Consider the following 72,089-nt stretch of genomic DNA (forward strand, 5'->3'; position numbering starts at 1 on the left):
ACCTTTCCCAGGTGTAATTTGAGTCATCAGGCTTTCTACACGCTGTACCAGAGAAGGTGACAGGGGGATGGAAATGAAAAAGCATATGAGTGGGTTTCTTTGCTCTCCTTAACCAATTTATAACTTCTTTTCTGGGGTTATTTGCACTGAACAGCTAACACAGTGGGGTGTTAATATGCCTTGTCGTTCGCACGTTCCTTTACTGCTTTCCTCAGGCCTTCCTAAATATCTGCAGCAATGTGAAAACTGACCTGGTGTCTTTTGGGCAAACAGATGTGGCTAATTAAGGCTTCTTGGTGGATGAAGTAGGATGCTATTTTCCTTGCTTTGTTCGAGTAATCAGATTAGAACTATTAAAACCAAACACATTATGCATGACACATAATCTTCAGAATTTAAGGTAAATCTTTACAAGTTGCATTACAAGTACACAACTAAACATCTGTTGATAAGATAAAGGAACAATGTATAGAAATGAGCCGATGTCCAGTAACATTACAAGTTTAGTCATTTACTGAATTGTGTGATTTAGGTGCTATGCTTAAAGTGTAGACATTTCAATGTAATGTTTTAACACAACAATAATGATTATTTTAAAGGGGGGGGTGAAATGCTATTTCATGCATACTGAGTTTTTTACACTGTTAAAGAGTTGGATTCCCATGCTAAACATGGACAAAGTTTCAAAAATTAAGTTGTACGTTTGAAGGAGTATTTCTGCTCCAAAAATACTCCTTCCGGTTTGTCACAAGTTTCAAAGTTTTTTTCGAGTATGGCTCTGTGTGACGTTAGATGGAGCGGAATTTCCTTATATGGGTCCTAAGGCACTTCTGCCGGAAGAGCGCGCGCTCCCGTATAGCGAGGCTGAGCAGCACAGACATTTCACTGATCAGAGCGATTCACTGATCAGAGCGAGAGCGTCGCGAAAAGTCACAAAAGAAGTGTGTTTTTGGTTGCCAGGGCAAGACAACCAAGGGGCAAGGAACTCGACCGGAAGTTGAAGTCGGGTGGGGGCTGCCATCTTTTAGCAGAACTTCACTTGCGTTAGCATTCCCATTGACTCCCATTCATTTTGGCGTCACTTTGACAGCGAATAACTTTACATCTGAGGCGTTTAAAGACTCTGTTTGTCCATTATTTATTTCTAAAGATACACGACAATGTATAAAGGGCTCCATTACCTTCTATGTTACATTATGGCCCCGTATAAACAGTTTTTGTTAAAAATAGGCTAACGATTGCGTCATAACCACTCGGCTCTCTGTCGCATTACCGTACAGACAGGTGGAGAAGCTCATAGGCAATTAACTTAATATGGCGTACTGGCGTTACATTTTAAAATACTATACAAAATAATTAATCAGAATACTTACTCCTGCTCACTCACGACAAAGAACTCCCCGCTCAAGCTCGCCGTCTCTGCAAGATTAACGATGGCAGTTTGCACGCTCAGCTACTAGAAGATTTACATCTGGCAGACAGGTTGCTGACGTCGTCAAGCTTCGTTTGAGTCTGCGCGTCAGAAACGGAAGTGCTAAAAAACGCTAAAACTGGGCTTCATTTGTCTCAATTGAGTTCCAATGGGGTCGCTGTATCCATTTCTTTTACTGTCTATGAAGACAACCCTGCTCAGATTACCAAAAGAGAAACAGCATTAAGGGACCAGTGGATGGAGTTTATTTTTACAGAGCATCAACGGAGTTGTGCAAGTGTTTGTGTTTGTTCCCTGCATTTCGAAGATGCTTGTTTTACAAACAAGGTCCAGTTTGACACAGATTTGCACATCGTATATTTCTTAAGGATAATGGAGTCCCAACGAAAAAGGGTCACAATCGTGTGTTGGAACCGCAGGCGGTGAGTAAAACTGCTTTAAATATCTCTGTTATTAACTTAGCTATCGACGTGTAAGCACATCAAGTAAACAACATGCGATGTTGTCATCAAACTGCACTTTCCACATGTACAGCTTAAAAAAAAAATTTCCATAACATTTTCCAAAACCGCTAAGCAAATATATCCAGTTTCAGTACATACCACATAGAGACATTGTTGCTGATGCTGCTCTTGTTAAATTTCAGCATCTGGGTCTGATTCTGGATCATAAATATACGCTGAATCTGACTGTTAGCCATGGTTTGTTTTGGTTGGTTTTGTCCTCAAGCTTCCAAACGCTCTCAACGCAAAAGCCTACTCGCGCTCGTGATTCTTTAGCTCCGCCCACATGTCACGCCTCCAGCCTGTCGTGTTTTTCCGGGAAAAATCAGTATAGAATATCTTTCTCTTATGAATATAATAAAACTAAAGACTTTTTGGAGTTATGAAGGATGCAGTGCTACTCTATAGGTACTCAAGATTAACAGGATATTGAGTGAAAAAGAGCATTTCACCCCCCCCCCCCCCCCTTTAAAGCTAATTCATAAGCGAAGTAAAGCTGCTGTAGCTGCACTTAAATATATATATATGGCCTCGTTTGTCTTTCTTCAAAAAAAACCCCAAATGTTATGTTTATATAAAGTCCTTTTGTTTGAAGGTCAGCAGCAAAGATTCTGGTTAATAAATGGACTTAAATACATAAAGGATATTTGTGTTACTTAACATTTTGCATTATATTCAGAGTTTGCATTTGATGGTTGCATTTTTATTCATTTTGAGGAATACTGTATCTGTTTTTGTGTAAGTGAGATGAGTAAATGCATGTTGACATTTAGTCTAGAACTACTGAACAGTAATCATGTTCACACAGCGCACACAATGCTTCTGCACTCACTCCTGATTTCTCTCAAGTTGAAGAAAGGAAAGCTGTCAGTCAGTACATGGGAAAACAGTAACTGGTGTTGTATTTGAAAAAGTAACTGATATTTTCTTGTAAATTAAAAAGTAATGCATTACTTTACTAGTTACTTAAAAAAGTAATGTGATTATGTAACCCACGTTACTTGTAATGCATTACCCCAACACTGTTAATAAACGATATTTAGTGTCAGCACACAAAAATGCTAGAGCATACACAACTCTATAGGTTAATGTTATTTATGTAGGGTCAAAACATTTTGCAATTCCTCCAAAAACTAAAAGATGTAATTAGCCAAAGGAAATCTTTAGGGGAATATGTGACCTTCTACATGTGCTAGAGAGTGTGAGGTGTATGTTTTCAAATGCTAGTGAATGTGTTTGTATCAACATGCACATCTGCGACTGTGTTCAACTTCACCCAGATGTGTGTGTGTGTGCACAAGACGCTGGCTGGTGCCCCAGCACAGTTTCTTGCACTTTCTCCTTCTCTACGAGCTGAAGTAATAAATCCCCATCAGCATTGTCCACGGGCTGCTCGGCGCTGACGTGTGGCCTTTCCCCTTAATTACGTTCCATTCTGCAGGAACAACACTGCGTCCTTCTGCCAGATTTAAAACTGCCTATTCCAGTAATTAATGGCCCCTTGTGTCCTTCACAAGGTGCAATAAGTACAGTGTGTGTGGACCGGGGTTGTGATAGTGAAGAAATGAAGTGTGTGTGTGTGCATGTTAATATGTTCATGTGCTGATGTTGGCCTAAATATGCTGAAGTGACATCTGGAAATATAAACTGTGAAATACAGTTTCACATGAGACCAGTAGTCTCTTTCTTCTTTGGTGTCTTGCTTACTCTGTCCAAATCTGTAATGTGTTGCAGTGTTAACGAATGAAGGCTGGAAGAAAGGCCCTGACAGAGGTTCATTCATGAGAGGCAGGGCTAGTGTTCGTGATGAAACTCTGGGTGAGGAGGTATTGAGCGTCGCCTGCATTGTAAAATGGAGAGACAAAGAAGGAGGTAAACATGCAGTCAGTGAAAACTGACATTCATAGACTTAGGATGGCCTTTCCTTTGGTTCTTTCATTCAGACCACCTTTTGTTCGCCAACACCTCCGCACATACACACACACCCAGGGTCATCCTGCACCTGTTTGTACCACTGGCTTATTTGACAAGATAAGACGTGCCTGAAGAAAAAGTAATAACAAAAAAAAATGTTGAATCTTAGTTTATTTGATAATTGATCTAATTATCAATTAACTAATTTAACTAATTGATCTTAGTACTTAATAAATTCTTTAAGTGTATTAAGTATCTTATCTTTAAATAAATAAATAAACACACACATTTGTTTTAGTAAGATTTAATTATTCCAGGTTCCGTAAAAGTTAAAGGAATGGTTCACCGAAAATGAAAATTTACTCTTCCTTAATGCCACAAGTAACAGACACAACTTTAGTCCATCAATGAGCAGCGTGTAAAGTGAAAAGCTGGGTGTTTTTAAGAAACGAATGCGTTAAGGCATTTTAACCTAAAACTGTCAGAACTCAAAACTCTATGGGCCCTATTTTAACGATCTGAAACGCAAGTGTCAAAGCGCGAAGCGCAAGTAACTTTGTGGGCGGGTCTCGGCGCTGTTGCTATTTTCCCGGCGGGATAAGTGGCTCTTGCGCCCGGCGCAAATCTAAAATGGGTTGGTCTGAAGTAGCTTCATTATTCATAGGTGTGGTTTGGGCGTAACGTGAAATAAACCAATCAGAGCGTCATCCAACATTCCCTTTAAAAGCAGGTGCGCAAGTTCCATTATGGATTGCTATTATTATGGCGTATTTACCAGGCGCACGGCAGGAGCGGTTCACAGCCGAGGAGACTGATGTTCTTGTAAGAGCAGTGAAAGACAGAGAAGTTGTGTTGTATGGGGATGGGAGAAACCCACCCAAAATAGCGTCGGTTAAACAGGCGTGGGAGGAAATAGCCACAATTGTTTCATCGATTTTATTTTTTCCTGGTTCTTGACGGACAAACCAATTTGTCAGATGTCCTTATACATATATGACCTCAAACAGGTCTGATCCTTAATTACTACAATTAGCCTGAATAATTTGTAAGCTAGATTTATTTTTTCACATCTTCGTGGCACACCACAATGATTTCCGTCATCTCATGTGTTAATATTTTTGTAACAATTTATGATTTGCAAAAATAACTGTTGCATCTGTGTAGATTACATGAACAAAGTGTATGCGCGTTGTGCACGCTATACATTATGGTCAAGCATGCGCCCTTAAAATAGCATAATGAACAACGCGCAACGCGCCACTGACTTTAGACTAGGGGCCCTATCTTGCACCCAGCGCAATTGACTTTGTACACCGACGCATGTGTCATTCCTATTTTGCACCCGCGCAAAGCGCGCTTTTCCCTCCACAGAAGCACGTCGCTAAACTAGTGAATGAACTTGCGCTCCCTGGGCGGTTCAGCGCAAAAAAGGAGGCGTGTTCCGGCGCAAACGATCCCTGGTGCTATTTTGTTGTTCCATTAAACAATTGCGCCACTGACCAGAAAAAACCTAGTCTAAAGTCAGTGGCGCGTTGCGCGTTGTTTATTATGCTATTTTAAGGGCGCATGCTTGACCATAATGTATAGCGTGCACAACGCGCATACACTTTGCTCATGTAATCTACACAGATGCAACAGTTATTTTTGCAAATCATAAATTGTTACACTAAAAAAATATTAACACATGAGATGACGGAAATCATTGTGGTGTGCCACGAAGATGTGAAAAAAATAGGCATAAAACTAGCTCACAAATTATTCAGGCTAATTATTCTCCCATCCCCATACAACACAACTTCTCTGTCTTTCACTGCTCTTACAAGAACATCAGTCTCCTCGGCTGTGAACCGCTCCTGGCGTGCGCCTGGTAAATATGCCATAATAATAGCAATCCATAATGGAACTTGCGCACCTGCTTTTAAAGGGAATGTTGGATGACGCTCTGATTGGTTTATTTCACGTTACGCCCAAACCACACCTATGAATAATGAAGCTACTTCAGACCAACCCATTTTAGATTTGCGCCGGGCGCAAGAGCCATTTATCCCGCCGGGAAAATAGCAACAGCGCCGAGACCCGCCCACAAACTTACTTGCGCTTCGCGCTTTGACACTTGCGTTTCAGATCGTTAAAATAGGGCCCTAGGTTTTTTCTGGTCAGTGGCGCAATTGTTTAATGGAACATCAAAATAGCACCAGGGATTGTTTGCGCCAGAACACGCCTCCTTTTTTGCGCTGAACCGCCCAGGGAGCGCAAGTTCATTCACTAGTTTAGCGACGTGCCTCTGTGGAGGGAAAAGCGCGCTTTGCGCAGGTGCAAAATAGGAATGACACATGCGTCGGTGTACAAAGTCAATTGCGCTGGGTGCAAGATAGGGCCCTATAACCCATGAAGACACCTCCTCCATTATAAACGTCCAAACCCTGTTGTCCTCACACATCAAAATCCTCTTGAGAGGAATAGAACTGTTTTTGCTTGTGAACAGTGCTTGATCTGCGCTTATTATTCTGACACAAACTCTTCTCCATAGACTGAGGGTGAGTAGATTTTCAGCCAATTCTCATTTCTTGAGTGAACTATTCCTTCGCTCAACAGCATTTGTGACATTGTTAATGACCCAAGACATGAACAATATGCACGTTAACTTTACAACAATTTAACTTTTTTTGAAACCACTTAAAGTCAGCATCATTTTATTGTCATGTATCTGAGGGAAACGCTTAACTTGATTTTGTCTGTTAAGAATCGATGGAGTTGTCAGACTCATGTTTTGAGGTAATCAGCATTATACCAAAAATGAATTTTTATTGAACCTTAGAAATGTACTTTTTTAAAGTGCATAAACTTAATAACCAGTAACTATGAGATATGCGAGTGATGTTTTCCTAAATCATTTATAAAAAATAAAACACACGCACACACATATGTGTGTGTCTATATATATATATATATATATATATATATATATATATATATATATATATATATATATATATATATATATATATATATATCATCTACCTTTTGGTCTCTTTCTTTGCTTGTATTTAAAGTGCTTGTGCCCTTTAGCCTGGCGTCCAGAGCTCAAACAAACAGACACAACAAGAAGACAGCCATTGTGAAGGAAGGGCACTTAAAGGGGGATGCCCTCTCATTGAGCAATTATTGAGATATACTGATGAATTGAGGCTGATCTGATGAGGAGAGTTTGTTCACCTCGTTTCTTTTAACCCAAAGGTGATTAAACTCTGACCACAGACACCAGGCCAGTTGCAAATATCTTCTTTTGTTCAGCGTGTTGTTCTCTTTATCATGATGTCTACATTGTCAGCGTTGGATGATGTGCATTCCCACACATTCAGCCAATTCACACTGATCTTCCCCCTCCTGTCTCTGGTCTTGATCCTGTCCTGTCTTTTGTGGTGAACCAATAGCTTGGTACTGAAACCTTTTATTCGGGTTCACTGTGAACAGTGTTCTTTTGTGTGCAAAAAGTTTATAGATTTTAAAGGTTTCGACTGATTTGCATACAATTATTTAAAATATTAAGATGGAATTCCTTGTGTGTGTGTGTTGGGGGGGGGGGTTATGTGTGTGTGTGTGTGTGTGTGTGATATGCATACATATATATCATATATACCATTAGCTGGAATGTATATTGATTTGCTTGAATTAGTGCTGTCATTATCATCTCCTGGCTACGAACTTCTCTGACACATTCTCTCATTCTCTCTGTCTCACACACATTGCACAAATGCAAACATGTGCATAGTCACACCTACACACCCATTACCTATATTATCTTGAATTTTTCTAATTGTACAGGATAGGGACTTTATTGCAGCTGCCAGTGTGCTCGTGTGACTGCAGTAAATGACGCTTCCAAACAGCTCTTGGTAGTAATTACCTAAATGGGCTCATTCAAAAGCTCTTCATTGTAGAATCAGTTAATTAATTAGCTGTTTCACTGACAGGATAATGGTGAAAGCATGCTAAATAGATTAGTCTGGAACTTGATTTATTGTTGAAAGATACCCCCCCCCCCATCCTTTTTCTGTTTATCTCTCTTGCTCAATCTCTCACTTTCTCCTGCTGACTCCCTCGTCTCAAACAACCACACAGGCAAAAAGACCCAGACACAGATGTCCATTACATGTGAAATCTGCTTATTTACAGTGTGCTTCAGATATTATTCCCTCCGTTAGCCTGGTCTGTCCACTTGGACTGATGTATGTAGGGCCAATCGAAAATGGCTTAGTCAGACCCATGACATACAGGTCAGCACATTCATATCAGCAATGTGAGTTTGAATCAGGCTTGCAACATTTTCTTTCCTCTTCTCTGGACTGTCCTCTGTATAAAAGAAAATAAATCATGTTTTCATGTTCTTAGTACTAGCCACAACTGTCTAAAAAGTAATCCTGGCGATCATGCTGAGATGTTTAATACACTCAGCAAGTCTTGCACACAGCTGACATAGTTTTATAATGTCTTAATTGTGGTTTCATCATTAGTTTCAAATCTCCGGTCCACAAATTTTGCTTGTTTTGTTATTTGTTGGATCATTTAAGACCGCTCCTGGCATAGTTTTATAGATTTTATGTGAGCAAATAAATGTTTATAATTATTTACACACATATGATGTACTCGGTAATGACAAACAGATATGACTTTGTTGCTATCTGTCACAATGTAAGTAATTATGTTTTAATGCACCATGAATTTCTGGTTGCTATACAGTAGTGTTCAAATGTCTGAGACCAACGGTGAAAATGCTTCTGTTCTGCATTTCAGATTATATTACTAGAATAACAATTGAAGTCAAAAACTTTACTGAAAAATGAACATGAATTTCAGGATGTTTAGTGTTTGGTTTGTCCTCTTAATTTAATGACAGCATGCATGAAATCCAAAAAACCTGTGTAAAACCCGATTATCATGTTATGCAGCCTGATTTGAAATGAACCAAAAAGCATAGCTGACCATCTGCACATGATCACTGATTTAGTTCATTAGTGATAAACTGCCTGAGTTTATTGCTGTTTATTTTTCATCACGTCATAAAACTTCCAGATCTATATTAGATCCTGAATTGCACATTTTCAGTCTTGTCCCAGTCATTTTGCTCAGATTTTTGCAATCCATGAATGAATATGCTACATTTGCTACATTTCTGAATTTACGCTAATAAATGCCACACATGGTTTACATCATTCGAGCAGTTGCAGAATATAGAATGCTCAATAATAAAAATTTGAATCATATATAAAGAAACATTGATGGGCGTATAACCTCCCTCAATCATGATGTCATAGAACCCAAATACCTTCAAAGCTATTGGAGGCAAAGAACGAGAGCGCGATAGAGAGAGAGACTGGGTGGAGGGGGGAACTTGAGAGAAATAGAGTTTAAAAGAGAGAAAGAGAGTTGGAAAATCTCTTGATTAATCAACAAAGAGAGAGGGAGCTCTCCTACCGAAGCCAATCAAAGTGAGAACGGCTCAGGGTTTAGCGCGCCGTGCCAAATCCTCTTGTTGCTCCTGCGGGGTCCGGAGAGCAGGGAGGGGTGTCTCCTTTGTCTGCATAAAGCCAACCTAACGTGCTTTCACAGCAACAAGGGATGGGAGGGCTGTTTTGGGGGGCCTCGAAAACAGCCAACAAGAGGTGTGAATGAGATGCCATTCTCCTCCGCAGGCTTTTACACTAATTCCCGTCCGTCGGTCCACTCTCTCCTTTCTTCCTCACGTCTGTGGAACAACAAAACAACAAACAGAGAGAAGCAGTGAAAACAAGGGATCCTGAGGGCTTTGTGAGCTTGTAATCCTTTAGCACTTCTGACCTGGTGTCAACGTGTAAGTCCCTGACCTCCCCATTCAGAGCCTATGATGTATGTCTATAGTCTATCACCCGGCCTCCCCAAAACTCGGCCTCTTCAACACCGCGCTCCTTTAAGAAGTGCTGGCCAGGAATCCAGGCTTTGAAACACCTCATGGGCACTGAAAGGGGTTTGTAAGCAGCCTAAGTAGGAGAGGTTTGATCGTGTTTCTTTTCTCCCACCATTTAATTTATGTTCAGAGGCCGTCTCGTTAACACGATCTTCCCTCGCTTTATTATTATTATTTTGGAGACCACCCCTCTCTCCTGCACCCCTCCTTCGCGGTCGACTTCAAAGACCTCCACCATATGAAGGAGAAAGTCATGTCTTTCGACCGTTCTTTCCATACCCGGCGTTCTTTCCCTCCTAAGCAGATGAGGAGAAATCATCTCACTTTCTCCGAGCACTTTGCATTTGAAAAAACGAATAATTAGCCGAATGGGGGGTTGGGTACACGTTGAGTTGGGGGGTGATTAGTTGAATGGAGAGTTTGGACCCCCGTCCCAGCTATGCTCTTATACCACCAGACAAAACTACCTGCTTTTGGATTTAGATTCCAGAAATATTTGATCAGAGATGATTGTTCTTCCTGTAGAGTAAGGAGTGAAATAGGTTCTTCTGCTGGTATGCTTTTATCACAGTTGAAACAGTTCAGCCACAAATTTAAATTCTGTAATTTATTCTCTCTCATGCCATTTTTGGTTAATTGATGGCAAATTAATACATCATTTGTATGGAAATTTATGATTTTTAGAAAAATGCATGAAGGATCACCCCTGAAGCTTAAGCAATGGCACAAATCATACAACTATGAATTGCTATAAGAGTGTGTAGATTTTTTTTTTAAATCGGTGAAAAGGTCTTAATTTGATCAACAATCATTAAGACAAGATGAGCTTGATGACAGTTATTAATCGTATTCTTGATTTAAATTAAAATCATTAAAAATTATAATAAATTACAAAATAAATAAAGAAAAAAAATACAGTTAGATATTAACAAAGCATTTACAATATTTTTAAAGAATAAAAATCAAAACAGATTTTCACATGTTGTTTTCGGTAAATGTTGATGTATGATTAAATTAATATATAATATTTGAATATTGGTATTAATTTTGCACTTTTTTGTCAACAAAATTTTCATCAGCAGTAATTTGATGTTTCTATTAAAGCATACTGTTGATTAAAATATGATGATTTATTTAAAAAAAATAACATTGTTTGATATTAACAATGTATTTGAAATGTTTATTCATGTTTTAATTGCTAGAAAATGTTTATTGCTTGTCAACTAAAATGTTATTTTCATCAACTGAAATTAGAAACAAGAACTATATTTGATTTGAAAACCAAAGGAAAGGGTTTTTTTCTTTTCTTGTGATTAACAAAAATTGAGTTCTATTTATGTGGCTTCAGAAGACTTAATAATATAGATTTAAGAAATATAGCGCATAAGTTTTATGGACCGCTTATATAATTCTTTAGAGCTTAACAGCTGTGATGACTTTTATCATTTTAGGGTAAAATGTTTGTAAAGAATATGTTCTTTACAATAGGTACAACAGGTAAAAAAAATGTTTTTAGGGAAATGTTTGTAAAGACATGACAGTGAGTAAATAATGACTGATTTATTTGTTTGTGTGTTAGCTATAGCTTTAACACAGAGATGTACAATAGCGAAAAAATCTTGTGTCTATTAAAAGGGTCTGGTCAACACATTCAAATTGTCTTCCTTTTATAGGGAATGACTAATAAATGTTAGTAAAGGCCGGTTTGATAATGTTCAGTGTGGTGATTGAAGCAGGTGTTTTCTAAGAGAAGCACAATACTGAAACTGACAGACACAGAATGAGTGTCAGAGGTTTATGGTGAACAGCGGTTGTCTTGGCCCCCTGGTCCCCACGCACCGAGAGAGGGCTGTGTAAGCTAGAGATATGCAGAGCAGCATGTGTGTGTGTGTGTGTGTGTGTGTGTGTGTGAGCGTGTCTCCCTCCGCTGAGTCCTTAGGCAGAGATGGACTTGATAACAGGCTTCAGTATTATCACAGCAGAGCAGGCGATTAAACACACTCACCCTCACTCACACACACACACACACACACAAGCTCACCTTGCCTTGTTCATGCACACATACTCACACTCACATGAAGTTGACACACACGCGCACACACACACACACACAACAATATACCAAAAAAATAGATAGTGTACTTGTAAGTTTTTGCATGTATATACAAAGAGATTTCAAATATGCATTTTCATATTAAAATATGGATTTGATTTCCAATTTTTAATTTTTCACTTAAAGCATCCCATGCTCCTCTTGACTGTATACAACATGATATATACAGTTAAGATACATATATTTTCTGTATGTTGGTGCCTGACAAGTAAATGCAGTAATATGGAAACTAATGAAACATTGATACATATGGCAATTAAACTTATAAACTGCAAATGGCATGCTGAACTATTGGACTGACCAATATTAGGTCAGTGATTTATTTCATTATTGTTCTTATCATTTCACAGTGTGAAATCAAAACAATTCTGTTTTTAAGTATAGATTTATTATTATTATTATTATTTTACTTATGCTCGTAAAATCAGATAATGGAGTAAAGCATGAGCAAAGATCTTCCATTATTATGTTGCTTCAGTCACTTTCAAAACAGCAGTGCCTTTTTGACTCGGTATCTCCATGTTTGTGGATTTACACAACTTGTTGATTTAGTCTGTGTGATCTTGGACTATGTTGATTCTGTCCAACGTGGCCTTGATTAGCACTTGGAGCGGAGTGTTTTTGACAGCTCACTAATGTTGATTCAGTCTGAGGTCCATTAGCATGTGCTGTTGATTTGATTTCTCTGCTGTTGGTTTTTCATTGATGAGCTGCTGTCAACCATCTCAGAAAGTGCGGTCTGTTAGCAGTTCACATCAGGATCTGTTCTACCGAGGGACTGCTGTTTGTACATTTCCAAAGATATTGATCCTCTGCAGAAGGGAAAACATTAGCGCTAACATGGGCTAGCACTGGGGCGAGCTAGGTAAATAGCTTTGTGTGGTCTGAAGAATCCAGTCCCGTCAAGGAAATGAATTGCTGTTGTATTTGCAGAGCATTCGCTGGAGGTGATCTCCAGCTAGGCAGCTTCAGGGCAGGCTGATCGACGGGGTGTCACAGTGGCTTCATGCGGTCCTCTGGTGTGCTCACAGTGCAGACACAGTGCTGTGATTATACTGCGTTGTGGTATTTGGTGTGGGAATGTCTTCAACTGTTGGCCTTGTGGACTTTTACAAAAAATAATCTGAAAACACACACTCTGTTCACTCTCGCACTAGCTTTATACATCCACTACCTATGTTTAACAGTGAAAATAAAATCATCACAGTAGAATTTTGTATTTTGTGTGCACTTAAAAAAAAATAATAATTTAAATGCACAATTGAATTATATTTACACACTTTTTGTATAATTTTGTAGGTTGATTGCAAATTGCATTCAATAATAATTATAATAATAATAATATTTTTCCACACATCACATGCTTTATTTTGATTATAAGTAACTTTGCAGCTATGTCAACTAGAAGTATTTTGATTATTAGTAGACTGTCTGCTTAATATTTGATGGTCACCCAACAGACATTCTGCTGACTATAAGTACTTTTTGCAGGTACATCAACTTATGCTACTAGTTACTTTTAGTCAACCGCATTTCTAAAGACCATCAAAATAAAGTGAACACAGCCTGCTCATTACAAACACTCTTGTCTTCTCTTGTAAAAAGTTTATCTAACTTTTGATAAAACTTTATTTATCTGAAAAATTGGTGGTTGTTATGTAAATGCCAATTCTTTTTCTTTCACATGACACATTATCACACATTTTATTTTGATTTCATGGTTTATTTTAATATTTTAATTGAAATTGAAGGTCTGTAAACCTTGTGTAAACAACCAAATCTATTTATAAACCAAATTTTGAAAAGGCTGGGACATAAAAGTGCCTGTTATGAAGAAACACACATATTTGAAATCTCTCATGCTTTCTCAACGTATACGGTATTTATAGATTGTTTCAGATTACCAAAATAAGTCTTCTTCATTCACGGATGATGCCTTTTGGTGTAATATTACAGCTAAAAAAGGATCAATAGATTAATTGAAGTTGTCAGATTAGCTCCCTCTTTATGTCATGAGTTTGCCATTTAAAGGGAAGTGCCAGTGGGGGGTTGGCATTAACCAGACACCTAAAGGGCACGCCATTAATCACCATTCCATGTAGGTGGGCACACGGACCAACCACTGAATCCATGTCATGTAGCAAGCGATAAACAAAATTAGTGACTCTATTCGCTACACTTTAATTTTTTAAATATTGTCACTCCACTGTTGAAAATGAGTAATTCTGAGATAAATTACTGCAGAATGACTTAGAATGCATGCAAAGGTGCCTGGCCCACCAGTTTTTGGCTGAAAAACTAACTTTCTCCATTTAGTGATGAACAATTCCCTCATTTAAGACTGAGAATGGTCCAGTCTCGTGGGGACATCAGGTTACAGATTCATTATGAATAATGTGCTTTATATGAAAAATCAATTTCACATTTCATCGCATTTTACAAACAATATAGAGCTTGGACCCGGTAGTGCCAAGATTATTTATTTATTCATGTATTTTCAAAATCCAAGGCCAGCTTTTAGTCTGACCATGTCAAAGGTTATGTAAAAAGTCTTTTTATGATTAAAATGTGCCATTACTGTCCTTGTGAACTGACCTGAGGGCATATGGTAAGAAATAAAGCAGGTGGCTTGATTTTATATGACTATACATATAATACATATAATATTATATAATACATATCTCATTTTCCTCACCTTCCATACGCCCAGAATTTTCAAGGATTCATATTAACAAAAGTACAGACATTTGAACACAAATGCACTGCACTCTCTAACATTTCAAACATGTACTAAGAAAGACCACCACCCCCCAAACACACTCACACACAAACACAAACACACACTTTCTGAGAAATATATGCACATTTCTGCATGGATTGAGAAGGACACGCACACGCTCACGCACAGACAGCCTTGCGGGCAGCATATGAATATTTAACAGTATCTTCTCACCGAGCATAGAGCCTGCCAGTCATTGTCAAATAGGACTTAATCTTTTCAATTTCTGGGTGCAAATATTCACACTGGCTGCTGTTTGTCTGCTCCATTAATGAGCCTCTCCCCCATAATCCTCGGCTGCTAATTCAAGTGGCTGCTGGGGCGGCCAGCCAGGAGAGAACAGGGCACAACTGCACATACAGAGCTCAGATTATCCCTACCCTCACAAGCTCTTTCTTCTTTCCTCTCTTTACCTGACTCACTGTCGTCCTTTTCATACATACATCAGACGTTTTCTTTCACATATACAGATGCATCTCAAAAAATTTGAATGTTGTTTAAAAGTTCATTTATTTCAGTAATTCAATCCAAATTGTGAAACTTGTGTATTATATAAATTCAGACTGAAGTAGTTTAAGTCTTTGGTTCTTTTAATTGATTTGATTTTGGCTCACATTTAACAAAAACCCACCAATTCACTATCTCAACAAATTAGAAAATGATGGTTTATAAGGACACAAATGGGTATGACACAGGTATTACAATATGTGTCCCTGTAATCAACAGTGTTTTTTTATTGTTGTTTTTAAATCTAAAACTGCATAAGGTTTTCTGTGAGGGGTGGGTTTAGGTGTAGGGCGATAGAAAATACAATTTGTACAGGGAACCCATTATTTGTTGAGATGGATTTGTTGAGACCTATGGAGACTCCCCATAAACCACCAATACCAGTGTGTGTTAGAGAAAATTGAGAAAGGTATCCATTTGCACTTCAATGTTGCTTGACAAAGAGGTTCATTGCAGCTAGATGGTGCATTAAGTGTTCATTTGAAAAGTGTTCATGTGATGCTCTCAATAGTTTAAAACACCAAGCACTTATACCTGTATAACATGTAGATTTATAATAAAAACCATAAAATGAAGCATGTAATAATGACGCATTTAAAATAGAGGTCTGCAGCCAGCAAACTGCATGGGGATTATAGTTTGATTTCTGATCAAGTTTGTGTTGGTTAAAAATATGTTATTCGACTAACATCCTCCAAACCCAAGAAGCTGAAGTATAGCTTAGTGTCTAATTGTTCCTCCCACACTAAAATGTAAATTTAGTTTCATGTAATTTTAACTCATGTCTCACAAAACAGTTCTTAGCAGGTGTCATTTTCTTACCAATAATTTGTACTTGCAATTGTTGTTGATTTTTCTCATCATCCCGCTCCTCTTATTCCTTCTCATCTTTGCTCTCTGTCCTGTCATCCTTCCATCCTCTTCCTCTGTCTCTCACCCTACTCCTCTCCATCATGGTAAGCAGTCAGAGCCATTTAACTAAATGCACTTTCAGTCAGTCCATTAGTGCATTATGGGTGTGGGTTGGGGCTCTGGTCGTGGTGTCTGACCCCAACACCAACCCCCGTACCCCCCCCCCCCCCCCCCCATTCTGATTAATGGAGTATATGAGGGCAGAGGCAGAGTTCCCCCCTCCTCTCCACTCATTACCTCATTAAGATGGACCAAAGGCTGCAGGTAATCTCTCTCATCATGCCTCAGTGACATGGTCTGTACCCTATACACAGTCACACACACACACACACACACACACACACACACATCCTGCAGGCATGCAATTCAAGTACTTTTATAAACACACACACAAACAAACACACATTGCTTTCATCCAGCTAGCACTACACTTTACTATAATACGCACTGATTTTGATAACACACTATTCAAGCATTTGCTCTCAGTAAGATTTTTTCAGAATTACTTTTATTCAGCAACAATGAATTAAATTGATCGAACATGACATTAAAGACATTTATACTCTTAGAAAAGATTAAATCAAAGTGTCGTGGTTTCCACAAAAATATTCAGCATCATAACAGTATTAAACCTTCATGAGAAATGTTTCTTGAGCACCAAATCAGCAAATGACTTCTGAAGGATCATGTGACACTGAAGACTGGAGTAATGGCTACTGAATATTCAGCTCTGCCATTACAAGAATTAATCACATTCTAAAATATACTAAAAGAAAACATTTTAAAACTGCCATAATATTTCACAATACTGCTGTTTTGCAGCATTTTTGATAAAAACAGAACCTGTTTGAATTTCCCAGACATTCTGCTCAACTTCCTATATATTGCACAAAAAATGGAAAGTAATAATGGCTTTCATATGACATGAAGGTGACTACATAAAACAGAATTTTCATATTTGGGTGTCAAATTTCTGGGTGTCAACTATTTCTTTCAAATAGGGGCATTGTTAGCCTTGCTTGTAATAACATATTAATGCTTTGTGGATACTAACATTACAAAGTCATTAAATTAATAATGAATAATGTACAGAAGTTATTTTCTTAGGCTGAAACACTAAGCTAAACTCTGAAAGCTTCTTACATTTAGCATTGGTTTAAAATAATTTAATGTTGTATTTACATATAATGCATATTTGTAAAAATTCTCATAGAAAGTAATTAGTGGACCCTCTGCGTTAAGACATTTTCCCACATTTTAAACTGTCAACTATAGCAGTAAATGACAGCTCAGTTGCATTTTTGACAAGATGGTTTCCACCCAACTCTAACTGTCTGGTGGCTGTTAATAAGTTTCTTGGCGTTTCAGTGGCTGTGAGAGTGTCGAAAGTGTGAATGTCTGTATGTATTTATACTCTTCAGGACAGGGGTCTCACATTGATGTTTTGAGGATAGTTTGGGTGTAAATGGACAGAGCTCTGATTAGAACAGATAAGTGAGATGGACAGGGCTGTCGATAAAAGGCCCTGCTAGAATGTGAATGTGTGTGTGTGTGTGTGTCTACACCTACTGCACTCAGACAGATCAGCTCTTCAGAGAAGTCTTACTCCACAGATACACAGTTTCATATGCATTCACATGTTTTTCTGTGTGAAAATTAGCACGCATGTGCATGCCTGTAAGAACCAGCCCCCCTTCACCACCCCATCCCTGTAGTGTCCGGCTGTGTGATGGCTCCCCTGACAGGCAGCAGTAATGCCCTCTCTGATCTCTGTGAAATTGCCGGGCTGCTTTCAGCAGCTGAGGACTCGCTAGAGACAAACCGCCTTTTAATTCCCAGCGCCAGAGGTGAGAGAGAGGGAGGCCCCTGGGACAGCTACCAATCAACCATCCATCACACTGACCGACCCCCCCAACCACATCCCGGCTCACAGCCCCCTCCAGGCCTATCCCAGCAATGCTGCCTCAGCCCTGGGGAGTCATGTAACCCTTTGGTGGATGGATACAGAAAGCGGAGGGATGGGGGGGGGGGGGGGTTGGTTACAAATCAAAATGCTTGAGATGCCTGTTCACCTCTTCTCCTACCTTTCAAGACTAATGGCACATTGGACTGAGAGTGTATCTGTCTGCCCGCCTGTGTGCGGTGGACTTGGTGGATTGTGGTACGGCGTAGAAAACATGCTGAGATGGCTTGGTCCCTCCAGGCTAGTTCTGGCAGTCAGAATCAAGGTCTGTGCAGGGGAAGTGGAGGTGTGCCACTCACTGTAATGTCTCCAGGGAGACGTGTTTTGAGTGGAGCTCATTTCAAAGTGTGTACGTTCGTGTCTCTAATGTCCTTTTGTCTATTTACTTTACACTTTTCCCTCTGTGTATCTTTTCTTTGCTGAAGTTTTAATATTTTTATTTATTATTTTAGTATTTATTTATTTTTATTTTATTAAGATTATTTATATTTAAAATAATATAATATAGATCATTATTTTTTCAGAATTACCTAATTTTGGAATATACACACTTTCTCATTTTCCAAAAGTGAGTTCAAGAAGAAGCATTTTGGGTTCCCCACAGAAACTTTCAGTTAACAGTTCTTGAAAGAACCTTTCTCCACTACAAAGAGCTTTTTGCACATTGATGCCATATAATAACTGTTTTCAGTTCGTTAAAGAACCTTTCAGTGAATTCTTAAATTAAACCTTTTTTCTTAGTATGAAGAACATTTTATTAATCTAAAGAACTATAAACAACCGTTTGAGGAATCAAAAGGTTCCATGGATGATAAAAGTTCTTCATGGAACCACTGATGCCAATAAAGAACCTTAATTCTTAGTGTGTATGTATATTAAAGTTTTTTATTTTTTTTATGGAACCATATATGCTACTAAAGAACTTTTCTTTTTTTTTAAGGGTATGTAGTATTTATAAAATACATTCTGAGAAATGTGTGTTTATGTCCCTCTCTTTTGATTTCTTTGTGTGTTTTCATTCATGCTAATAGTTTGTGTGTTTATGTGGAAATGTCCACTAAATAAAGCGTGCTTAAATTAGGCCCTCTAAACACTTCTGTCTGTAAATTACACAAAGAACACAGAGCTGTTTTATCTAATATGCATGTATTCACGTCCTATTCATGCAAAACTCTAGAGATCATGCTTGTGTGATATCTTTGATAGACCCCCAAAGCCTTTGAGAATTATATAATAAGGACGTTTGCCTTTAAATGAATCAAATATGCTCTGCTCTTTCAGTTTATGGATTTTTACAATGCTTGTTGCGTAAGTGTAAATGCATTAAATATTTCAGTTGTTCTTTCTTCTTTTTTAATAATGTCAATAATGTCATATCTATGTGCATCGCCAGAAAAATTAGTAGATTAGATGTAATTATGTTGACACAAATGAATAGTAAATATACAGGCATTTGTGTCAAGTTTTCTGCCTCTGCCTCTTAAATTTTAATGAGTTAGGTGAATGTAAAGTTGAACATGATTAAGAAAAAGAGACTTACAAGAATCACTATCCACTCATTGAAAAACTCATAATAACTGTTTTGTCAATTTGGCTCCTGGTGTTGAGTTACTGTATCTTTAAGAGAAAAGTCTTAAAGACCGACCTACCATGTTTAATGGTAAGATGTGTGGGAGAGTGGCTAATATGTGATAATATTTGATAATTGCTGACTACTTGTGTCATTATATGCCAAAATAATGAGATAATGGTCAAATATGATTATTTTCTACAAACAATATGGATCAACCAGAAGTAAAATCAAAAAGTGGGTTGGTGGGTGGGTTAGAAGGATGGGTAGGGTATAGTCTTAGTAATATAGTGATATCATTTTTATTCTTTTTTTTTTTTGCAATATTTTTTTGAATACATAAATGTACACATTTATGTTTAAACAGCATTTCCAAACATTGCCCTAATTCTCATAATGCGTATTCAATTGATGCTAACCAATAGAATCCCCATTCCCATAGGTAACTATAGAAACAGGTGAGCATTCATACACTTTTCATTACAATCTGTTTTAAGGGGTACATTGTTAAACTCTTTGTATGTCATTCAATTATAAATGTACATATGTCATAAATGATTTTTGAGTCTTTAAGATATGCTAGTAGCCTAAATTATGTGGTGCGAGATGAAAATTAGCCTACATTTGAGCAAAATTTTATTTTAATGAAGAAAAATACTTAACTATGCTAAACTATACTATAATATCGAAATTTGTTTATAATATCTATCCCTCATGGAAGTTATTGTATACTTTTCACACACTGACTGGGATGTAGGCTATGGACCCTTTCCCTGCTGCTGCTGCAAAAATAAAAAAAAAAAAAAAATACCATAGACACCATAACAACATTTTTGTTATGATTTGTATTGGTTTTAATGGAAAATGTAATGGACCCTGTGGGTCTCTACTGGTAACTGGTCACTTTCTATTGGTGGCTTGTTAAAACAAACAACTCCTAATGCAATATGTTCTAAAATACACTACAGAAAACAAAATTTGATTGGTTTTAATGGTTAAAAGTTGATGGTTTGTAATGTTTGTAATGGTATTTTTCTGTGATGGCTCTATTGTTTATTATTTTTATTTTATTTTATTTTTTTACATTAACGGTCATCATCAGCATCTTAAATCCTCTAAAGTTTTTCATATTTGTATTTTTTATGTATGTGCATAAATAACTATTATTTGTATTATTACAAAAATTACAAGAAAAAAAAATAGTTAACTAATTACATTTGACATCATGTTCTCTTCTGACTGCCGTTATCAGTCTCTCTCAATGTTTTCCCTTTTATTGAAAGTCATGAAATCACTATCAAGGGGGTTTTCTTTTGCTATTTGTGCAAATGGGGATGCCAAAAAAATAAAAAAAAATGTGTGGTACTCTCCCATTTACTTCTCTTCAAGTTCACCCAACTATGACGGCATCCGCTGCTGAGAAACCCGGAAATGTGAAAAAGCTCCATTAGTTACTCTGAACTGAAATCCCTCCCGCTGTTTTCAGAACCCTGGACAGTTCCTGTGTCTACAGTACACAGCTAGGTGCCTTTGCGCGTTCCATTAACGTTTGTTTGTATTGCAGACCTAAGGCCCTTTCTCTTGGAGGTTCATAGCAATGCCTGTTTATTAGACGTAGAAGAATGAGCTCTCAATAATCGTTTCCAATCCCAAATGTTTGCTTTCCCAAGCATCAAATTATAACGCGTTTATGTTGCAAGTGGGAAAGTTCTGTGTCATCTAAAGTCAGCTTTTAATAAGTTGTTGCGTGTCTATATTTCGCATTCTCATAGTTTTAGGTGTATATGCGTGTACGCACAAGCTGTGGGCTGATTCGCTATTTAACCAAAAGGCTCGACAAGGTTAGGCCAGTCTGTTAATGGCTCTTCTGTCAGGGCGATTGTAAACAGATGGCACCTTTAATTTTAGCATTTAGCTATTTAAAAATATGCAAATGACTGGAAGTAGCCCAGGCGTGCATTTCACTCATATTTGCTTATTCGCGGAGGGTAACGTCAGGGGGAAAACTGAGGATTTCTTAAATGGGAAGTCAACAAAACCATACTTAGTGAGAAAATAAATAGCTTGCGTCACGAAGGGATTAGAAATGTAAGCGAAGCCAAACTCTTGTTGCCTGCCAAGAACAGCAGGGGTCCCGAAACTCGCCCTTGGCTCTCCTTTTCTCCAGCATGCTGCCCACCGGCATCCCCTGACTCCAAATATTACCAAATGCTATTTAGTCGATGTTTAAGCCCTGCTTGTTGTAAAAGGATTATTCATTTCAGGGAATAGATAGATAGATAGATAGATAGATAGATAGATAGATAGATAGATAGATAGATAGATAGATAGATAGACAGACAGACAGACAGACAGACAGACAGACAGACAGACAGACAGACAGACAGACAGACAGACAGACAGACAGACAGATAAGGTTATTTATTAATTTAGACTTATATAGGCATTTTTAGCGAAACCCATATTCTAAAATGTTTATAATTGTTTATGTTTTTATAATAATAATATTAATATATATTCAATTGATGTTTATTATTATTCCTACTATATTCCTCTTATTATTAGTAGTAGTATTATTATTAGATTTTGTTGTTTTAAATAGTCCCCGACTATTTTATTTAACAATGCACAGAGCATTGGTTACGGTGTTTGCATTCGCTTTCTAATCCGATACACTAACACAACTGTAAACTACGTGCTATTGTTTACATGCAGAGAGGGAAGCGGGTAGACAGACCACGGGTGGTCTGATCCGGATTTATTCCAGTGATCAGACATGCCTGTAGCTTCCAGAACCCGTGAAAACACGGCTCCCTGACAATATGCCACAATGACATTACCCCACACAATATTTAATGATAATGCACAAGGAAATGTGCACTAAAATATCTAACGATAGTAGATATAATCGCACGCTGCTATTTTAGTTTTTTGCCTTTTAATTTAAAATAAATTATATGTAGCCTATATATTAATTTGGAACTTCGTGAGAACATACACGAACCAGAATATCTGTACAAAATTATTTTAAAAGGTTTGAATTTAGTCAATATACTATTTTTAGAGTAATTCCACTAAATGTTAGGCTAAAAAGCTGCCTAAGGTTGTAAATTCAGTCTCTAATTCACTAGAATAAATTAGAGTGTACGCAATGTTTGCATTTCCACAGCTAACAAAATGATTACCTGGGTAAATATTTAAAATCCCTTCGATTTGTGGCTACTTTGTCAAACCGCTGGGCGATCCGGTACTCGCCATTGATGCGAGCCAGTATCTTAATCCAGTGCATTTTGCTGTAAATGGCTTTATGCATGAGAAAAGACCGGGATCCCCCACCGCGCGCACAGATCATTCCTTCAGAATTAAGACACAGAGACGGCTATTTGGATTTTCTACACTTAATTTCTAAAGACATAATGCAAAAAGACGTGCACACTTAAATAGCATCTATAGACGTTTAGAAATATTTATCGACGTTTCTAAGTTAATTAGGCTTTGTGGTAGCCACTGCCACTAGACTTTCAGTCTCAAATTAATTATACAGAAAAAAAAAATTGAATCATTATCGTCTTAACAAAAATAATCATCTATGCAGAAATCGAACAGAGTCTCCCAGTTCAAATGTGCTGTCCAGGATCCAGGTCGAGTGAGGCCAAAAACGCAAGCCTTCTAGCTACACGTTTTTCTGATTTTACTGGTCGAGTCCAAATTCGGTAGAAACAAAAATGGCACGTCGATAAAATCATTCGCTTTACTACCATCAGCCTTTATAGACGTTTTACCAAACTCAAGGTAGAACTTTGGAAGGAATCTGAGAGTACCAATATTTAAACCCGTTGCCATGGCGACTTGTCCACGATTGGCCACAGCGGCGTAAGTACAAGAAAAACGTCATCAAATCTGAATACGGATGCAAGATGCTCCCGCGAACTAGAACAGAGTGATGCAAAAAAGTGTCGTTGAGGTGAGTGGACACAAGCAGGTGGATCAAGAGCACAAAACAAACCCGGGAGGAAACCTTGGAGAAGCCTTTTTGTTAACATCGAATACATTTATTTTATGATTCCATGGATTTCTGGATGCCGACAGGTATGATGCATAACAATCATCACGTCCGGAGGGTTTCCCTCTAGGCGTGTTGGGGACTCATTCTCAAGACGGAACATTTGCTCTGCTGTTGCCTCCCTCTCCAAAAAGCCAAGACGTTGCTCCGCGCCGATTCGTGTGGCCCCAATCCGAGGCGCGGTGCCCGTTTGGGAAGGTCGGCTCTCGGTTCCCTCCAGGGCGGAATGATGGTGCACTGCGCGGGGTGCGAGAGGCCCATTCTCGATCGGTTCCTCTTAAATGTCCTCGACCGTGCATGGCACGCCAAGTGTGTCCAATGCTGCGAGTGTAACTGCAACCTGACCGAAAAATGTTTCTCCAGGGATGGAAAGCTCTATTGCAAAATTGACTTTTTCAGGTAAGATCTGAAGCTGCTTGCTTTTGGCTGCCTCACCTCGTCAAACTTCTGGACTAATCCTCATTTGAAGAATGTGTCATGTAGGATTTACCTACCCTTGTTTTCCTCTTATGTGGATGAGACTCGATTTGTGGATTAACCTTCCTAAAATGTGTAATGTACTGTTAAACCTTTGATCCTCCGTCGTTCATTAATAGCTTTTGATTGATGAGCCATTCATTGCTTATTGTATTCACACACATTCGGCGTGAGAATTCCTGCTGAGGACCTTTTTTGCACTTGACTGTGGGGAAAATATCTCTTAGTGAAGTAATTATTTATTATACTCAAAAACACGATATTTTGCGCATTATTACTATTTTGCTTTTGAACCCTGATAGGCAAAAATCACTGGATTACTAATATTAAACATAGACGGCTGTGTTTATTCTCATCTATCCAGAAATATAAACGATAAATCCAGCGAATAGGATTTCAACTTAATATAGGAAATATATAATTTACATTAACTTAACCTCAAATTGACAAATAAAATCGCCACGATTATTTAAATGTTTAATTCATTTAGAAACAGCCTAGTTAAATTACAAAACAAACTAATTTCTTAAATAAATAATTAAAAAGGAAATACAAAATGTGCAATAAATTCCAAGAAGATTAGAACCCCAAACAACACAGTCTCAAAACACCCGTGTTGCGTACCTGTAATTATATTGTTGTAGTCTCAGAACAGGCCGCTCATTTACCTTTATTAGTCATTTTATCGCTCAGTGTGTTCTGTCAGGTTTTCTTCTGGTTTACATTTCTCTGAGCCATTTAATGTCATCCAGTGTTTAAGCTTTCATATGTGCCATTGTTATCCCAAACGGCCTTGACCATCACGTTCTATGGGGCCCATCCAGCTCTGCGCTTCAATGTGGAGCCATTAGTGGGGCGAAACAGTAATCACCCGTAATGCGTCCATTTGTTGTGTAAGTAGTGTTATGGCCTTTCACTGGGAGAGATGCATTTGAAAAGCGCGAGAGCGACTCGATACCATAACAAATGGGGGAAGATTTAGTACATTAGTGTTAAAATAAACCCGAGGGGAGAAACAGAAGGGTAGTAGTGCGCTTGACGTGCCTCACAACCAAGACCGGCATGGTCTTTCCCGTCTCATTGTCATTGAAATATGAATTGAACAAACTACACGAACTCTGTATAATTTGGCAAATACGTCGTGAAAAACAAACAAACAAACAAACAAACAAACAAAAACTGTGTAGGCGCCACTCAGAAAAGTAACAACCACCTGTAATTGGCGGATTATTTCAATTCACAGGATGAATAGATAAATATCAGAAAATCGAAAATCAGGTTTTGTATTTGTAGATGAAAAACACTCTAGTTCCATTTTAATTTCAACGACAACTCACACTCACTAAGAAATGAATATCATAGGTGAACTGCGTTTGTGTTTAATACTACAGATTAGGTTTTGGTATATCTTAATCCCACAATATCGCTTCATTTAGAGTATGTCGACTTTACCTTGAGCATGCCAAGGACTGCCAAGTTCCTTCATAATTACTGGACGTTATACAAAATGCACATACTACACACAAGCACTTAAACAGATACTTGGAATGGAAAATCAATTGCTGAATGCTTTTCGGTATCCAGTACGGCCTTTACAGTCCCCGGCGGAGTGTCTGTAAAATAAACAATTATTGGCACAATGTCCATGACGCAACCTTTGTGTTGACCATTAGGCTTAACATGCTGCGGTTTTATATATATATATATATATATATATATATATATATATATATATATATATAGTTCTGTATTGTAATCTTTGTGTCCCTCTGCAGGCGTTTTGGTACGAAATGTGCGGGCTGCTTGCAGGGCATTTCGCCCAGCGACCTCGTGCGAAGAGCGCGCAGCAAGGTGTTCCATCTGAACTGTTTCACGTGCATGGTGTGCAACAAACAGCTGTCCACGGGAGAGGAGCTCTACGTCATCGACGAAAACAAATTTGTGTGTAAAGAGGACTATACGAGCGCGAGCGCTATCAAAGAGGTCAATTTAAATTCAGGTGAGAACGACGGGCTGTGCATTTAAGAATTGTTTGTGTGTGTGTGTGTGTGTGTGTGTGTGTGTGTGTGTGTGTGTGTGTGTGTGTGTGTGTGTGTGTGTGTGTGAGTGAGAGAGAGAGAGAGAGAGAGAGAGAGAAGGTTCCCGTCTCTCAGAATTAATCTGACTCAGTTTTGTGAATAAGGGTTAATGACATGGCACTCATTTTTATCTTTTTCAAAATTACATTAAAATTTATATAAAATGACATGATTAACATGATTTCTATTGTTATTTATTTTTAAAAACCAGGAAGCAATTCCTTTTAAAACATGATTAATGGTTATATCAATGTCAGTATGGCATAACCTGCATTCAGGAAGCCATGTTGTTGTCATGTGATATGAACTCTTTATAATAGAGATGACACCCTCATAACTCTGTCAGGGTCATTGTATTAATTTGGACTGTTTTAATACATTTCTTAAAACTTGAAATTCACAGAAAAGAAGACAAAAATTACTATATTTGAAAATATCTATTAAGTGTCCAAAAACAATATTTAGACATTTTACTTTTACTTATTAACATTTCTTAAAATGAATCTATTCCTGTTATTAACCTCAAATAAATCGATACACATTTTTATTTTTAAGACATTTTGTGTTCGTTTGTCGCCTGCTACTCATTATATATTGTCTAACGTACTTTATAGCCTACGTATCTTTCTAAGATGTAAATGCACAATAACAGAGCTATAGTGTTGTATTCAAATGTAAAATCCATTGAAAGAAAACGACTAGCCTGATTCAGAGGTGTGTTGGTTCACTATTTACGCGCGTCCCCGTGATTGTGATGCTCATGAGTGTTCAGATCCATGGACAGGCTGTTTGTTTTCCAACACACAGATGACATCATTATCGCCTCCACTTGTGGGTCAGTGCTAGTCCAATTAATTTAACAGCGACGTAGGGCTTCGTCCAGTCGCTTTAAAAGGGGCGTACAACACTCAGATTCATTAATGCAGCAAATGGTCCTTTGAAAATTATTGCGTGCTTTTTTTTACAGTAATCCTGATTTTTAATGACTGTTACAAATGCATATTTGTAAGAAAAACAATCCAGGCTAGCCGGGGTTTTGTTTAATGATCATGCAAAAAATAGTGTTATATTTGAGCAGTTATTTTTTCTTTCTCTCTCTTTTTCTTTAATAACTTATTTTAGAAATTCAATACAAGAGTAAATGCATGCCTTTTTAATATGATGTCATGACAGTCCATGTCCGTGACTATAATTCAGTAAATCAAATTTCCATTGCATGCTGAGGACTTTTGGTTTAGTGTTGTCCACATAAGGAGAAGTGTCCATAACTCATTCTCCTCAGCCCATGCGTGCTTGTCAGATAAACGTCTGTAGTCGTCTATTCGCGTTTTTCAGACAATGACAAGCTGTTATCAAGCACAGCAGCCTGTCCCAAGAGACATCCAGACTTAATTCCTCTGAAATTTCGCAGAAGTGATTCACGTTTAGACCTCTGTTTGCTTTCTAAAGTTTCTTTGTCTTTCTTTTTTCTTTTTTGAAACCCCCATGTTTCAGAGTGATTCATTGTTTCAAAGTTACCAACACACAAATTTTGCAATATTATATCAAATAAAATTGACAATCAATTTAAATGAGTGTAAACTCATGTCTAGTGGTACAGTTATACTTGCACAATAAATAAATAAATCCCCATGCCTCACACCTTATTTAATTCAAAACGCACATGTACACACACAAATTAAGGCCATTAATCTGTAAGGGTACAGAAAAAGTACAAACCTGCACGTATGGTCAGCCATGATATTTATATTATTCATTCATGTAGATTAAATGTTAAACTGATGTTATAAATCAAATTAATAAAATGAGATCGCCGATTCAGATGATAGGAGTTGTAGCTATTATTTAACATCCATTTATATAGTCACACATGACATTATAAGATTATGGTGATAATGGTAGCCTGTGTTATAGTGAACAGTAAAGAAGGAGAAAAAAATGTTATGCAATGAGTCTATTTCGTTCCTCATTTGTCCTTTATCATACTTCAGTGTCATCGTGTACGGATCGGAGTTTATCGCCTGATCTCCCGGATGCGATCCAGGACGACACGAAGGAGACGGACAATTCCACATCCTCAGATAAGGACACTAACAACAACGAGAACGAGGAGCAAAACTCGTGCACGAAGCGGCGGGGCCCGCGCACCACCATCAAGGCCAAACAGCTCGAGACTCTGAAAGCAGCGTTCGTGGCGACGCCGAAGCCCACGCGACACATCCGCGAGCAGCTCGCGCAGGAGACAGGCCTCAACATGCGAGTCATACAGGCAAGAATACACCTGGATTTATTCATTTGTTTATTAAGGCCTTTCCACGATATTCAATGCTGAAAAGTCATTTGATAGGCTATCTACATTTATTTAAGATTTTAAACATTCTATATCATAATGCAATCACCTCGAGCTAAATTAAATAGGCTAATATTATATGTATAGGATATCGCCTTAAGTAGCAGTTACAGATTAACAACCACTACTATCCTAGAGGTCAAGGTCATGACACTGTCCTAGTATGGAGAGAGGAATTTTAATGCTGATGTTTCTCCAGTTTTTAATTATGGTTGTATTATACACAATCGTTTTTTGACAAGGCCAACATTGAAGACCATCCCCCTACTGACAAACCTCGCAAAATATAAGTTAGGGAAACAATGGGACACTTTAACTTCTTCTGGAAGTTCATCATGAAAGAAAAGTGGTTATAAGTATAATATAACAGGTAATGTGAAAGTTATGTATAAATTATGTCAAAATGCAAATATAGGTTGGGATTTTCACAGTTGTAAAGCAGTTAATTAAAGTCGTTAATGGGGTTTTTTATCAGGTAGTAGGCCTTGAACAAAAAAAAAGCAAGATAATGTCAGCTACATGATAGGCTTGTCAGTTCCTGCTAAGAAAATATGAATGTGAAAGACAGTCTGCGCTGACAGCAATTACAGCCTACAGTTTCTACTAAATTTAAGAACTTTCGGCGTACAAATTGTTCAGATAATTAATGAGGTAAAACTTAATTGGAGAAGTGTTGGTTGACAAACACAACCATGCTGTAAAGTCCAGGTAAAGATCAACGGCATTAGTGAGAACGAGTTTTCCACCAGTTTTCAGAGAAACATACCAAAAGAATTTAATCCTGAAACATTTAGCCTAGTAATTTCAATATGTTATGTAAATAGTACAATTGAGGAGCTTTGTGGAAAGGATGACTTGATTATAAATCTATAATGCGTCACTGTCATCATCAAGAAATCGCAACCCTCTCTGAATCCCAGCAAGGCTCAGTGCTTTGTTTCTGAGCCAAAATGGAGACGGCCTTTGCCACACGTCCCCTTTCATTTGTTATGTGTTAAATGAGGAGTGCGCTCTGCGCGGGGAGCCCTCCGGAGCCATGCCGGTTCAGCAGCATGTGTGTGTAATCCCTAAGCAACGCTCACTCAGGAGGAGGCAAAACATTTCCATAAAAATGTACCAAACAGTTAGCCGATTGTTCTCAATAAGCAGGTGTTGCCTTTGCTGAGCATGGAGAGGAATGCTTAAGAGGTTTTAGGTAAAGAACATGTTTTCTCACTCTAATATAGTCTCTCTCACTTTCTGTTTTTCTCTTTTGTACGTGGCAGGATTGTGCCTCCAGAGCAGACTAACTGTTGTAAGCATATATTATGCAGTGGCAATGCAGATTCAGGCATGAATGTGTTACATTGTACCATCATGCATAACAATGTCACCTTATGTCAGACATTTTCACATCATTCTCCGCTCTTTGTTTCTGTACAAGCAGTTTATATGTCAACAGTGTGAAAAACGGCCCTTGTGGTGTTTGTTGAACTACACGGTTGTGATTCTTTTGACTAAAAGGTTATATTTGTGTTCTACCAGCACAGTGGTATATCAGATTGCCTTGGTCTTACTAGAAGATTGAAACAATGTTTGACAGTGATGAGTCTGATATTCCATCTGTCACACACTGTTATATCAGGTCTATTTGTAATGAGCTGGTGGCTTAATGATCAAACGATGCTTGTGAACCCCGCGATGTCTCAGAAATTATGTGCATGCATGCACTAAAATGGACTGGTGAAATCATCACAGCATATTAATTTCCACAGGAATATAAATCTTAATAATCTATTGCATTGTATTTCACTAGCACTCTAGGTTTTACTTATTTAACAAGCTGGGAAGGACCATTTAGTTTGTTAGTTTCTTTCATTAATAGGTTGAGTTGCAAGATATACATGATACAAGAAAACAATTGTCTATGCATGATATATAAATACACACACACACACACAAGCTGGTTTCTATATTCATCCTCTTGGTATTGGTATGTTTCTTCAAGCAGATGTGCTAATACCATTAAATCAACAAGAGTGTAGGTAGTAAATCCCTGAGTAGCTGGTTTTCTTTTAGTTTTTGTATGTACTGTATGTTATATAAACATTACAAGCTTATTTAACTTTCCTCTGCAAAACACAAAAGAAGATATTTTGAAAATTTTTTTTGGCTATTCACAGGTTCACAGTTGATTGGACCCCATTTATGTTCACTGTGTAGACAAAAACAGTTCTCAAAATATCTTCTTTGTTTTGTCGTCTTTTGTGAAGAAAGTCCCTTTAACAAGCATAAGACAAGGCATAATGAAAGTAAATATCTTGTTTAGTTGCTGTACGTGGCCTAATTACATCAGGGCACCAGGACAGGTGTGGAAAATGACCCGTTTTCTAATTGGATGATTAGAATAATGTGAAATGTACAAACGTGAGCTCTCATCTCACGTACCTCTTTTGTGTAATTACATAGTATATAATTGTGGCTTTGCCCTTTAGGTGTGGTTTCAAAATCGACGGTCTAAAGAACGCAGAATGAAGCAGCTCAGCGTTCTCGGTGCTCGACGACACGCTTTCTTCAGGGGACCACGCAGAATGAGGCCACTTGGAGGAAGACTAGAGGACCCTGACATAATGGGCCCTGGAGGATACAGCTACTATGGAGGTACATGAACAAAAATAATGTGCTGTCTGACAAAACACACATGCCCTGTATCTTTAAAGGCTTTTCTCTTACCTGAAACCACAAAGACTTTAACAAGCAGTTTCTTTCCTGGTATTAAGATAAAGTACTTCAGCATCACCATCGTTCCTTGGAACTTTACCACTCAAACCAAAAACTATGATTATGTCATCAGAGCAGAAAATAAGAAATGTAATACTGGCATCCAACAGCGTTCATTGGAGAACTCTGCAGAGAAATCTGATTAACAAGACCCGGAAAGCGATAAACGATGTGCATTACCTTTTGCTCGACATTCCAGCTTGGTCTCTTTGATTGGATTTTGCACACTTCTGGAATCTGACATACTAACAGGTGTTTGGCAGAGATGCAAGCAGTGTTTTCATTTCTGTAATGAGTGAACATAGCAATACAATCAGAATATGAATCACCAACCATTCTACAAATAATTGAAAAAGTGCATATTTCAAATCCTTCAAAAAAAAAAAAAAAAAAAAAGCATACATTTCCAGCTTTTAGAACATGGAAACAGACATACTGATCTCTAGAGGTCTGGCATTGATGATTTGACTATCTATCACTCAGCGAGCAAGTGGTGTTTCTTTATAGTAAAATGTATTTCGATGATTGATTAGCACATTAAAGTATCTGCAGGGAAAAAATAATGGAATTGGGGAGGAATGTTAACGACTTTCTGTAGCACTAATTATATAGGCCAGTCGCAAAGGTATGATGTAGTGAGAGGTTGGATATGAGAGGAAAAATGAAGAAACATGCCTCTGCACTCTCCTACGATTTCCACATTTATGGCCTTTTTCCTCACCTTTCATTTGAGTATTTCATTCATGAGCACTTCTTATTCATCAGCATTGTCTTTGTGGCAATCTTGTAATAAAATTTTTTAGTCATAGCCAAACTATTCTGACACATTGTCTTGAAAAATGAGAAAAACATGAAATTGGGCATCAAATAAAAGTATTACTCATTGTGACTTAATTAAATGTCACGCACACTGATTTTTCAAAATGTTAAACAAAATAGATCATTGGAGTGTATTTTTTTACAATATAGTATTTAAATTTTTCTACTTCAAAATTTCACATTTAAATTTAAGGTGTTCCTTCCTATTTTGTTTTACTACTTTATGAAATTTACTAACAATTTTTGAGTGAGAACGGTTTCTACACCAATTTTCTCTTCAGTGTACTCGACCCCAAAAGTAAATATCAACAGCATTACTGATTTCTCTGTATTTCTCTACAGAATACCAAGGGGACTATTACGGGCCAGTGGTCAACTATGATTTCTTCCCTCACGGACCCCCTTCCTCACAGGCACAGTCTCCAGCCGAGTCCCCGTACCTCCTCAGCTCGGGTTCAGGAGCCCTGGAGGGCGGTCCAGTCTCCGCTCTCCACCCCTCAGACGACCAAAGGTTCACGGACATGATCTCTCATGCGGATACCCCCAGTCCTGAGCCAGGCATGACTGGACCTCTCCATCCTAATCCACAGGGGGAGGGTGGCTTCACAGGGGGTCCGAGTCCACCCTTCCCCCTGGCCAACAATACCAGTTACAGCGGCCCCATGTCCCATCCTGGTCAAGAGATGGGGGAGAACACTGTTTGGTAGGACAGCAAGAGGCAGGAAAGACTCTTAACAAAGGAAACAGAGGGAATTCCATCCAAACTGGTCTACCTAAGTGCTAAAGGTTACTGAAGGAAGATTTACTGGCTGGTCATGGACCAGAATGAACCAATATTTGGACCATAAACCTGAAAGGTGGAAAGACATCAAGTGCAAATGACCCTCTCTTGCGGTTTAGGTTCTACTGTCAAGGAATGTGTATTGTCAGTGGTCCTCTTGACCAATCACATTGGTTTGATTCCGTTTCTTGAGTTTAATACTATAATTGCGACAATATCTCAGATGTTTGTCCAAGGGGTTTTCTACTGCATTTGATGGTCAGAAGTGAGCTAGAACTTAAAGGTAAATCCATTTTCATTGTTTCGTTGCCGTTAGTTTCTTCCTTTTCTGAGATCCCGAAGGCTTTATGTTTTCTGTTCTGTCTTAAAACTGGTCCATTTGTAACATATTTGGTTCATTCATTAACTGCTGAATTGGTTCATTAAACATTTCAATGAACACTCAGTATACCGGTGTTCTGATAAATCTATGCCTGTCAAAACACACTTTGCACTAATCAAATATCTGATATGTAATTGGACTTACAGGTACACTGAATCAAAAATTATAACGCATTTCAGAGGGAAAAAGTTATTTTTAGTTAAAACATAACTGTGGTCAAATTGACCCAACAACTAAGGATATCTTGTTTTATCTCTTTTTTAATTATTATTTAGTTTTCACACTTTAAAACAAACATGTGCACCTGCAACATATGGAGACATCTGCCTTACCCAAATCACCTCCCATCCCCCATCTTCTGCACAGAGGCCTTTGCCCACACAGTGATCTGTCATTGAGAAGCTTGCAGAAACGCCTGACGAGCCTGTGCTTTGTTCAACTTCATTTAACCTTCGCTTTAGTACCTTGCTTTGAAAAAAAAAAAGTGTTTTAATGGAAATGATTTTCAAAAGAACATTGAAGCCATAATGAAAAATGTCTTTTAACAGCTGAGGTCTCTCTTCTCAATGGGGGGAAAACAAAAGGATGGGACAGGCAACATCTGTGACTTACCACTGCACCCTGAACAGCCTCCAGACTGAAAGCAGGCGCCATCTGATGGGCTAGTGAAGAAAAACAATCATCTTGACAAATGTCACCTGGCCATAGGGGGTTATAATAATTTAGTAATAATTTAACTAGTTTTTGGTACTCAAATAAAAAATACAACCTGGAAAATTGTCCCAGGCCCATGATGGGAGTCTCACCAGAGGTCCTTTATACTGTAGTCTACTTATTAGGTCTAGCGAAGGTTGACCCACCCATAAAAAATAAATCCACCACATCAATTCTTAGCACCCTTTATGGGTACTTTCAAACTCAGGATATAACATATGATTTTTAATATAAATAATTCACTCATTCCTATAAATCCTTTCAAAAGGTATCACAGTCAAACAAACATGTATCTGCTTTCATGCCAAACGTGTTTTCAATGTTATGAATCTTAATACTCATACATTTAGAGACTTGTAGGTCTCCACTCCTTGTCTCAGTGGGATCAGGTGGGCCTGTGGAGGACCACGCAGGCCCCAATTTTCCCCCTGACTGGTTTTAACATAACGGGTAATGTGAGAGGAGCAGGCACGGGCTCTTCCACACCATCTTCTCCCCCAGAGGGAGACTCTGAGCCGGGCTGGATCCCACATTCAACCCCTCCTGCCGTGGAAAACGTGGTCTTTAGTGCCACCATACCATTACTGCCTGCCATATCCCTCTGTTATTTACTTGTCCTCCTTCTCTCTGTTTGCTCCCTGGAGCCTGCCAGCACCATATCTCGTTTGGCGAGGTAGAATAGAGGTCTTTATCTCAGGGAGGTGAGGACGTGAAGGCAAGGAGCTTGGGGACTGAAAAGGTGTCTGTATACACATACGGACAGGGGCCATGCTTTGACCAAGAGATTCACAGGAAACACTTTGAGATCTCAGAAAAAAATCTTTAGTTTTATAACCCTAATATATCCAATGTCTTGTTTCTGCACACACACATATCACACAAGCCTTTTTGTAATGGATTTCCTTGTTTTGCTTCAGTGAGAGGGAAGAGGTGGTGGTGGAGGGGAGAGAAGCCTTCTGTTGTTGCTATAAATCACCTGCTCGTTCTCTCACACCTCTCTCCCTCCCGTTTCTCCGTCCCATGCTATCCCACAATGCCCCCCTCCACCCGGCACACAATCAGCCCCAAGCACAGGAACCCCTAGAAACTGCAAATCCTCTCAGCATCCCTCCTCACTTCGGTTTGCTTACTCTATCGCTCTCTTCAGCCTAGATTTTATTATCTTTCACGTCACCTTTACTTTTCTCTTCAGAGATTACGGTTATATTTGCACATTTTCTTTTTGATTTCAGACTCTTCGAAGGTCAAATGTTTAAGCATAATCATGAAAAGTTTTATTTGAGCAAACTCGAATATAGCAGAGGAAATTGAACAATTAAGTTGTTTTTGCTTTAAGCAAATGTGTCAATTAACTATTGATTATGTTGTTGTTGTTGTTTTTTCCAGATGGAAAATTACATTTAGCTTTGTTCTTGTGTATTTTTAGTTCAGTTCAAAATGCAATTTCCAATTGCAAATTATAAACCTGTTTGTTGGAACTATTTTAAGGGTTTTCATTGTTTCTATTCTGTGCATACAGTATATGCAATAGTGATATAAAATGGTAAATAATGTAAATTTCTTATATATACTGTAATATATACTTATTTTATTAAAATTATTTTTGTAGAATAACTTAAAACTTGATGCAAACAATATATACTGTTGATATCAAATGGATTAAAGTGGTTAAAATGGCTAGTTAACTTATTTAATATTATATATTTTTTATTTTGTAATATTGATGCAAATATTACATAAATATGCATTAAATGGTTACTTACATTTTACCTATTTTAGGAGAATATAACTTACTGACAAATGTAAATAAACTAAAATAAATTATTTCGAGTTTTCAAAATATTTGTAAATATTTTTATTACATTAATATAAAATATAAACATAGTTGAATAGTACCTTTTTGAAAAAAACACTAGAATTTAGTAAATTACAAGTTTCTTATTCTTTCAGTGGTTTCTTTCTCCAGAGGTTTTGCAGCTTTAACCCATTCTCATTTTCCCACAGTTGCCCAAATTCTCCTCTCAAGTGTAGCCAGACCATCCAGAATCCTCTGTAACCTCCACCTGCTCAAACCTCCTGCGTTGTCACCTCTCCTATCACCTCTCGCAATCTGCCTCCCCTCTCCTCTCCAGCACACTTCCTCATGTGCCCAGTCTCTCCTCGCTGTAGCCTGGGGCTGGGAAATCCTATTAGCCTTTACCATGGGAGAGAGCAGGAGACACATCATTAATTACACACACAAACCCACTCCAGACAGTGCCAAGCTTAATCAGCCAGGACCATAAAACACACAGCAGCTAGTGCACCCACACCACAAACACACAGATGTACATACAGGTACACACACACTTGCAGAGCAATACCTCGCACTATTGGTTTGCAAAAACCATGCACAGTTCAAAAGGTTTTTTTTTCCATTCATTTCCTTGAAAATCCATCAAAATATTCCTTAACCAATTCTTTTTTTCAGATTAGCAGTAACAAATATAGTCAACGAAAAAAAATTCAAAAGATGTGGAAATTGCCTAAAATTTGCTAAAATAGATAAAAGCTGGAAGAACAAGGCAATGGTAAGGCAGAGGAAACCAGCTGGGTGACTTTTGTTAGAAAACACAAAAGAGACGGCATATGCACTTTGACATACCTTGCTTAGCAAATGATTGGGAACGAAATATCATTCAAACCAGCTGTACAAAATCACTCCGCCTCATCCATACGTGTATGTTTACACAGCTCAGAGCACAGTGCATTAATTTGATGCATTAATTTGGAAGAAACTGGTTGAAAAAAATTATGAGGATATGGAATTTACAAGAAAGGTATTTATTAACTACAGGAAAATCTAATTTTGAAGAAAAAAAAAAGAGTCCAGAAAAATATTGCTCAAACATCTAAACAAGTAAAATAAAGTTTAAAGCACTCAAGACTGTGATCAAAAATGTCAACTTTTCATTTGATTTCCATCACCAGAAATACATGAACTTTAAGTGGAGAGGAAATCTGGAAGAACACACGTTTCTGGAGTTCTTTTCTTTACCATATTTTCACCTAATATAAAAATGCAAGCAACTGACCTCAGGTGTTAACAATGAGATTACGGCGAAGACGAAAAATAATCTTAAAAAAAGAAACATCATCGTCATTTAACATCCAAGTGCGCCCTCATGTGGTCACCAGCATTAACCATAGAGCGTTAAAACTCGAAACCTGAAATGTGTAAGCGTTTCTTTCAATAGCTTTAACAAAATATGAATTATGTAATAACACGTGGGCTAAAGATTTATAAAAAAAAAAAAAAAAAACGAAAAAAAAAAAACGAAATACTTTATGAGGTGTGAACAGGATTTTTTATATTACAGTACTTAAAGCCACAGTTTTAAAGATTCACCACTCATATTTTATGCAGTCGTTTTCCGCTTAATATGAATAAAAAATTAGACATTAAGACATTTAAACGCAAACTTTAGTTATGGATGCTATTGTCAGTCCCTATGATGCTATATAGATCTATATATGTATTCTTAACGAGACAAAGCAGATACTCTTAATAAAAAAAAAAAAAAAAAAAAAAACACTATGCATGTATGTGTATATATATATATATATATATATATATATATATATATATATATATATATATATATATATATATATATACACACACACACACACATATATATATATATATATATATATATATATATACACATACATACATAAATATATAGACACACACGTAAACTTTATATAAACCTGCACTTTCCTCAGGTATAGGCATATTTGCATATTTATGTTTGAATACATCTAATAATGTACATGTCATGCACAGCGATGCCTTAATTCCAAAAATGTTGAAAAAATATTTAAAAACCTGTCACAAAATCATCTGAAAAGTAGTTAAAAATGTGTAAGGGTCTCCTTAATCTCTTACTGTACGAGTCAATTTTTATTTTATTTTTTTTAAATCAAAACATTCTGGTGAAACTCAATCCACAACAGCACACCTAAAACAAGATCTTAGTCTGGGAAATTTGCAAGATTATAGCTACTTTTTTATAAGCAGTTTAAACTGCATTCAATACGTATAAATTATAAAAGTTAAATCAAAAGTAAAGGAAGATTCAAATCACAGGTATAATTGTGAGCAGTCAGCACTGTAAATCAAGGCCTGTGCTTACAACATATTAATATGAAATACAGCCCGTTTTAATTTTCTCTTTTAGTCACAAAACAAAACCAAAAACTAGATGTTGTATACAATGCCTGTTACCCAAGTATAAAAGACATTTGAATTCTCTCTAGTAAAGATTGTGGTATATAAGTGTGTACTAAGTAGTACTTACTAACTTACGTACTATGGGTTTTGAATGTAGACAATGTAGTGTCGTGGAGAATTAATGTAATAATTTTTTACTGCGTCTTTGTGCTTTAGTGGGTGTGGACTGGATCACTTTAGTTTTCCTCCGCAACACTCTCCTGTCAATCACTGGAGGGTCCTCCTCTTCTCCGGAACTGTGTTCAGCAGCTTCATCTTCCTCTGTGCTCCCCTTCTCCTCTTCAGTGCTCGTGAAGTTTTCCTCTTCATCAACCACCTGTATAACAACAGCTTTGCTCAGTCTTCTGGATGTGTGCTTGGGTGTTGGTGGGACGGGTTTGATCCTGCCTCCTCGAAGAATTCGAACGCCTGGAGAAGAATCTTGAATTTCATCGGAGCTTTTCCCCTCATCATCATCATCTTCAGTGGTGGCAGTGTCCTCCTCTTTTTTCTGTTTATTTTCTTCTTCCGCCTGAGGAAAATTCTTTTCCTCTGGCTCCTCTTTTTCGGAGTGCTCCACTGCAGGTTGGCTTTCCTCTGTCTCAAGTGTCTCATCGGAGGCAGTCTCATCTTGTTGGTTCACAGCTGGCTTCTCTGTTTCTATAATGACGTCTTCTCCACCTGCTGCACTAGGAGACGTCTCCTCGTGTGGAGTTTCTAGCTCAGGTGGTCCCTCTACTGTATCACTGTCCTGCACAGAAGAAACACACTCAACCAGGTTGGCTGGAATGACTGGTGACTCAGGAACAGCTGGTGAATGATCAGTGTCTTCAGTTTCCTCAACTGCTGAAGCTACATCCTCAACTGCAGGAGCTACTTCCTCTTCCTGGTCCTGCTGAACTTCCTCTTCCTCCTCAACTGGAGGAGAAACTTCCCGTTTCTCCTCAGTAACAAGTTCTTGGTCAATCTGCTCCACTACTTCAGAAACTTCAGGGGTGCCAATGATGTCATCCTTAACGAGACAAAGCAGATACTTTTAATTATAAAAAAAAAAAAAAAAAAAAAAACACTATGCAATTCATTTTTCCTAAAATGTTTCAAATATCCAGGAAGAGATTGGAAAATGTTGAGTAGGGTTTTGAACTTGTATTGCTCATGTTAGTACCACAGCTTAACATATTAAATCACACTGACTGCTATGAAAACTAGAGAAATTAATACAAATATAAACATTTATAAAAAGGATTAAAAAAATATGAAATGACCCAAATGGTAGTGTATACAGATTGCTCAAATCATGTAACAGTACAACCTTAAACCGAACTTAAGTTCACCTGTGATTCTCCCTCTGTCTCTATCTCTTCAGCTGGGCCGTTTTGGTTGACAGGTTCAGCCTCTAGAGGGAGCTCTTGCGTGGTCTGTGCACCATCTGCTGTGACTGCTGACTTCTCATTCTCTTCTTCCTGACTGACACTAATTTCTTCATCGACTTCTGCCACCTTCACAGAGAATCAAAGAATTGGAAACCTGAGGTTTGGGCTTGTACATACTTGCATGTGTGAACTGACAAATCTGGCATTCAGAACATATTGTTTTATGAACCACAAAAAATAATTTGCATTGGCAACTTATGTAAGCCAACTTGTTTGGCCTCATATTAAACCAATGATGAAATATATTGTACCACATAAGACAAGCCACAAAGGATGCTGCTGTGTCCCTCACCAGAATTTCTGTGTCTGCTGGGCCCTCCTCCACCTGGACCGAGGTTGCTGCTCCTTGTTCTCCTCCAGTTTCTCCATCCAGATGTTCTTTAGTCTGAGGCACAACAGCATCAGGTTCTATCTCTGCGTCTGGTTCGATCACTCTATAATCAAATTACAGGTTACAAATGACAAGGAGGACAATACAGTAATTTAATCCTGCTAGATTTACATTCCATTTCTTGGTACAGTTTTCAACATTGTTAATAAGAAACTGAGTTTTTAGAGACCTGCAGATTTTTTCAGGTCGGTTCTCCACGTTGCTCTCTTCTGGTTCTTCCCGCTGCCTTTTCTTTTGTCTGCATTCAGTACTGCGCGTGCGTGTGGATATGGGCAACTCACTCATTTCTTGAGTAACAGGATGAAAGAAAAAGAAAAGGGATGAAAGAAAAAGAAAAGGCTTTCACACCAACTTAAACTGTCTGAATTGCCAAGAAAGGGTGTTTTTAGATTGATTAAATAAAAAATCCAAACCTGCTACTTTGAGATGTTTGTTGACTACCACCACCTCCTCCTGGTTCAACCAAAATGAAAACAATTCACACTACTCAGTCAAGGGTTAACTGATTCTTTAAATGCAAATATCTCACATTCAAAATAGAAGCACAACAATTAAGCAATCATGTGCATGTGGAGTCTGAATGACTAAAGGAAGCCCTATAATAGGTTCAGATCCACCAGAAACCATTAAACTGTTTCTTAATTACTGAAGCTAAACACAAACCATTGATTGAGTAACTGACAGACTCAACAAAACATTGTTAAATAATATCTTAATGTAAAAGAAACCCTATCATATGGCTTAAAAAAAGACTTGGAAAGTTGCTTAGTTGTGATTTAGTCAGCAATTTAAAAAAAAAAATGCTTTTAAAGAGATACATTTAGAGAGGTACAGTAACGGTCCACATGCTAGAATGCTTTTCTGAGAATATACTACAAAAAGACAGGATCACATTTACCGTGATGTCCATGTAGCTCTCCTCGGTCATCTCCACCTCATTAACCGCAACCTCTCCATTTTTGCTTACTTTTGCTGCCCATGAGCTGTGATTGCCTGTATGGAAATGGACACAACAAATCTATAATCTAATCTATAACTCTAATAAATATGTGAAAGTGAGCTGATAGTGTGATGTCACTTGCAATGGGATATACTGGTAAAATCTGCTATTTTAAGAAACAATACAAAAACTGTACAACTTTTAATAATTGCGGGTCAGGAAGAGCCAGTGCAAAAGCTCACATTGAAGTGCCATGGAGTCAAGTTTGTTTGCCACTTTCACTTTCTGGTAGGGACCTCCAACTCCTTCCACCTCCCACAACAGGTCCACATCAGCCGGGTATGTGCTCAGGTACTTTCTGCATACTGAAGCATATTTTTTTTTTTAATTACTCTTTATATACATTTAGAAAAACATATAAAAAGTTCAATTTCTTTAATATGTACTTAATCTAATTGCATAATATATAGTAAAAGTTAACAAGTAAATAATTAAATGTATACTGTAAGTGATATATACACCTATGTTTAAATTACAATATTGGGGTAGGTACGAAAAAAAAAAAAAAAAAGAAAGGCTGCATTTATTTGATAAAAAAAAAGAAAGAAGTCATTTATTCCTGTGATGGCAAAGTTGAATTATCAGCAGCCATTACTCCGGTCTTCAATGTCACATGATCCTTCAGAAATCGTTCTAATACATTTGCATCTCAATAAATTAGAATGTCATGGACAAGTTAATTTATTTCAGTAATTCAACTCAAACTGTGAAACTTGTGTATTAAAAAAATTCAACGCACACACACTGCAGTGGTTTAAGTCTTTGGTTCTTTTAATTGTGATAATTTTGTCTCACATTTAACAAAAACCCACCAATTCTCAACAAATTAGAATATGGTGACATGCCAATCAGCTAATCAACTCAAAACACCTGCAAAGGTTTCCTGAGCCTTAAAAATTGATCTCTCAGTTTGGTTCACTAGGCTACACAATCATGGGGAAGACTGCTGATCCGACAGTTGTTCAGAAGACAATCATTGACACCCTTCACAAGAAGGGTAAGCCACAAACATTCATTGCCAAAGAAGCGGGCTGTTCACAGAGTGCTGTATCCAAGCATGTTAACAGAAAGTTGAGTGGAAGGAAAAAGAATGCACAACCAACCAAGAGAACCAGAGATTTATGAGTATTGTCAAGCAAAATCGATTCAAGAATTTGAGTGAACTTCACGAGAAATGGACCGAGGCTGGAGTCAAGGCATACAGACGTGTCAAGGAATTTGGCTACAGTTGTCGTATTCCTCTTGTTAAGCCACTCCTGAACCACAGACAACATTAGAGGTGTCTTACCTGGGATAGGGAGAAGAAGAGCTGGACTGTTGCCATTGGTCCAAAGTCCTCTTTTCAGATGAGAGCAAGTTTTTGTATTTTATTTAGAAACCAAGGTCCTAGAGTCTGGAGGAAGGATTGGAGAAGCTCATATCCCAAGTTGCTTGAAGTCCAGTGTTAAGTTTCCACAATCTGTGATGATTTGGGGTGCAATGTCATCTGCTGGTGTTGGTCCATTGTGTTTTTTGAAAACCAAAGTCACTTCACCCATTTACCGAGAAGTTTTGGAGCACTTCATGCTTCCTTCCTTTGACCAGCTTTTTGAAGATGCTGATTTCATTTTCCAGAAGGATTTGTCACCTGCACACAAAATTACCATGGTGTTGGTGTGCTTGACTGGCCAGCAAACTCACCAGACCTGAACCCCATAGATTCTCTGTATTTTCTAGAGGAAAATGAGAAACAAGAGACCAAAAATTGCAGATGAGCTGAAGGCCACTTTCAAAAGAACCTGGGCTTCCATACTACCTCAGCAGTGCCACCGACCGATCACCTCCATGCCATGCTGAATGGAGGCAGTAATCAGCGAGCCCCTACTAAGTATTGAGTACATGTACAGTAAACGAACATACTTTCTAGAATAATTTTTTTGTTTGTTTGTTTATTGGTCTTATGAAGTATTCTAATTTGAAGAGATTGTGAATTGGTGGGTCTTTGTTAAATTTGAGGCAAAATCACAATTAAAAGAACCAAAGACTTAAACTACTTCAGTCTGTGTGCATTGAATTTATTTAATACACAATTTTCACAATTTGAGTTGAATTACTGAAATGAAATTTTCCACGACATTCAAATTTATTGAGATGCACCTGTAAATATGTATACAGTGTCCTCCATAAGCATTAGAACAGTAAAGACAAAATTGTTCTGTTTGTTGTTGAGTCAAAAAAATCTGTAAATATGATTAAAAGATGAATAGGAGACAAAACTACAGAATGTCACATTTTATTATTGGGTGATTAAACACAAAGATGTTTTACCAGCTGAGATCATCATCACTTTTAGAGTTTCATCTTCCTATCTGATGTGAGCATAAGTATTTGAACAGTTGCATCACAGGTCTTTCTAAGTGTTCAGCTGTGTCCTGTTGCATTAATTCTTCATATATTAAAAGTAGGGAATGTGTTTTATCAGTTATATCCATGACTTTTGCATTCCTGCATTCGACAATGACAAACACAAACCAGGATGAAGAAGAGGAAGCCGAATCTGAAAGAAAAGCAACCATGGATGCTAAAAGAAAAGAGGAAGTCAATTAGAACTATAGGAAAAACAATGGAGAAATCAAGATTTTGGAAATTACCAGTGACATCAGCAACCAACGACAACCTGTAAAGCTTGGTGAAGGTGGTGTCATGGCATGGGCATGCATGGATGTCTCTAGAACAGGACCTCTTAGTTTCAATGTTGACTTAATGTATGATGGCAGTAACAGAATCAATTTGGAAGGGTACAAAATCATCTTGGCTAATATTCAAGAAAATGCCACCAAATTCATTAGAAAAGCACTTTATATTGGATCAGGAAAATGACCCAAAACACCCTGCCAGTTCAGTCAAGTAGTTTATCAGGACAAATAAATGTAAAGTCTTAGAGTTTCCAAATCAATCTCAAGATTTAAATCAGTCTGAACATTCATTTCACCAGCTGAAGAGGAGACTAAAGAAAGAAACTCCCCCAAAACAAGCAACAGTTGGAATTGGCAGCATTAAAGGCTGGGGGAAAGCATTTCAATGCATAAGACCAAGAGTCTGGTGATGTCTATGGGTTGCAGACTCACTGCTCTGATTGCATGCAAGGAATATGCCACTTAATATTAGCTTTTTATATCTGCCTTAAATTCAACCATTCCAATACTGATGCTCACATCAAAGAGTGAAATGAACTCTAAAAGTGCTGTCCTTTTTATTTGGTAAAACATATGTGTCGAAAGACCTAATAATAAAATGTGACATTCTGTAGTTTTGTTGCATATTCATCTTTTAATCTTTTAATGTCTTGACTCCACATCAGAGAAAGCGATTTTGTCTTTAATGTTCCAAAACTTATGGAGGGCACTGTATATATTTAAATACAGCTTTGGAGTAAATGTCTCAAAACAGCTACACTATAACATAACATTTCAACTGTCATTTGTTTACTAAAGCTCAACACAGTCACTTTATTCAAATGTTTTTTTTTTTTCTTTTTCTTTTTTGTACAGCGTAAGGCTACAAACTAGTAATGGGGCATTTCAAATTTTAAAGAAGTGAAGCAGATTTCTTACCCCTTTGCATTGCTGGTGTTAAAGGGTATTTCACGCCCAGTTCATCATCTGTAAAGGAGTCTACAAAGTCCTCCAACATCTGCAAGCCATGACCGTTACCACGGTGATCCTTCCGCACAAATATAGAGTCCATGACAGGAAGCAGATAGCACTGGCTCACAAAGCTATTACACAAGCTACCTGTAAGAGAGAACGAACACAGCAGATGGACGAGAAGTCTTTTAATTATAATATAAATTTTCTACAATTTATAATTATGACATACCCCAAATAGAAAGTCATAATATAAAAACAAATGTATAAGAAATTATGGCATACCAAGCCATAGTTTTGAGAACAAAAGAAAAAATGAAAGTAATAATTATGACAAATGTGCTTATTTTAATGAGGTGCAATTTCTGTTTTCTAACTGTAATAATGACTTTTTGTTTAAAAAAAAAAAAAAAAAAAATCTTACACTTGTTATGACTTGCACTACTGTCTGTTCATCCAGAATACTGAATGATCCATTTGCACATTTTTTCAATGCACTTTTTTAATGTCCATTGCACTAGTGTAAATGATGTTCATAGTTTCTGCTTGTAGTGTACATACACTTATTACATAATCTATCTGTATATCATGCTGACAGTATTTAAAAATCTGTAATTTATGTCCTTAGTACTGCCTTATCTGTACATTTATTTGTTGTACATTTGTAACATTGTTAGACACTTTATATCCTGTACTTACTGCTCATTGCACTTCTGGTTAGATGAGGACTGCATTTCGTTGCCTTGTACCTTACATGTGCAATCACAATAAAGTTGAATGAATCTAATCTAATCTAATCAACTACTTCTCTAATGATAGACTAAAATGTCATAACCATGTCACAACTAATCATAACATGTTTTTTTTTCTTATGTGTGCTTCCATAGGGCATAACTTTCTATGTCTATCAAATCTTTCACAGGACAATAATAATAATAATAATAATAATGTTATTTATTTCGCAGTTGAAGAATCTACAACCTCTCTGTACAAGCCAAGATCTTTATTACTATTCAATTCAATTCAATTCAATTTCAATTCAATTTTGAATTATTACTAGGCCACACCACAGAAGCTTGTGAGCTTGCCTTCTCATAAACTAGGCAAAGCCTAGTCATATATCTCACTCATCCTTTAATGAAGACACTGTAGATTGTTTTATGATGTAAACTTATTCACACAATGGGCAGAATAAGCAATGTATCTACTGTACAGCACAGCCAGACTCTCCAGGGAGAAGGACCGACCTTTAGATTTGACGGAGTAGAAGCCCACCGCCTCTCCATTCTTCCAGAGGATTTTCGCAAAGACATCTTCTCCATGGCACAGGAATGGCACCTCCTTAGAACCCATTTCCATCGTCCGATAAATGATACGGTTCAGCACGTATAAGACAGTCCTCTCCCCGACAGACCTCACCTGCACAAATACAATTATTCACAAAAGAGAATAAATTGCATTTTATAAAGTTTATCTGACATTTCACTTGGAGATTGAGAAATTTTAATTAAAATGACAAAATAAACAAACAAACAAACAAAAATGAATGGATGAATTGACAATAAGATCATAACATACATTGAGGAAATAAGTTGAATTCTCATTTCATGCTGACTTTAAACAACAGGCGTACAATATCATGTAACAGTCAAGTTAAAAAGATGATAATCCTGCAGAGGAGATCCAGACTGCCTCACAGGATATTAAACACATGGAGTGTGTTATGCTACACATTACAGTGGAATGTATTTTTGAGTGAGCAAGAAAAAGACTGCCTGTGTACATTTAAAAATCTTTCTGGACTGCATTCTGCATAAAAGCCTATGTATGCAAAGAGTAGTGTCCGAGACAAAAACACCTCTCACTGATCAGCCACAAAAAGAAACAGCCTCAAAAAAAAATTCTGCTTTAATTTATGGTACTTGGAAAAGAAGCGACATTCTAAAAAGACACTGTTCAAAGTACAAAAAATGTGTCTGAATAATTTCATTAAAATGCTTCATGACCAAGCTTTCAAAAGAAAGAATGAAAGGGAGAAAGAAAAAGAAAGAAAGAAAGAAAGATTACCTTCACAAGGCCTTCTCTTGCAAGATTTGACGTTCTGAGAATATCTTCCACGGTGTACCACTGGCCAGCTAAGAACAATGCCACAGCTAAATAAAAAAAAAAAATAAAAAATGATAAGAGAAGGGAGGTGAAGAAGAATAAAAGTAAATAATAGGCTAAAGAAATTCAAATATAACTTTTCTGTAAGACAATCCATGATGTTATTGTCATAAAATCCATTCATGATGTTATCGTGATAGGTATAAGGGGCAGGAAAGTGGACTACCTGTGAACTGGTCCTCAGGAGCAAACAGAGCCAGGACTTTGTGTTTTAGATTTGCTCCATAAAGAGGAACAAACCCGACACTGGCAGGGCTGATCTGGATCTAAAAGAGCAGAATAGGATTCTTAAAGAAATATGGCAGCCTACAGTTTAATCATTGGTGAGGCACAATGAAAGTGAACAGGGTCCATTTTTAAAGGGTTTAAAGACAAAAAAAGTACTTGCAAAATTCATTACTGTATTACTTGAGCTGTTTTAACTAATTATTATATTTTTAGGAGTTGTATTAGAAAAGCAAAATTGTGAAATTGGATACAATATAAATTTGCACAGAAAAGTTTCTTTTTTGGTATCATCTGATATTCTCCACATGATCTGAGCTCTTGTGTGTGTGTTTTACCTTTCTCATGCTGGGCAGGGTAAAGTATTGTGTGTTATCTGGGTTGCTGTAGAGCAGTTTGTTCATGTAGCTCTGGGCTGGACCTTCCAAGTCCTCCAGTCTGCCAGACACCAACACATCTACAGGGAAATCCATCCCTGCAGGGGTCAGAGGTCACAAAAAAGGAAACTTTAGTGCTCCGTTGAATGAATTCAACTGTTTTTTTTTTTTTTTTTTATCACTGTATAAAACCCCTACTCTCAAGTATTTTTTATATTTGGATTCTTCAAAACCTTCTTTGGGTCAGTCAGCATCATTGTACCATGGGATTGTACAGATACTTCAGAATATAGTCAGTTAAAATAAAAAAAATGTTGGCAATACAACCACAGAGGATTCAGTAGAAAGCTAAATTCTAGCCATTAGATAGGAATAAAAGGAGGTTTAGGCCATCCTTAAAAATATTTTGGTTTGCAGTAACAGTAAAAAAAATTTTTTTAACCCTCTGGGGTTCTTCATTTATGAGTCACACTCAGGACCTTCGGGTCAAAAATGACCCAGAGGCCGGGATTCAGGTATACTTTTTTTCAGTAAAATCAATCAAATGTATTTTTGTTCAATAATATTTTTTCTTTCTTTTTTTGTGTTTTGAGAGAATTTTATGATAATAATAATGAATAATGAATTTTTATGCAATAATTATGATCCATTTTTTCCCATTGAATATAATAGAAAATTTATATATATATGTATTTTTATTTTTATTTTTATTAATGCTGTATTTTATTTTAAAGTACAGCCAAGGCCTATAGAAAACAATTTTTTAAATTAGATTGGTGCCATCTGGTGGACAAATTAAGCATTTTTATCATGCAATAGCACATTTTTACCACTAGAGAGAATGTACAGCTCTCTGTAGAAAGGCTTGTGAATTCTAGTGATTTTTGCACATATTTGCCTATTTATTTCAGGTTGTGGATTTTAATATATAATCACAGATTCTCAAAGACTATTTTTGTCAAGTTTTTTTTTTGTTTTGTTTGTTTGGTTGATTTAAATGGTAATTTCAAGTGCCAGTTTTACTTTATAATACAGTCAAACCTGAACATTGCACTAGAAAGAGAACAAATGGAAAGCATTTTGTTACCCATTGTTTTAATTCTAACTTAATAAAAAAAATTACATTATTTAAATCATAACATTTTTATTTACCTTTTATTATAAACATTTCCATTAAAATTATTTTTTGCAATTCAATGAACAGTAACTCTTCAAAATTGCCAACAGCAATTATGAACAAAAAACAAAAATAACAGCAAACGTATAATCATTTTCAAACAGTACATGTAAATGGAAAATAGAAAAATAAAAAAAGTGTCACGCTGGGCCTGGGTCGCTCGAATAGGCCTGGAGGTTACTAGGGAAGAATTCCATCCTTTGACCTTACTCTGTTTGTGCGTGTGTGCGTGCGTGCGTGCACACGTGCTTGTGTGTGTGTGTTTGTGTGTGTGTGTGTGTGTTCAAGAGAGAGACATGGTGTGTGACTTTTGCATTTTGGATCCAATGTCTCCCCTTTATTTGATTCATTGATTTTATTTCACATATTCTCACATATCTCTGTTACAGTTTCACCAGTCTCATATTTCCCTATGTGTGTGTGTGTGTGTGTGTGTGTGTGTGTGAGTGAGTGTGTCTATTTTGCAACCTTGATGGCTTACAGCCTCATGCTTTTATTGCTGTGCACTTTATTTCTTACATTGATGAATAATTTCTTTTATTTCACACATTTCACAAAATTAGCTTTTGCAATGATACTTTCATTTGTGTGTGTTTTTGTGTGTATAAGTGTGTGTGTGTGTGAATTTTTTTGTCTGTTTTGCACTCTTGATGTTTTAGAGATTCACCCCTTCACTGTTGTATGCTTTTTTTCTGCATCGTGGCTGATTTGTAGATTGTACACACAAAAAAACTCAGTATTTTCATATTTTTGCAAATTTCCCATTCATTTCCTATGTCGGGTCATTTTTGACCCGAAGACCCTGAGTGTGACTATTTTTTTTACGACCACTTAGACTTTTAAAATCCTGTCCCCAATTTTTTGGGGTGTTCATATACCAAGTACCAAAAAAGTCACCAAGTTTCGGACCATTCCGATGAAGCTACGATTTGTAACATTTTTTTAAAAAAAAATTTCGGGTCATAAATGACCGAAGAACCCCGGGGTCAGTAGGTCGGTCTATATTTTTTTTTTCAAGTTTCAATGTAAAAAAAAAAAAAAAAAAAAAAAAAAGTACAATTTTGGTAATGGTGATTGGTGATTACATAGGTATGAATTTAAACAAATTAGCATATCGTGACGTCACTGACTGGGTCTTCAACCCGTGCCTTCGGGCGCATCATTGGAAACCTCATTTTGATGCAGGCTATATAGACCACAAACAAATTTAAATCTTTGTCAAAAAAATTGTTGATTGCATGAATTTCAGATGAGAAGAAAAAAATTAGGTACTGTTATACTGCTTTACTTGTATCCACCGCTAGGTGACAATGCAACCTACAAATGAGAGACAGTTTACTTTGCTTTCTTGGATTGTCACTTTGAAAAAAATCCCGTTTGATTTGAGTGACAAGTGTTCATTGAATCGATTGTAAAATCGATTTTGCATGTCTAGATGCATTTTATACAGCAAATAACACCAGATATAGGTAAATCCACGGACAACAGGTAGGAAGAATGTAAAGGTAAAGACCAATATTTCTGATGATTGATTGGCGTGAAGTTATGTGCACAATGACAAACAGTAGAGCAACATTCTGGAAAAACAATAAGCAAAGTGGACTGCCATAATCAAAACATTTACTGCAGGCTTCAACGTGGCTGTTTACGATTAGAAATGTAAAAAATAAAAATAAAAAAAATATAAATATAAGATACAGATTCGGGCTAGAATCGCCTAGGTATTTTATACCTAGGCGATTCTAGCCCGAATCTGTATCTGTATGCATGAGACTGTCTGAATACCGGCAGAATTCACATTTCTGTTGTAAAAAGAGAAACACTGTGCAGAAGTATTATTTGCTGTTATGTGTGTGTCCGAAGCTGCAGTTGCGGTGTGATGAGTGTTCCAAAAAAAAAGAAAACTGGACGCGCTCCGAGAGAAGGCCGTTAAAATTAATTTCCTATTTTTATTTTCGAAACTTGTGTTGGTTGGTCCAATCGATTCGTGCAATAGATTTTCGAAGTTTTAGACTAGAGAAGGGATGGGAAAAGATCTGGGCACAGTTTTTCCAGAATTTCGTGCCAAGTTAAAGCGGTGTCGAGCTGTTTTAATGAATTTTTTAGATGTATTATGGTGCCCGAACCCATATGACTTTAAACAGTTGACCGCAAACATTTGATTTACTGCAGCAGCAGCCATCATTACCAAGCGCGAACCGTAGACTTTGACAGTGAATGAGACTAAGCGAACACACAGGCCATAGTTTGACATCCGACATCCGTGTAAACATAGATGACGTCACGTAGTCTTTGTTTGTATGTAGGCCTAGGCAATGTATATATTTACTGAAATATAATTAATATTATTTTATTGCTTTTGTATTAGTTGAGGAGAAAAAAAAATCATTGGTCGGTTTTAATCCAAATGTACAACTGGCAAGTCGGTCGGACTAAAAAAAAAACTGACAGGGTCGGTCGGGTTACGGAAAACAATAATATTTTTAAGGATGGCTTTATTATGACACAGTGAAGTATTGATCAATATAAGCCAGACAGGTTGATTGGGAACTTCATGTTGCATCGAATTTAGTGTCTGCCTGTCAAAAATTCTGCAGACAACATTGAGCTGTTACGTTCATGGATTTCTGTTCCCTTATTTGGTCACCTTCCTTTTCTTGTTTTGGTTAATTGATTATTCCCCACTTGTCTCCAGTTCCCTCATTACCTCCTGTGTGTTTAAATACCCGGTCTGTTCAGTTCCTCTTCGTCCATGATTGTCTATGTCAATGCTGTTATTTGTAATATTGTGAAGTTAATGTAATGCTGTATTTTGTCTGTTATTCCCCTTCATTATTCCAGTAAACTCCTCATTTTGATCACCATTCTCCTCAAGCTCTTTATCCTTACGTTAGCAGACACCCTACTTGTAACAGAATCACGGACCTAAACAGTGTAGTTTATTTAGCAGTGTTTTTTCTCTTTTATTCTTGTTTTCCTCCCTCTCCCGGAATGGCCATTCCAGCAGTCCGTCTCTATGCCTGGAGCAACTGGACCGTTCGCCGGAGGTCCCCGAGAGGATTTCGCCACTTTCGTGGAGTGGGTGCTGGAGAAAAATGGATCTTCATGGACCATCAGCACCGCCGAAGAGGATATCTTCAGCCCCACTCCCGACCCAGAGACCAGCCAGCCACCATCACGCCGCACGGAGCCAGACCCCATCGCAGCAACAGAGCTCGAACCTTCCACTGACAAGGAGCAGGACCTCTAGAGCGCGACTGACCAGATGTGTGAGCCAGCAACACCGTGTGTCGTGGGAGTTTAGTGGAGATCGAGGGCGTGGAGGAAAGCCCTGCACACACTTCTGCAACTGAGGGTGAGCGGTTTTCAGTTTCTGGCAATGATATGGAGCAACTTATGGACTATGGAGGTAAGCCCTGAATTTTCTGTTTCTCCGCTGGTTCTGTCCAGCCCTGATCCCCCTGTATACCCTCTCAATCTCCCACTCCCACCTCCTCCAGTCAGGTTCTCTCCTCCATTTCCGCTGGTTCCGCCCAGCCCTGAGTTTTCTGTTTCTCCGCTGGTTCCGCCCAGCCCTGAGTTTTCTGTTTCTCCGCTGGTTCCGCCCAGCCCTGAATTTTATGTGTCTCCTGTATTCCCTCCCAGCCTCCCTCTCCCACCTCCTCCTAGACCTGCCAGTTCCCCTGCTCCACTTCCGCTGGTTCCGTCCAGCCCTGATCCTCCTGTGTTTCCTCCCATCCTTCCTCTCTCATCTCCTCCTAGACCAGCCAGTTCCTCGACCTCATCTCTGCTGGTGCCAGTCAGTCCCGCAGCTCACCCTCAGTCCGCGCCATCTGGGCACGATGGTTCGCTGCTGGACTGCCAGTCTCCAGCTCGGCCTTGGCATGTGGATTCCCTGTCTCTGCCTCCAGCCTCCAAGCCCTGGACTCTTCCTCGGTCCTTCAACCCAACGGCTCCGCCTTGGCTCTTAGCTCCCTCGTCTCCACCGTGGCCTGACATCCCACCTGCTCCACTGGGCTCTCTCGTCCCTACGGCTCCACCTTGGTCAGTTGTCGACCATCCGCCGCCTCGGGACTCCATTCCTCTGGCTCTGTCAGGCTCCTCCTTCCCTCTGGTTCCACCTCCATCCTCAGTCACTCCGGCTCTGCAGCGGTCTTCCAGGACCCCGCCTCTGCCTTGGTCGCCTGAGCCTTCTGCTCCACCTAGACCCTACGGATCCTCGGCTTCACCCTGGCTCTGTGGCTGCGCTGATCCATCTTGGGCTCCTAACCCACCGGTGCAGTCTCCGCCTGTCGACCCCCTGGTGTCGTCGGTCCCTTCTCCAGCATGGCTCCTCCCGCCGTCGAAGCCACCGTGGATCTCCATCCTGGCTGGTCTCTGGAGGACCATCTGGCTCCTCCTGCTCCGGGCTCCTCCCTGGTCCCTACCTCCATGCTCCCTCTTCATCTGGTCCTTGCCTGCTCCTGGCCCGCCACCAGAACCCCCACCCTACCTCCGCTGGTATTCCTCTTGCGGTGCGAGGACTCACCTTTCCGGGAGGGGGCGAACTGTTACGTTCATGGATTTCTGTTCCCTTATTTGGTCACCTTCCTTTTCTTGTTTTGGTTAATTGATTATTCCCCACCTGTCTCCAGTTCCCTCAGTACCTCCTGTGTGTTTAGATAACCGGTCTGTTCAGTTCCTCCTCGTCCGTGATTGTCTATGTCAAGGCTGTTATTTGTAATATTGTGACGTTTATGTAATGCTGTATTTTGTCTGTTATTCCCCTTCGTTATTCCAGTAAACTCCTCATTTTGATCACCATCCTCATCAAGCTCTTTATCCTTACATTAGCAGACACCCTACTTGTAACATGAGCTTTGTTTAGTGTAATCTTAACAAAAATATTTGACTTTCTTAATTGAGATTTAGATTAAATATTAAGATTAAATCTTAATCTCACAGAATCAGTTTGGGTAAAGAATAATTCAATAGTCATAAGGGATGTGTTCATGACATAAGATCTCTATCTTCATTAAATCTCAACATTTCAACTAATGTGAAAATGGTTCTCACGCTAAGTATATATATACTTAGCATGAGAACAATTTATATATATATAAATAAACATTAAATGCAAACAAAGCTGAGAAAAAAACACAAATTCATAAATATACATTCTCTGTTCCAACAGTGCAGACACGATCCTGAACATCATGGCTGGCTGCTGTCCATCCTCAGCTGGCCTCAATGAATCCTCTACTGTCAACAACTATCTGTGTCAAGCTGACAATCAGACCGAACAGTAGCACACACACACACAAATGCCTGCTCAAACATACACACATATCCAAGCTTCACTTATTTAAAAAAAATTATATATATATAAAAAGGCATGAATGAGTGTTGTAGTCCAACAGATCACCATTTTTTTGTATCCAGAGGTTGGGGAGATTTTTTTTTCTTCGTTTTTTATAATTTAACATAAAAGTTAAAGGCCTATATCTAAGTGATGTGATCTTTGAAATGGAATCTATTGATGGCTGCCATTGAAATCATGACTTCTAACACTGCTATGTTTTTGCCTTGTTTAAATTTTCTAGATTCTACAGCTGTGACTTTGGAGGACACAGCACACACAAGAAATCAATATGTCTGTCTGTCCATCCAAGCACACCCACACAATCATACACCATAGACGTGACCCACAAAAACCCAACCAGCCACCAAACACCCCCACAACATCCTACATTCTTCCAATGGAATGCATGATCTCTATATATGTGCCAGAGGGCCACACCACAGGACCCGAGTCTCAGAGTGGTTGTTTATTATCAACACTAAAAGCACAGCTCACTCAGAAGTCACTTACTAAGCAATCAGTTTTCTTATGGTCAGTGTGACAAATCCTTGCATCTAACTTGAACCAGCTGTGAAATCTGTGTGAGGGAATTTTTTGCCCTCGTGTGAAATTAATGACCTCATGGAATGCGATTTAACTTACTTCTTCAAGATATTTTATCACTGTAACGTTAAACAATAAGGGCAAAACTCGAACAAAACGAAAAAAAAATTAGAACAAGTCTAAATAATAATGAATAAATGATAAATTCAGACTTGTCAATTACATCAGTTAATAGAAATGCACGCAGATTCAGGAATCAGAAAGTAAACAAGTTAAGTGCGTACGCTCATACTTTACCCAATATTTGTGCGCCCTCGCACCTGCCTCATGCACATCTCAATCGCTCTTTGATTTAAGTAAAATGTCCAGAAATGTAATGTAACATAACAGCACAACGTCTCAGACGCGGCCATCCCCGACATATTAAATAATGGATTATTAAGTTACTAAGTAGCCTATATCTAAATAAACTGCATCCCCCAGTACTGGGCCGTGCCAGCTCAGTTCAGTTCAGTTCAGTTCAGTTCGCTTTTGCAAGACGCTAGAAACTACCAATCGTGCACGCGACTGGAGGAAAACTGTCGACTCACCTTAACCCTGCTTACGATGTGGTTTTTATGTGTTTTATATTTTCCTTTGAGCGCGTTATTTACCAGTAGCAGATTTAATCACGTATCCTCCGCTTGTTAATAGCATCAGCTCTTGTGCGCGGTCAGCCTTGCGCGCGCGCACCCGTGGAGCTGCTTTGTACGGAATGTGAGAGGTCTCAAATATCCCCAAGGTAAAGGATTTGAGCAGATTACTATATTTCTCTTATGTTTAAGTGACCTGAGAAGCAAACTATGGCAAATAAAAAATAACACTGAAATAAGAATAAAACAGAAGCTAAATAGTTAATAATAATAATAAAATAAAAAACTAATACAAATTCCTAAAATTCAAATGAAAATGGAAAATATAATTCTATATATGCTGTATAGTACAATGTCAATAACTCATAAAATTCTAGATATAAGAAATAGGAATGTACTGAAAAGTGCATGCAGCACACATAACTAACGTTCATAAATGTTGATGGTAGCAGAGAACTAGATTTTACACGCATAATTACACTTGCTTCATAAATTGAGTTAGCTTGAATTTAAAGCCATGATAATCCATGTATTAATTTTGTTATTTTGCTAGACAATTCTGACGTTTTGACGGTATCAGAGAGCTCAGTTTTGTGTGTGTGTGTGTGTGTGTGTGTGTGTGTGTAATTTACAAAGTATCTTTCGTATGCATACAAATTAATAATTGTAAAATTCTAAATGACAATTGCTATATCTCATTAGTATTTGGAGATCTGCTTAATGAACACTACATTCATTTTATAAGTATTTTTTAATTATTATTTCAATTTGTAGTTATTTTGCACGGGTAATATGGAAAACAATGCAATAATTAACCAACTCATTATCCGTTCTTTTGTACACTGCAGGGGGCGACAGAGAATAAACTTTCGACCTAAACCCAGACGTCCAGTATTAGTGCTCTCCAGAATGAGTCCATTATTTTTGCAGGACAGGCGCATCTCAAAAAATTCACGAGTTCAAGCTTACATATAATAAGCTGAAGTATGATAATGCATATTTTGCGTGGAGGGATGCTGTCAATGGATAGATGTAAGTCAGCTGTATTTATATGGTGCTGATTAACTTGATTGTGCTCCAACGGTGTTTGATTAGGCTAAGTATCTGATGTGCTTCTCCCTAACCTTATAAAACATAATTTAGAATATCATGGAAAAGTTCTTTATTTTTTGTAATTTAATTAAAAAAGAAAACTTTCTTATATTCTAGAGTTGGCTGGCCAATCAAGCACAGTAATATAATGGTCAGCAAACCACTTGGAAGTGGTCTTGGCACTGTGGGCAGGTGCCATATATAAATCGGCATTTCCATTTCCATTGACTTTGGACTTGATAAAACACAATGGAGCAACACCAGCAGACGTCATGGTCATGGCAACCCAAATCATCATTGACTTCAGGAACTTCATACTGGACTTTGGATTCTGTGCCTCTCCAGTCTTTCTCCAGACTCCAGACCTTGATTTCCAAATGAAATGCCAAATTTACTTTCATCCAAAAAGAGGACCTTGGACCACTGAGCAACAGTCCAGTTCTTCTTCTCCTTACCCCAGTTGAAATGCTTCTGATGTTTTTTTTGTTTTTTTTTTCTGGTTCAGGAGTGGCTTGGTTTTAGGAATGTGACTGCTGTAGCCCTTTTCTTGAAGATGTCTGAGTGTGATGACTCTTGATGCACTGACTCTGGCTTCAGTCCACTCCTTGTGAAGCTCTCCCAAGTTCTTGAATCTGCTTTTCCTGACAAACTTCTCAAGGCTGTGGTCATCACTGTTGCTTGTGCAGCTTTTCCTTTCACATTTTTTTTTACTTCAAGTCAACTTTTTATGAAAATATTTTGATACAGCACTCTGTGAACAGCCAGCCCTTTCAGCAATGACCTTCTGTGGCTTACCCTTCTGGAGGGTGTTGATGATTGACTTCTGGACAACTGTAAAGTCAGTAGCTTTTTCCATAATTGTGGTTGCATGTTCTAAACTAGCCCACTTTCAGGCACAATCCTATGAAACTTTTTTGACTGTTGACGTTATTAACGTGCTTTAATGTCGGAAATAATTTAACCACCAACGCTTCTAATATTCTCTCTGAGTTTCCATGTTCCCTTTCAAAAATTAGCAATGATTTCAACACAAATAATACAAAAACTCATTGTTCTTGTTGCCATGGTAAACGAAAATTAACCATGGTTTTGTTACTTGAAATAACAATTTACATAGAAGTAGCCTACTAAGATAATATTTTTTTGTGTGGTTATAAAAACAGACTTAAGCCAACAATGGCCTTTACAAGGACTTAAAATGCATTATATAAAAACAATGAGGCAATGAGGATTGGTTAATTAATAATTGTATGGTTTAATCGAATAACACGTAGGCTATAATGTAGGCTAATACAAAATAAACAATTTATGTAGATAACATGCTATTACAAATGCCTGCAAAGAGAGCCAAATTGCTGCTGCTACACTTGAGCCAATCAAATCCTTGTTTAATAGGCTATTGACCAAACATTTAATTCAAATATTACCTTAATCTTCAGTTTTTGGCCACCTTTTTGCTATAGATGACACAGCCTTTATAATTTCTTCAACAAAAAACATTAACTTAACATTTAACTTAATTAAATTAACCATGGTTTAGTCATAAAACTGCTTAATTTGCTTTTGCATAATTTCTGAAGGCTTGAGACTATAAAATCAATCAGACAACTGTATTAATAAAGTCATAGCCATTGTAACAACTGTCTGAGCTACAATTGTAATTTGTTAATAATACAATTTATTTACTTTTATATTTTATTTAAGTTCTATTTTGACCCCATAGTAGTTTTTTTTCTACTTCCATAATATTTGAGGGAGGGGGGCACAACAATGCAATCCTGCTTAGGACACCCATTTGGCCAGCAGTGGCCCTCATAGCACATATTGAACTGTACCGAAAAATGAAACAAACCGAACTGTGAAAAATATGAACCGCTCCCCTAGCCACAACACACCCACCACATGTGAAGTCAATTGGATGAACGGTTCTCGAAATTCTCTTGGGGATGCAGAGGGCCAGACATTTCATTGATGAAATACAGTCATCTGAGTACTTCAGATCATAATGTATGCAGTATATGCGTAATATAAATGGCCCTTAGCAACCTCTCAACAAAAGCCACATCCATGTAAATGACCAAAGAAAAAGCAAGGGGAAATTCACGCTCAAAGTCAGAGCCTTGAATTGCATTATAACCTTGTGACACAAACCAATCACAGTCAAAGGTGGCTTTCACAACAGCCTCATTGTTTGGCCCTATGTAGCTTTTTTTTTGCTTGTGAATGGCTAAAGTTTTGCCCAGTTCCGCTGGTTCCATTTCATATATTGCTGTCACCTGCAGCCTCTCCAACATTGGTTACATGTCTTCCTCTTTCATTTAGACTTAAACATGTGACAAAACAACACATGAGAAGTGTCATAAGATGGAGTTTTTCTGTTTGTGGTGAACCCTCAAGATTCATTCAGCTGGGAAAAATAGTGGCAGTTGTTACACTTCATCAATAATTTTCAACCTACAATAAAGCACAACTTAGAGAGTTATGTTGCATTCATAAAACAATTCAATTACAAAAGTTAACTGACATGTTATGCCTGTTTCGCAATGCAAGCGTGAGTGGCTCCTGAGCAGCGTGTTAGTAACTATAAATTGTCACTGGAGCAGCAGATGCACCAGAGTATTCACACTGACAGTGATTGTACAGCGTCACAGCAGCGGATCCAAAGCTACATATTTCTTTACAAAGAGAGCTAAAAAATTTGTTTTAGAGGTTGGTCAGTTATAAACTTGAATGTTTTGTAGTCTTGAAAGTTATAATACAGGGATTCACGTGAGGGAAAACATGTTTCATGTTTCAGTCATTCTCAAAATATAGAACCTGCTGTAATGTTATTATTATTATTATTTTAATAATAGCCTGCATACTTTTACCATAGGGGCTTACCCAAATATGTGGTATTAACTAAGTTATAGCTCACTGTATGTCCATAATCTCCATGTCCATTTCTTATAGAAGCTGTCCATATGCTTTATATAAATTACTCATGATTAGCTCCGTTTTTGTAGCTGATCGAGATAAATGTGTATTATTTGTTGGATTTGAACTGCTCATTAGGTAAAGTAAGAATATAAAAATGTATTAGAGCTGAAAAAAAAAATCGTCTATATTAGGACCACTTCCGTCAAGTATATTTATGACAATTATATTGCATACAGTTAGTGTTGGCAGTATGGTTATGTTCTGGGCAACACTCCACACTCCTGTCCGTGCAGCCATGCTTGGACAGAGAGCGGGGAGAGCAGCAACAAAACCCCCCCTGGGGTACAGAACAGAACCATTATGAGCATACATAATTACAATTCACAATTACATGAGTTGTAAACAAAATGTGATAGAGACTGCTTCCAATGAGGAGACTGTAAAGAAAGAACAAAGTTAGATCGGATCACTGGTTAAGTTGATGGAGTTGGGGTTGGAGGAGGGAGTTAATTTCAAGAAGCAATTTGATGGAAGAGACACAGAAGAATGGGAATTTAAATAGACCGGATGTGATAGGTGTCAAGACTGGATTGGTACATGTCAGGAACAGCTTTACTGTCATGTGCAATATTTACAGAATACAATATTTAATGAAGCTGTCAGTAATGTATGAATAATAATGTATGTACTTCACTGTAACTTAAGATCCTGAGCAAGATAAATTGTTCATTGTGAGTCTGATTGTTTTAAGTTATAATTATGGCAATTAAAGTTAAAGTTAAAGTTAAAGTTAAAATGGGTAAATCTTCTATAGCTACATATTGTATATTCTTCATTTTCTTTTCTGACATACTCCAATTCATTTAAAAACACACTAGACATGTTTAATCTATGCATGTTTAGCACTTTTTGTGTGAAATCATGTTTATTTTGTTTATCATCTTCATCAAAAGTGTGCTGTCACTTTAATTGAGCATCAGTATGGAGCCAGAAGAGTCTCAATAAAGATAAATGCACACACTACAGTCACATATGCACACATAGGATTCATACATTCACACACATAATTCATAAATACACACACAGGATACACAAATGCACACAAAATTCACAAATGCACACACAAAATTTAAAAAGCACAGAAGATTCACAAATGCAAACAAAATTCAGAAATGCACACAAAATTCAGAAATACACACACAATTTAGAAATGCAAACAACATTTACAAATGCACTCAAGATTCACAAATGCACAGGACAAGATTCAGAAATGTATTTCTGATGCACACACACATATATCTTGATTCACAAACTGCTTGCGGTCTGTGAACTTCACTGCATTTGTGTGTGAATTTTGAGACTCCCTTGACTTGGCTCGACACACAAATGCCTTTTTTTAAACAGGGAATGATCTGCAACCAATCAGATATCTCCCTTGTTTTAGCCAATCACAAGAATGCACCCCACGTATGCACGAAGAATGCACGAATATATGCCTAATATATTGAATTATATTTTCCAATATACTGCAATATATTTTTGTTTCATAAGGGATGGCAAGGCCCAGCTGGCTGTTGCACAGATTTCTGCAATAGACACGCTGCTAGACCAGGCCCACGGGGAGGCCATGTTCTTCCCCACGGACTGCCCGGCTATGGGAGCATGAGAGGCTGTGATAGCCACAAGATAGACTTTAAAGGGTAGAGGGAGTACGGCCCCTATCCATTAAGTCTTGGAGGAAGGACAATATCTGAGATATGTCACAAGTGAATGGGTGTTCACCCTGGGCTTTGCACCAGGTGGTGAAAACCGACCATTTAAGGCTATAGAGACACCTTGTCAATGGAGCTCTAGCCTGCAATATGGTATTCATGACGTTCTCTGGGAGATCTACCTACTCCTGTTGAGAGCCCATACATGAAAAGCCCACAGCTCAGGTCTGGGGTGCAATATTGTTCTGTTTGCTTGAGAGGAGGTCCAGTCTCAAGGGGATTTACAATGGCTCCGCTCGCGAAAACTGCGACTGGTCTGACAACCATGGTTAGCTCCTCCACAGAGGGGGTACCAAGAGGACCTTGTGGGCATCCTCCCTGATTCGTCTGATGACCTGGGGAATCAGAGCGATCAGTGGAAAAGCATAAAGGAGGAGCCTGGGCCAGTATTGGCCAGAGCATCCTGGACTTTCGAAAAACAGATTGGGCTATGAGAACTGTCTTCGGAGTACTCTCGCCGACATCTGAAAGGAGAGCAATACTCACTGCATCAGATGGCTAAGCCTTGCCAACTGTCAAACAGGAATAAAAAGTTAGGTGGCCTGGAGACTCTAGCCAACATCCGACGGGAGCTCAATACTCACGACATCAGATGGGTAAGCCTCGCTGAGTGTATAATTTTTTATATCCTTTTTTAATGGAGTAATTACTTTTTGTGGTTTGATGACTGATGAGGGTTTGGAACCAGAAGCGAGTGACAGGTTTTTTTGGAGTCGTCTAAAAATAAATAGTGGTTTGTGGGGGAATTTATCTTGAGAATTTCTTAGGCAGAGGTACTCGGAGATGGACTGCTATGGTTGGATTGGAAAAGAAAACAGGTTGTCTGGCCGGGCTAGGAGGCTCTCGCCGGCATCCGACGGGAGCTAAATACTCATGGCATGGACGGGTAAGCATTGCCGGTAGTCAGACAGAAAGGGCAAGATTGCTTGACCGAGAGGGCTCTTGCAGCATTCGACGGGAGTTCAATACTCACTTCACGGATGAGTAAGCAACACCGTTAGCCTCATTTTAAATGCCGAGTATGCCTCTCCTCAGAAGACTGGTCTTTTCCCTGTGCATGCACACTGGTGTCCTCGTGGGTCCAGGAAGCTGTCTCAACTGAAAATATCTTACATGTCAGTGCCATTTTTGTCTCTCAAGATGGACACCAGTACAGTTCTTAAGGCATTTTTATAGAAGTTATTTAAATATCCTGATTTAACTAGGACCTAGTCCTGGCTTAAGCTAAGCCCTCTCTGCGAAACCCTGTCTCTATGTTCAAACTGGAAGTTATACAAGAATGAAACAATGTTGTTGTTCACATCAGTCATGTACATACATTTAAATTACTTTATGCACTAAAATGTACACTTATGCCACCTCACAGCAGAACTCCAGATCAGCTGTATTTCATGTAGGTTAACTGAGACCTGTTCTAAAGAGGATCAATGTATTGACAGGTACACTGCACAATTAAATGTAAACCCTTAAGTCAAATACCCTTATAAAGACTGTATCTTTGTGTACATAACATACACAGTTTCACCTAATCTCATGTTAATCTTGAGTACCTAGAGTAGTATTGCATCCTTCATATCTCCAAAAAGTCTTTAATTTTATCATATTTAGAAAAGAAAAATACAGCTTTCCAATGGGCTAGGTGCACAAGATGGCGCTGGTGAGCTTCAGCAACGCGAGTGTGTGCGTACTTATTTCCGGTCTTGCGACGCTCGCATTGACTGTAGCAGACCCCGCCCGAATGATGGCCCAAGCTTTACTGATGTTAATGAAGTTTATTGAGTCCGTTTTCACTCAAAAATCACCGTAAGACTCCAAGAATCACCGTAAGAGCTAAACCAACAAAGTACAAGAAGCGCGAATTACAGACTAGTTCAAACCTCTATCATTAACATACAGTGAATTACACAAAACAGTCATTACAACAAACAGTTATCAAATATATACAGACCTTATGCATTTTCGGGGGGTGCTTAAAGTTGCAAACGTTATCTGCGACACAACTCTGATGAACTTGAACTGCCTGCTCTCCCTTTCCTTCCCTGTAGACTACAACACCCGTCAAAATAAAAGTCCCTCTTTAGTAAGACAGATAATGCATTTCTTAAACCCATTTAAACTCACAGAAAGTCTGTTACACTCCCACCAAATTATAAATGCTATTTTGACATGCATAATTTTCAAACATAAGTAATTTTAACTTATAATAACCATTTTGTGTGCATGTGTGTAAAGCAAAGTCCTTTTGAAGATTTGTTCACTCCGCTTCCAATAATAAGACCAACTTCTGAGCTGGTCTCTCTACGACTGAGACCTTGTTTACCCGTTCTCCTTTTTTGTTTAGTTTTTTGTCACCGAGTGCTATTGTGACTTTCCTTACTAGTCCATCTTGGCTAGTTACAGTGTCTATGACCCGTCCTAGTCTCCACTCATTTCTTGGAAGGTTCTCATCTGTATCCATGACCACATCACCAATCTGCAAATTCCTTTTTGGAGCATGCCAGCATTGTCTAGCCGTAATGTTGTGGAGATACTCTTTTTTCCATCTACTCCAAAACTGTTCAGTAAGGTACTGCACCTGTCTCCATCTCTTTCTCCCGTAGATGTCTTCTCTTATGAACTTTCCTGGTGGTGGTAGGACCGTGGTGGCTTTCATGGTAATCAGATGGTTAGGTGTGAGTGGTTCTAAGCTCTTGGGGTCGTTCAGGTTATCCACTGTAAGGGGGCGGCTGTTGACTATCGCCATGGCTTCATAAAATAAAGTGCGCAGTGAAGCATCGTTAAGCCTGCCTGATGAGAGGGAAACTGTAGCATTAAGAACACTCCGTACAGTTTTGATTTGACGCTCCCATACACCACCTGCATGACTGGAATGAGGGGGATTCATTACAAAATCACACTGTTTATCTGCAAGGAAAGCGGTGAGCCTTTCTGGGTCAAGCTGCTGTAATGCTGAGTTCAGTTCGTTTTTTGCGCCAACGAAATTGGTACCTTGGTCACATCTGATCTGTCGTACTGTGCCTCGAATTGCAATAAAGCATCGCAAACTGTTGATGAAAGCATCTGTGGACATATCTTCTAACATTTCTATATGAATGGCTCTTGAACAAAAGCAAGTTAGAAGCAGACCATACCTTTTGTGCTGTTTTCTTCCTTCTTTAGTCATGAATGGACCAAAGCAATCCATACCACAATACACAAACGGTGGGGAAGGCTCTACACGTTCTGTGGGAAGATCACTCATCCGCTGGCCTTCCACAGGTTTTCTCAACCTTCTACAAGGTACACAGTTGCGAATGTAAGATGTGACAGCTCTGTTTATTCCAGGTATCCAATAGCCAGAAGATCTGATTGCATTAATTGTGAAACCCTTTCCTTGATGCTTTACACTTTCATGATAGTGTGCAATAATCAACTTTGTTACATGATGATCTTTAGGAAGGATCAGTGGGTGCTTGAACGAGTGAGTGCATGATGAGTGGATAAGTCTTCCTCCCACCTTGATCATACCATGAAGGCCTATGAAGGCGTCCAGGTGATGAAGTTTATTATAACCTGGAAGTTGTTTTCCTTGACTCAGGACATCCATTTCTTTCTGATATGCTTGTTTTTGAACTCCTTTTAGAATCAAGCCTTTTGCATGTTCCTGTTCACCTACAGAAGCTGGCGCATTAGTTTTATCCTTCTTAATCCGTCTCACAAGGCGTGCAATAGCTTTGACAGCATTAGACCAAGATGAGAACTTTGACAAATGGTCTACAAGATCTTTACTTTCTGTGGTTTCTGTTTGAAACGTCTGGATCTTTTTAACTTCTGGATCTCCTATTGGAAGCTCCGGTACAACATTTGAGGTCTCTATTTCTTTCTTCCACAGGAATGAAGGACCTGAGAACCAGTTGGACGAGAGCAATTCATTTATTGTTCTTCCTCTTGAAGCATTGTCTGCTGGGTTATCATCTGTTGGGACGTATTGCCATTGTTTGGGTGCTGTGCTTTGGCGTATTTTTTGGACTCTGTTGGATACAAACGTATGAAAACGACGGGCGTCGTTATTGATGTAACCCAAGACCACCTTTGAGTCAGTCCAAAAGAATTCATTGACATTGGTGAGGTCAAGCTCTTCTCTGAGCATATTGCTCATTTGGACTGATAGCACTGCTGCCGTCAACTCTAACCTTGGAATTGTAGTAATCTTTACAGGAGTAACCCGGGCTTTGCCAATGAGGAAAGTGCAATGAATCTCATCCTTCTCATTGATTACTCTCAGATAAGAACACTGACCATAACCACAGGTACTTGCATCAGAGAAATGATGTATTTCCGTTTTTACAATTTTACCGAAATCAGCAGGCACATAGCATCGTGATATGTCCACCTTTTCCAGATTGACAAAGTCATTCTGCCATTTCTCCCACCATGGGCTAAGAGCAAGGGAAAGTGGATCATCCCAGCCTGTACCCTGGTGACACATTTCTTGTAGGATCCTCTTACCATTGAGAACATAGGGAGCTACAAAGCCCAAAGGATCATATATGGAGGCAACCGTTGACAATATGCCACGACGTGTTGTAGGTTGACCTTTTAGTGGGATATGGAATTGGAAGCTATCACTCTGTATGTTCCAATGAATTCCCAGCGCTCTTTCAAGTGGCATGTCATTGAAGGTAAGATCCTTTGTTTCAAAGTTTACAGCACGTTCTGATGCTGGTATGCTCTGCAGAACAGTGTTTTCATTTGACACAAACTTGTGAAGTCGAAGACTTCCCTTCATGCACAACTCTCGTGCTTCCTTTGCCAGCTGAATGGCCTTTTCCACCGTCTCTACACTTGTGACTCCATCATCAACATAGAAGTCTCTTAAGATGAACTGAGCGGCTAATGGGTATGATTGACTATGCTCACTGGCTAGATATCTTAGTCCATAGTTTGCGCAACCAGGCGAAGAAACCGCGCCGAAAAGATGCACTTTCATCCGATAATCTTGAAGCGCTGAATTTGTGTCTCCGTTTTTCCACCATAAGAAGCGCAGGTAATCTCGGTCATTTTCCTGGACATGAAACTGGTGAAACATTTTTTCGATGTCACATATTACAGCTATAGGATGCCTTCTGAACCTAACAAGGACTCCGGTGAGATTGTTTATCATGTCTGGTCCTGGTAACAAATGTTCGTTGAGACTTGTGCCTTTGAATTTTGCGGAACAATCAAAAACGACACGTAGCTTGTCTGGCTTTTTTGGATGGTAGATGCCATGATGAGGTATGTACCACTTTTCGCCAACAGTTCCATCATCATTCACTGTTTCTACATCACCTCTTTCAATGATGTCATTCATGTAAGCAATGTAGTCTGTCTTATATTTCTCGTTTCTACAGAATTTCTTGTTCAAATGATTGAGTCTGACCTTGGCAAGCTCTCTGTTATCAGGTAAGTATGGCCGTTGTTTGAACGGAAGAGGCATTTCATAATGTCCTTGAGCATTTTTCTTTATACCTTCTTTGAGTTTGTCTAGGAACACAATATCATCCTGAGAAATTGTCTTTTCATCTGCTGTGACATCCTTAAAGTCCGACTCGAGTACACGGATGGCATCCATAGGTGTCAAAGCTGGAATCTCCTTTGTGGCTATTCTGTGACACAGACTGACTGATGTTGATCCGTTGATACCTGGTGTGGAGCAGCCCACAACACTCCATCCTAAGTCAGTTAGAATAGCATAAGGTTCATCATCTTTTCCTAGTATAACTTGCCTGGGAGCTAGCACTCTGTGGCAGTTGTAGCCAATAAGTAAACCTACTTCACAGCTGAGAAGAGGTGACATTTCGTCTGTGATTACCTTCAAGTGACTCCAGTTCTTTGCCGTTTCCTGCGTTGGTATGTGATCACGATTGACAGGAATACACTCCTTGGTGTATACTGGAGGCAGATTGATATGTACTGATGAATTGTACCCTCTCACACGAAGATCAGACACTCTTTTACTTTTAATTATCATACTATCTCCCATCATGGTGGTAAGTTTGAGTTTTATTGGCTGAGAATCCACTTGCAGTGTATTACTCACTTCTTCATCAATGAAAGTGGTGTCACTCTGAGTGTCTAACAAAGCATAGACAAGCTGTTCATTGGATGGATTTTTGATGGACGACACCCACACAGGTACAATCATGGATGTAATGACTGAACGACCTTGTCTTGTGATATTAAGCGATATGGCATCTGTAATCTCACTCTCACGTGCATGCTCCATGCTTACCGTTGGTTGCTTTCTGTTTCCGTTATTCTCATAGTTGTAGTCATGAAGACATGTGGGATGTCGCAGTTTGCATACATCACATGTGTGGCGATGCCGACAATCCTTAGCACAGTGACCTGGTTTCATACACCCAAAACAGAGTTTGTTGTCTTTGACATAGGACCTTCTGTCTTTCAGAGACTTTACCATGAATTCTGGGCACTTACAGAGTGGATGGCTGTCATCTTGACACAACATGCATGGTGTTTTTAACTGTCCTTTAGCCATTGTCTGTTTGTCACTGTTTTCTGATGTTTGTGTTTTGAAGACAATCGCCTTGTTTCTTTTGGTTTCATTTGAGATTCTTCTCTCATGAGGTGACTCGCGTGAATGAAGAGCATGTAGAGAAGTGATAGGATTACACACTATTTCTGCTTCAGTTGACATGAATTTTACAAAGTCTTGAAAGCTTGGAAATTCCTTGCCATCCATAAGTGATGTTGTGACTTGGCGGTTCCACCTGGAGGCTGCCCAGTCAGGAAGTTTCTGTACCAGCTTTTGATTCTCTTCACAGTCGTTTAATATTTCCAGGCCTTTAACATGAGGTATGGCTTGCAGGCAGGCATTTAAGAAGTCTGAAAATGTTCTCAGGCCTTCTGCATCTTTGGATGGTATTCTTGGCCACTTTGACAGCTTTTCACGGAATGCTCTTTGAATGACAAATGGCTGCCCGTATCTTTGGTTAAGCTTGTTCCAAGCATCTTTGTACGCTTCTTCATCATTACGATAAAAGGTGCCTTCAAGATATCTGTGTGCTGAGCCACTGACATACTTTTTCAAATAATAGAGTTTATCAGCTGCAGAGATGCCTTTTCTATCTATAAGTGACATAAATGAGGCTTTCCAGTCCACAAACTGAATTGGGTCTCCATTGAACACTGAAGGCTCGGGTATGGGTAACCTGTTGATGGCTATGCTGTCCTGAACTGCCTGAGCAAGATGGGACACTTCACTGAGAGGTGTTGACTGAACAACACTGCAATGATGTAACATTTCATTTCTCTGCCCTTGATGATCATTCGGTATTGACTGACTTCTTGTCTCTTGTTTTATTTCTTCATCATAGGATTTTATTCTGGCTCGAGCAACCTCTATATCCTTTTCCACCTGCAGCCGTTCCAGTTCAAACTTTTGAGTTTCTAACTCTCTTCTGAGTTGCTCTTCTAAAGTTCTTATTTTTTCCTTTTGTTGCCTTTCTGTTTGCATCATCTTATATTCAGCCTCTTTTGCAGCCAGTTCTGCTGCAGCATCTGCACGTTTGCTTGTTGCACTAGAGGATCTGGAATGGCTACTGACACTTGTTTTTGAAGCACTGGAACCATATATAGAGCGAGCATAACTATGTGCTAAAAGTTCACGCAGCCTGCCCCTTTCTCTTTCTGCATCAAATTCGCCATCTACAAATGCCATTCTTTCAAGCACTATTTTGATTATGTCATTGGTCACAGCTTCACATGCATCAATTTTACGTCTTAAATCTGCAGTAGGTGTAACATGTTCCCTTATGTCACTGAAGAGTTTCAAAATATTATTTTTTTTGTCCTCAATAGAGTCAGCCATTTCAGCCAGCTGTTTATCAGTTATGTCAGTTTTTAAGCTCTGTCTTGCTTTACGAGCTTCTATCTTCCATTGCTCATACAAAGTGTTTAATCTTTTTTCTTTCTTACAGCATTCATCTTTCTGATAAGCAAGCATTTTCTCCGTGGGCATATGCGGACGTTCTGAACGTCGAGTGAGTTCTTTACTGTCTTGCTTTTGACACTGAGACTCAGGTTTATCTTTATCCTTATTTTTAACTGCTTCATTTTTATCCTTTTCACCTTCAATATCCGTCTGAAGCAGGCTTTCAGAATCCGGTTCGTCCGTATCCATTTCCATAGTGAACTCGTTGACTACAGCGACTCTGCTCCGTAGACCATCACGCTGATTCCGACGTGCAGCAATCCGTCAAATTGCCATCGTGAGCATGCACGTGCATCGAGGATCTTAACCAGCGAAGGTAAAGCTCTTACTGTAGCAGACCCCGCCCGAATGATGGCCCAAGCTTTACTGATGTTAATGAAGTTTATTGAGTCCGTTTTCACTCAAAAATCACCGTAAGACTCCAAGAATCACCGTAAGAGCTAAACCAACAAAGTACAAGAAGCGCGAATTACAGACTAGTTCAAACCTCTATCATTAACATACAGTGAATTACACAAAACAGTCATTACAACAAACAGTTATCAAATATATACAGACCTTATGCATTTTCGGGGGGTGCTTAAAGTTGCAAACGTTATCTGCGACACAACTCTGATGAACTTGAACTGCCTGCTCTCCCTTTCCTTCCCTGTAGACTACAACACCCGTCAAAATAAAAGTCCCTCTTTAGTAAGACAGATAATGCATTTCTTAAACCCATTTAAACTCACAGAAAGTCTGTTACATTGACTGTAAGGGAAACTTACAAACGAAACTTGGCTAGATGTATATAATTAATGATTTTCAAATTTAACAGCCGATAGTGGTATATCAAAAACATGGGGAAACATCCTCCCTATATTTTGCGTACCTCTGTGTGGAAATTCATCAAGATACAACGCGGAGATTGCTTTATTATTCTGTTGATTATGCGGATCAGGGTCAGGTCATGTCCACAGGGATTTCTTTTTTCAAACACAAACCTCTCAAATATGCAATACTTTTCATTTTCGAAGAGCTGGTTTTGTTCTGTTATGTAAGATATGTTTCTGACTGTCAAACGACGCACAGAGATTTCTGATAAAGCATGTTTTATTAACTTTATTTGATAATTTATAACTAACTGTACAATTAAACGTAATATAATTATGGTATGTTTGCATTAAATAAAAGATCGCTGTTTGCATTCATGTGTGTTTTTATCTGTTTATTTGTTTTGTGAAAGATCTGCAGCATAAATCATTATCTGTCTATGAATAGCCATGTATATTGTTATTGTTTTGCATTAATTATCAGATTAAACAGATATTAAAATTAGTCACGTATTTTTTACTGTGTAAAATAATAAAATAGTTTGTGAAAATAACGATGAAACAGACTGATGTATGTGTACAACTGAGAAATGGATACTTCTGAAGATAAATTGCAGCCCACGTCTCACAAGGTAAATATTAAATATAAAAATTATAATAATAATAATGCAAACATTTTCGAGAAATAAGTAATTTGTACATTTACATATTTGGTAAGATAAAATACATTATATAGCTGTGTATACACACCATGAGTTCAAATTTCATTTCGTGAACAGTAGAGAACATAAGTGTATTTAATTAATTCACCAGACCCAAACATACACAAGTAACAAATCCACTGGCTCAGTTAACATTTGTAGTATAGTGATAATAGCAGTGTATATCTTATTTGCATATGAAGTGATATTATAAATCCTGTAAACATATAGAAGGTAATATTTGGACTTCTCCGGTTCTCTGCACTGACTTTAAGCACAACCGGAAATATCTACGCACACACTCGCAAGACCGGAAATCCAAGATGTCGGAGATATGCAACTAGCCCATTCTCTCCGGAAAAATCCGAGCTCCTGGAGGCGTGCCATGGGCGGAGCTATTACCCTTACGAAAATTAACCATGGTTTTACTACAAATAAAACCAAAAAACCATGGTTACTATAGTTAATCCATGGTAACCACAAATTAACCATGGTTTTGCTAAATTAACCATAGTATAACCATGGTATTTGTAGTAAATCTGTGGTTATACAAATGGTAGTCAACATGCCAAAAAACCATGGGTTACTATGGTTTTACTATAATAAAACCATGGTTCCCTTTCATAAGTCACTTCGATGCTGCGGTGACGTCACCACGTATGGGAACACCTTCGGTGTGACGAATGTCTGAAGCCCTACATCCCGCCAATCCTATTGGCCAAATAGCGCTTGGCACCGCCCTACGCATGCGAACGCATCGTATACCCGGGTGCCGCGCGCCATTTAGCTCAGATTTCATTCCTTCAGGAATAGCGAATCATCTGTGCCCTATCATCTCGCGTTCTCCAGCGATTTTCTCCGAGCAGTGTTTAACTCCTCTTTCGCGGACGCGATGAGTCAACGAAAGGTAAGAGCCGTATAATGGGTTTATCACAGGGAAGCACTCATGAGAGATTCGTTTGCAGCCTCTCTACATGTTCTCTCTGTGATAGCCTACGGCTATGGTAAAATAAAGAAAAGTATCCGCGCTCTGGAGTCTATTTCTTAAGTCGCCTCGCGTCTAACCCCCACCGTTCGCTTCTGCGGTCGCCGAGGCCCCGCACGAGGTGTTGGTTAGGGGTGATATGTGCGGCTTGACTATGAATACAGTGATGCACTGGAGTTTTTCCACTTGCTCGCTCTTCCCCACTCGAACGCGTTAATCAGAGCAGTTTTGCTTTTATACTATGTTGTCTAACCGCAGCTTCGAACTCAGAGTAGGCTCTGGCCGGCATACGCGGTTCTCATATGCGGTTCTCTCCCTCCGAGTGGACAGGAGAAACGCGCCTCCCCTTCCTCAGTGTGCTATTATGTGGCTATCCGCGCGGTGGATAAACTACCCTTCTCACGGACCTCCACCAAGAGGTTTCGAGGTCCTGGAAGCAGCCTTTATCAGCGCATATCACGAACGGCGTGGGTTTTTTGCCACGATTAAGACTGCTATTATATAGCGATGCCGTTTGACTACCTCTCTAGCTGAACGGATCGCGCCGAACTCTGCCGCGACCTAAGTCTCGTCGAAGACGTATCGAGTCGTGTCTATTTCGGCAAA

General features: G+C 38.5%; 3 protein-coding genes across 4 annotated transcripts; 1 reads left to right on the forward strand and 2 right to left on the reverse strand.

Moving 5' to 3' along the window:
- Positions 1–23,427: 23,427 nt before the first annotated feature.
- lhx5 (LIM homeobox 5) lies at positions 23,428–35,370 on the forward strand. The gene is made up of 5 exons (XM_026234644.1): positions 23,428–24,099; positions 25,953–26,176; positions 28,247–28,524; positions 31,080–31,245; positions 32,527–35,370. Exons 1-5 carry the CDS (start codon positions 23,927–23,929, stop codon positions 32,889–32,891), a joined length of 1,206 nt encoding a protein of 401 aa, XP_026090429.1. The 5' UTR covers positions 23,428–23,926; the 3' UTR covers positions 32,892–35,370.
- A 2,585-nt stretch (positions 35,371–37,955) lies between these two features.
- LOC113064095 (soluble lamin-associated protein of 75 kDa-like) lies at positions 37,956–55,336 on the reverse strand. Of its 2 annotated transcripts, none has more exons than XM_026234646.1 (13): positions 55,186–55,336; positions 47,496–47,632; positions 47,099–47,198; positions 46,834–46,919; positions 46,014–46,185; positions 44,734–44,913; positions 41,323–41,445; positions 41,039–41,133; positions 40,554–40,593; positions 40,310–40,427; positions 40,042–40,183; positions 39,651–39,815; positions 37,956–39,328 (listed from the first exon to the last, which is right to left on the reverse strand). In XM_026234646.1, exons 2-13 carry the CDS (start codon positions 47,628–47,630, stop codon positions 38,456–38,458), a joined length of 2,229 nt encoding a protein of 742 aa, XP_026090431.1. In that variant the 5' UTR covers positions 47,631–47,632; positions 55,186–55,336; the 3' UTR covers positions 37,956–38,455. The 2 variants fall into 2 exon arrangements, with proteins under 2 accessions (XP_026090431.1, XP_026090430.1); XM_026234645.1 differs by having other exon boundaries at positions 55,249–55,300.
- Positions 55,337–62,729: 7,393 nt separating this feature from the next.
- On the reverse strand, positions 62,730–65,153 carry LOC113064096 (uncharacterized). The gene is made up of 2 exons (XM_026234647.1): positions 62,959–65,153; positions 62,730–62,840 (listed from the first exon to the last, which is right to left on the reverse strand). The coding sequence occupies exon 1, from the start codon at positions 65,146–65,148 to the stop codon at positions 63,265–63,267; it is 1,884 nt and encodes a 627-aa protein (XP_026090432.1). The 5' UTR covers positions 65,149–65,153; the 3' UTR covers positions 62,730–62,840; positions 62,959–63,264.
- Positions 65,154–72,089: the final 6,936 nt, after the last annotated feature.

This window comes from Carassius auratus, chromosome 46, assembly GCF_003368295.1.
Source record: "Carassius auratus strain Wakin chromosome 46, ASM336829v1, whole genome shotgun sequence".
In the NCBI taxonomy this organism is placed as follows: domain Eukaryota; kingdom Metazoa; phylum Chordata; class Actinopteri; order Cypriniformes; family Cyprinidae; genus Carassius; species Carassius auratus.

What these genes read in the sequence shown, in the direction of transcription:
- LOC113064095 (XM_026234645.1), bottom strand. Translation starts at nt 55,291, where the DNA reads ATGCTATTAACAAGCGGAGGATACGTGATTAAATCTGCTACTG. An exon ending in CGTGATTAAATCTGCTACTG is followed by an intron (nt 47,633 to 55,248) that starts GTAAATAACGCG and finishes TGACCCCTGCAG; the next exon opens with GGATGGATTTCCCTGTAGAT. An exon ending in CGACCTGAAAAAATCTGCAG is followed by an intron (nt 40,184 to 40,309) that starts GTCTCTAAAAAC and finishes ATTTGATTATAG; the next exon opens with AGTGATCGAACCAGACGCAG.
- lhx5 (XM_026234644.1), top strand. Translation starts at nt 23,927, where the DNA reads ATGATGGTGCACTGCGCGGGGTGCGAGAGGCCCATTCTCGATCGGTTC. An exon ending in TGCAAAATTGACTTTTTCAG is followed by an intron (nt 24,100 to 25,952) that starts GTAAGATCTGAA and finishes GTCCCTCTGCAG; the next exon opens with GCGTTTTGGTACGAAATGTG. An exon ending in TCAACATGCGAGTCATACAG is followed by an intron (nt 28,525 to 31,079) that starts GCAAGAATACAC and finishes TTTGCCCTTTAG; the next exon opens with GTGTGGTTTCAAAATCGACG.
- LOC113064096 (XM_026234647.1), bottom strand. Translation starts at nt 65,148, where the DNA reads ATGAGCAATATGCTCAGAGAAGAGCTTGACCTCACCAATGTCAATGAA.